The following is a 59,504-nucleotide window of genomic DNA, read 5'->3' on the forward strand; positions in this document are numbered from 1 at the left end:
CTTAATCAAGAAGCTCAATTTCCAACCAATTTAATATTGATTAGTCAATGTAAATCTAACAAAGAACAACAAATAAAAAAAAATGAGAAAGCCCAAGTTATTTTTAAAATTAGTGAAAAATCTCAAAAAAAAATTAAAAAATTTATCTTAAATAAAATAAATAGCATATTAAAGAACAAAATTTTACGAACTAAATTTGAAAGATAAAAAAATCATTAGGAAAGGAGAGTATCTTTCCTTTATAACGAAATAGAAATTTTTTTTTTAGATGGTACAAAAAGTTAAACTCCAAACTAAACCAACCTGGGCTGGATTTAAGCCCAACCCGACCCCAGCACATGCAAAATGCTAGGAACAGTAGTAAGAAATTTGCACTTACTAATGGCCCAGCTGCTAACAAGGATCCAACGATGCACGTAAAACACTAGAACAGAGGAATTTGTTAAAACAATAGCTAATCTCTTGGTGCAAAGGACAACATTATAGTTCAAACCTCAGATCTCTAAGCAAACCCATTTTCCCTTACCTTTTCCTATGCTGTTTATATTTATATTTTAAAAATATTTTTTTTACTTTAAATTAATATTTTTTAATTTTTTTAAATTATTTTAATATTCTGATATAAAAAATAATTTTTAAATAATAAAAAATATATATTATTTTGATATATTTTTGAATGAAAAATATTTTAAAAAAATAAAAAAAATCACAATTTTAAATAGAATTCAAAAAAAAAAAAAAAAAAAAGCTTAATAATAATGTTTTTTTTTTTTTAAAACATTGTTCTTCCGGATTGGAACATTGTTTTTGTACGGTAAAATAATTTAATTATTCTTAAAAATAAAATATGTAAGGCAGTGCAGTGTAGAGGGATATTTTTATATTTAGACAAAGATATAATTATCTTAGAAATAAAATATTCTTTAACTAGCATATAAGAGTTTTTTTTTTTTTTTAAAAGCGCAGTAAAAAGATCTAATCATTCTTGGAAGAAAAATATTTTTGCATTTATTGAGCATTTTGTTTTACGTTAAAAAATGTTAGAAAGGATGGCAAGTAAATCAAAGAACTAAAGCGATTAGTGAAATACCTCATTCGAATACTATAAAAGGGTTACAATTTCAAGCTCTACAAGCTCTATTCCTAACAGAAGGGACCTCATTTACCTTCCAATGGTAGCCCTAATGTTTAACACAGTACTAGTAGCCTTCCTCTCTTGAACATCTACATATAATTTGCATATTATAGAAACAAGGAAAAACAAAACTATGAATATCATCTACATATAATTTGCATATTATAATCAAGTGATCAAAAGCAATTTCACAAGGTTCACTCCTCCCAGCAGCATTGACATTCCAGAAGGATTCTCTGAACACACTTCAAGAGGGGAAAGTGCAATGCTCCCACCTTCCTTCTGAGTCCACAAACTTAACTCGAGACTCTCCCTTTCAACTCTGTCCTCTTCTGTCCACCTTTGAATGTCTAACATTCATGCATGGCAAACTTGTCATTATCAAATTATGTCAACCTCTCCATTGCAGCTGTAACTCACTCTTCATCTCAGCAATGCCACTATCTACATGTCAACTCTGAACTGGCTGAGGTTTACCACTGAAACCTCTAGCCATTTCACCAGCCATAATAACTTTCCTGGCTGTGCTTGGTGTGCTAGTACATAACCACATATTCATCGATCTATATCCTTTTTTCCACCCTCTTTTCCTTCTCTGCCCAATACTATACAATGCTTCATTGGCTTATTATAAATTTTCTTATTTTGCAGTTGGGGAGGGTGTTGGAGAAGAGTTTTGTGGAAAAAAGGTGTAAATAATATATATATATATATATACACCACCCCTTGCTCACTTAGAAATGCTCCTTGTGGAACTCGAACTTTGTGGAGCTTTTTTGATTGAAATCATAGCAGAGCTTGCCTAGTTCTTTAGCCAAGACAGGTGCTCCGCAGTAAAACACACCTGCTCCAAAACCATAGTGATATGATTAGAACAGGAGGATAGGTTTTCTTTCTCTGTTAAAAAAGTCTGTTAGCTAGAAGGTATACTCACCTATCCTTGCATTACAGTGCTTGGAACATAATTTGGAAAGAACCTTCTTCCAATTAGGCCTTGCAAAATGCGTTCGCACCTAATGATAAAACGAGGAATTGTTAGCAGACCTGCATGGTCTAATATTTCAGTCCACTATTGTCACTTGTCAGCACAGAGTGTAATTGATGTGTAATTGAAGGTGTCAGAAAATTTGGAAAAGCCCAGCTGATATAACATGCGAGCCGCAACATGAACATGCAATGAGCTTAAACAAAATAATTAGTATTACCCTGGTGCCAGAGACAATGTCCACACCGTTTTTCGCATGGTTTAAGGCTTGGACCATGGTAATGAGGGTTGATCGAGCATCGCCTTCCTCATACACACTGGTCAAGTAATTATGCATCTCAATCACACCCTGGAAAGGTCCAACGAAAAAGTCAACAATCAAGGAAACCAAGCAAAACGGGAATTGTTTTTTGTAATTTACATAATTTCAAGCTAAGTTTACATTAATTACCCTTTGATCAAGCTCTGCAACTTCATTCATGACTCCTTTGAACCAATCAAAAGAACTTTGCTCCCTTGTTACCCAATAGAAATAAGCGTTGGTGGTCCTTACAGCCTTCTTACGCTTTGGTGAAACTTTGTTAGAGGTTGATGTATCGCTGCTTCCAATGCTCAGGTCTGATGTCCTACTGATATCCAAGACCGAATCCTGAGAATGAGAATCAGACTTGTGATTGTGCATTTAGAAGATTATCATGGGTTAAGTCTGGAAATTTGCTATAGTTCGCAATACAGAATCTATAGTATTAAAGGAACGATCATGTGTTTACATTGCAGATTGGAAAAGTGAGTCAGGTTTCTAGTCACTTACTGCCTGCTCCTCCATTTTGACAATGTTATTAAGCAGATCTTTGAGAATGCTGATGAAAGGTGTTGCTCCAATTCCCAGACCAACAAGTAACAACACATCATATTTACGGTAATCTTGTGCCGGTGCACCATAAGGCGCATCTATCAAGAGCTTTGGCAAGCTGTCATTAGAGAAGAATGTTAAATAAACAATATAATCACAAAATGCTATCCAAAGGAAAAAGAAAAATAGCCGGAATGGGAAAAGAAAAGGGAAACATAGACATATTCTGTACCTTTTTGTTGTTGTTTCATCAGCCCTGAGAAGTCCACTCTTACCGGCTACAGGACGTTCACAGGCTTCAGAGAACACTCTTCTTAGTTCTTGAGTCCAGTCACCTAGCTGCCGGATGTGAACACTGAGGTAGTCATCACCAGGTGCGGAGGTAATTGAAAATGGATGCCTGGGTGGAAAAATAAAAGCATGCTGATTGTAAGTTCTGGAGAAAATCAGGTATCAGAGCAAAGAAACCAACTGAAACCGTTGGTATCAATCGATCATCAATTACAAAAGAAAGAAATCAAATACTGATTCCTATCAAATTTATTTTCCACTAGCTTTCATCAGAAAATGAAAAAAAAAAAACCCATGCAAAATAATGACCATATCCCATAAAGAGAATAAGCACAAAATGAGCAAGTTTCTTGCTAGCAGTTGGCCTAGATGTATTTTACAAGCACCTTTCTCTTTTAGACTGCAGCTGAAAGTGTTTTAAACCACCAAAAAAGCCATTTTCAAGTGAGTTAAGAAATTAGTAGATATTTACCACTCAAATAGAGAAACAGCAGGGCACTGGACAAACATGTACTGTCCACTCTTGTACCGGAATTGGGGAGGCTTAGACATTTGCAATGTGAGAACATTTCCAGGATAAATTGCAACCTGGATGAAAAAAAGAATTACGAAAAAAATCTAGCACTGTAGGTTACAGAAGTACCGTGCCAGTTTATAGGGCTCTTTCAAGATGGTAGCATCTAGACATCAACCATAAGATCGAACTGAAATAACAGAGGTCTTCAGGATGTTATACCTTGAGAAGCCTGACAGTATAGAAGCCAGAACGGAAAAACCTCAGCGCCCTTTCTCCGGCATATAGTAAAACTGGAACAGAAAGATACATCCATGTCTGCAAGCAATAAATCGCCGTCAGTTTACAATCTCAAACAAGAAAACATTCACTGCCATTAAAAGATTTCAGATTCATACCGTCTTTTCGTACCATCTATGCACCAGATACAGGAATACGCCATGGACGATGAGCAGGACGTAGACGATGACGAACAAGTGGTGCGAATACCAGAATGCATTGTATCCAGTAAGCCTGTCAAAGGGTTTTGGGAACTTAATGAGGCTCCTCCTGAACCATCTTGTTGCAAGTGTAAAAGCAATGGCCATGCTGATCACCATTAAGATTCCAGTCACACCTTCAGCCCCTCTAGCCAGTTTTGCATATGAAGGTTTGTTTTCACCAAAGTCATCACTCAGGTAGGCTCTATATTGCTCATCAGATGAATTTATAAGCCTTGGAAAATCACAGACTAGATGGTTTCCAGCATGGAGAATCACACCAATTACAATTGCTGCTGCTATGGTCTGCATGTGTGTGAGAAATATTAAATCAATGCAATTTACCATAAGTAATTAAATAAGTTTATATATATATAAAAAATCATTTTGTGATTAAATGGTGTCATTTTATACATCATCAAGATTGATTTAAGCTCGACTGAAATTTTCAATATCTTTTATCAGTGGTTAAATAGCTTTGAATTAGTTATGAATTTACTCTATTATTTTATAGCGCACGGAGCATTTGGGTCTTAGCTAGCATAAGCAGAGCCTTTTAACTGATGAGAATTTAAATAAACAAAAAAGTTGTTTATGTATTTATTGGCTAATTCTTTTTATTATTATTATTAATAATGTAGATGTCCGGACTAGTTTAATTTATACTTTCGATTAATTTTACATGACCTAAAATTAATAATCATGTAAACCTTTAATAACCTTAAAATTTATAAAATTCAAATTATTAACTTTTAAAAAACAAATATAAAACAAGCAAGTTTAACTACACGCTTCCATGTTATTTATTCACTGCTTTAGTAGTAGCCCTTGGAAAAGACTAAGAGTTTACGAAGATCAAGTCCACACAGCAGGAATAATCCTTTAGATTTGACCCATCTCCCCTAAATGTAACCAAATGAAAAGAGAGAACAAATTGTAATTCATTTCGACGAAGTGTCCTCGTTACCAAACACGAATTTAAGAACATGTTTGGTTACGGGAAAGCACAAGCCATTAATTACAACACAAGTATTTTATAAAGCTCGTTGGTGCTTGCATGAAAATAAGTAATTTAATAAAACATAATTACTTTTAAAAATAAATATTTATTTATGAAAAATAAAATAAAATAAAATAATTCTTTTTTAAAGTAAAAGTAATCAATTTTTTGGAAAATAGTTTATAATAATAATAATGAAAAAATAAAAAAAATAATTTTATTTATATATGTAATTAATAAAACATAATCATATAATCATAAGAAAATAAGTAATGAAATATATTAATAAATAAAATATCTATTTAAAAATAAAGAAATTACAAATTTTAATAAACAATTTTACAAGGTGTAAAAAAATTATAATTTTATTTATAAAAAATAAGAACTAAATAAAACAATACAAAACTATCTATTTATGTGGCTCTTTTCTTTCAAGTTCCTTCGACAACAAAATTCATATGCTGTGGCTAACATTATTTAATAATAAATAAATAAAAAAAAGAGTATGAAAGCCTTTAAGCTACCAACTACTGGTGCCAGTTGAAGTATAGCAAATATCCCTCGGGATAAATATTTTAGGCACTGAAAAACTAATGTATTTTCATTGGGTAAGACCAACCAATATATTGACTTTCTTGGAAAGTCTTCTCCATATGGGACCCGAAAAGGATGTAAACGTATTAAAAAAGCAATACAGACAAGAAGAGGAGGGGGTCGGTAAGCTTGTACATACCTTGTGAAAGTTGATATTGTCGTCAAAAGGCACCAAGGGACCCAACCTCGTGGACCTCAGCCAAGTGATGGTATTTCTACAGACAGGCAAGAGAATTAGAGCCATGTTGAACTTCAATGTCTCTGCTGCTCCTTTGGCTGTTAGGAGACAATAACCCATTACATGAAAAGCATTCTTTTGCTTGTATTGAAAGAATTTCCATGTGAACAGCCCTATCATTATCACAACCCATAATGTCAAAACCCAAATTCTTCTCCAATTCTCTTGAAAAAAGTATACACATTGCTTGCTCACTCTCCTTATTGGGCTCCTCTTTCTTAGCCCTTGGAGATTTTGGCTCAAGGCTTGGCTTGTGTAGCTCAGAGCTTGGCTGTAGTTCAGATACGTGTCCTTTTGTAGAAGGAGCGTTTCTAGCTGCCAGAGCTACATATCGTTTTCAGCAACAACAAGAAAACAAGGTTGCATCAAAATCACCAGCAGTGGAGTTATACAAAAAATGGAAAAGAGAATCTTGATCATGTCAACTTATTACACTATAATTGATGCAGAGTGGAGCACGCGTAATGCTTTATGTATGAGTGAAGGCTAAGCATTATTTGAGAGGTCAGGTTCAAACAGTGCCAGGAATAATAGTTCAGATCATCAATATCAATTTTAAAATTGAAAAAAAAAAATACAGGTCATCAAGGCACTTCCGATACAGTAAATAACACTTTTTTTTTTCTCTTTTTTTGACAGTAAAATAACACTTGTTTATTTAGCTGTACGCCGACCTTCATCCTTTCTTTTCTTACTTGGATCGTGAATAAATTATTTATATTTAAAATCTCGATCCTCTACCATGAGAAATAAACTGTCCTGCCATCCGAGCCAGCCTCTAGGATCCATATAAAATATTTACGCTACCAAATTGAAGAAAAGAAAATCCTGAGTTAGTTGGTGACAATGACAGCTGTGTTAGACGATGGCCATTCACGTTCATTTTTTCGTTGAATTTATCATTACTTGGTGGACAACCTTTTTTTTTTTTTTTTTTTTTTTTAATGTTAGTACCGGTCCTAAAAACATCTGAACCAGCTTAGCCTCAGAAACTGCGTACCTCTACTTAAAAGTCTTCTATGCTAGAACAGACGTGCATATTAAAGTGGAAAAGAAAGCCAGGGAGCTGTTCAACTACCACAAATATTCTTCCATATAAATAAGCTTGCTTAACCAGATTAACTAGCTGTGCCATTTGTAAGAAACGATTGCCATTTCTCTCATTCTTTCTTCGAGTACGGTTCAACAACATCGAGACCCAATAATGGACTTTGGACTTTGCTATAAAATTGCAACTGCTGTGCCTCTTTTTTATTATTTTTCCCCCCTGTTAATTATTGTGACACCCAGAACAAGACAGGGGATCAAATTTGACTCTGATTAAACAAATTTAGTTAAATAATGCTTGGAACCCAGTATGAAAATAATGAAGATAAATATTATACTAAGCCCACCTAATTGATTCTAGAATCGCTATGGTATTTCATGGGATTTACCAAACATGCATGAAAAAAGAAGGGAAAAAAAAAACATTAGCGTATATCTGTCAGTAAAATTAAAGAGGACCCGTACCTCGATGTAGCCAAATCTTTCTGGGTCCAACTCTTCCATGATCAAAGCTGCGTATTCCTCTGCTTGTTCTTTTAATCTTGATAACTTATTTGCAGAAGCACTTAGCATGATAATCTACCAATTCATGTAAAGAAATTATAAAGTTAATGAATATATAATATTGAAAAAAACAGTATTGACGGTCACTAATTTCAGCTTTTCATGCAAATTAAGGGAGATGGTACTCCAAAAGGCTCCCAACAGCCCCACTGAGAAAATCGTACTATATCTATATAGAAGAAGGTTGCCGTCTCTCAACCTGAAACTCTTCAAAGAAAGACCCAGTTCATAAGATGCTTGAGAACGTGGGAATGGCGTCAGAGATCACGAAAAAATTGAATCATGTCTATTCTATTGGGTTGGTTAGTTTTAGAATTTTCATAAATTTAGGGTCACCGAATCCTCTCCTACTTCAGCGATTATTTTAATACAAAAAAAATGACACCCTGTTTATTGATATAGCCTGCTATCTTAATTTTTAACTAAAGAGCCTAGGCAATATTCATGATATAAAGGGTCATCTGTTTTTTTATTTAATTTAATTTTTCTACCTCATATTTGGAAGGTCGGTTCTTATTTTATTTCTACAATAATTTGACAGGCTGGTGGCTAATTCATGCACGTTACTTTAAGACTAAGCACTTAATCAATGTAACAAGCTAAGATTAAATTAATTGAATTCGAGAGAAAGACATGGTTAATTATAATGTCTTCTTAAATTCATTTGCAGTACCTCTTTGACCTCTTCTTCAGTGATTCTACCGTCTTCGTTCTTGTCCACCCTGTAAACATAACATCAGAAAAGTAGTTTGTCACCTAGTTTATCCGCTAATTCAAGATTACTTGATAGTGAGAAAAGAAAAATGGCAGAAAATATTGTGTAATCACTTTTTCAATAATTGGGGTTCGGAGGAAAATACAGTTTTACCCTCTCTCTCTGTTTTTTTTTTATCATTTCTAGTACAGAGTTCGGAAAAGAGACAAACTGGGTTTGGTTTTGGTCCATCAATGCCTTTGCTTGCATGATCTCAGATAAGAGTGAGATGTTTAACATACAATATTTGTTTTTTTTTTAAGAAAAGGAAAAAGGTGAATTAATTAATGAATAAAACAAGTCATGAATTAAGTTTAATTATATTATACACTAGTCCGTAATAAGGCGTACATATCGAAGAAGATCTGGAGTCGAGAATCAAAGCTTTGATCGGTAATTTGTGACCAAAACTCGTAAAGCTCATCTCCACAAATCTTGTCCGCTTTCAATCTTCTTCTCCTTCCCAATGCATCAAAAAGCTCCAAAGCAAACTCCTTCGAATCTTTCATTCCTTTTCAAAACAAAAATCTCAGAAATCAATTTCCAATACTTCATACGAACATGACAACTAAATCTCCAGTACTTTTGTTGCCTTTTTTATCCATAAATATTGAAATCCAAGTAGAAAAAAAAAAATCAATAATTTAGACTCGGTTCGTGCTTTGAAAGCTTGCTAGCTGCTTTCGCTAGAACCAAGAGAAAGAAAATAGAAAGTCAAGAGAGAATCGAACCTATGCATTGTGCAAAATCGGCCCGGTTAAGATAGCCATCGTCAGCAAGTTTTTCAAAATTGCTTTGAACTTCACTCCATGCATCAACGCCATTAGTTTTTTTACTGTTCTTACTTATAAATCTCAATCCACGCAAGGCTTTGTGAGCACCAGACCGAGTCCGGTCCAGCTGCGCTCGCTGCTTTCTCAAAGCACGGGCGGCTAAAGCTGACTCAAAACCACCACCGCCATTATTTCCCGAGGCTGATAAAAACCGAGCTGCCTGTCCATGACTCCAAGAAAACCTCCTTAACTCAGCTTTCAACTCATGCGAAAATTGCCTAGCTTTCGCTACAGCTTCAGCTTTTAACTCCTGAGAAAATTGCAATAACTTATTCGACGAACTCCGCCTGATCGTCGGCGATCTCGACACCGGAGTTACAGCTCCGGCAGACACAGAACCACCAGTAGTGAAAGAAACATCATCGATGTTGATAACCGTTGATGTTGCTGGCTCAACACTACGAAGCACAATCGTGTCATCACCTTGTAAATCAAGTGTCACCTCAACAAACTCCTCGTCGGACTCATTTCCCGGCGATGTTCCTGTGCTCATCGTTGCATTGCCGGGAAGCGTGTCCGAGGCCCATCTCCGCTCGTGTTTAGGCAATGAAGCTCTCATTGATTTTAGGTGAAATGGATTTTAGGTGAGTGACGAAGTAATAAAGAAGTGGAGGAGGAGAGGAAATGTTAATACTAGTAGTCGTCGTCGAAGAACGCGTTGGGAATCTAATGGAGAAGGCATAAATACGCGGAGTGTTTTGTTTCCTCCTGATCTTCTAGAGAGAGAAACTAAAAAAAATCTCTCCCTCGAGAGAGAGAATTTGAAGAACAAAAAGGCAAGAAAAAGACAAGCTTTAATAATTTTATGGGTCTGTATGTGTAAAACAATGGGCTAAAAATGCAGGGGACCAAGAGAGAGAATTTCTATACAGAAATGGGATTGTATTTTGAGTGCTCTGTGACCACTTAGCTAGGAATGGTTTTGTCTTTCTCTTTTATGCTCGAGCTAGCTAGTAAAAGTAGTCTTCTTTTCTGTTTTTGTGATCATTTATTTATTTTTTGGCAAAACGCGTGCGTTTACACTCGAGACATTGAAGAAAAAGAAAAGGAGCTGTGGAGCTCCGAGGATAAAAGAGAAGATTAGGCCTTGGAAACGTGTGTGTGTGTGTGTGTGTGAGAGAGAGAGAGAGAGAGAGAGAGGGAGACGTAGAGAGAGTAATATATATTTTTATGTTGTGGTGTTGGTGCCCGTTTTAGGTTTTTTATTTTTTGCGATTGTTTTGGAGTCAACTCCATCTAACATGACAACAGGGGGGTAGATCTAATGCTTATGAAAGTTTCCCTCTTCTTAAATCCCTTAGTTTTATTGAGAAATTAGATTTAAAACAATTTATTGTTTGGAATATATCAAATCGATATAAAAAGCACATATTAAGTATTATTTGAAAAAAATATTTCCTAACGTCAAATCCAAAATCTTTACCTCTTATGTATAAGAATCTTGTTTTTTTTTTTTTTTTAACTGCTGTTCAAACTGTTTTACAAAGAGATTGTTTTTCCAAACTTCCGAAAATGCTTTTGGTTAAAATAAAATAATCGAAGTCAAGATCTTTGGGCTTTGACAAGGCCCAAGCTGATTAATTAGATGTTGCAATGTCTTTGGTTGAGACTTTACTCTTCGAAGGTAAAAAAGATGGTTGCTTTGATGTAAATCAAGAAACAATAGAACGCCTGTGTTTTGCTGGTTTAAGAAATTGTTAAGCACGTGTTTTCTTTTGAGCTCTTGTATTATTATTTTTTAATCCATAGCATACCTCTCATATTATTGGTTATGAGAATGGCAATTCCACCATAATTTTTTAAGAAATTCTTTTATAATTAAACTCAACAAAAACTTATATGAATTGACATTAGATTCTTTTATTTAGAAAATTATTTTTTACAATAGTTTCAATAATATGAAAAATTATCTTTAGATTCCATAAATTTTACGCAAGATACATCTAATTATATTATTATAATTGTAAAAATACTTAAAAGAGGAGGTGATTTCAATGCTCATCTCTTCATAAAATATATTTACTAGAACAATGTTTTGTGTTTTTTAGTTATTTAATTTTTTTTATTTTTTTTATTTTTAAATATTATCATCCAATATTGGGTTTTTATCCTTTATTTTTTTATTAAATTTATATTTTAATTTTATCCTTTAACATTGTATTATTTTCAATTTATCCTCCAACATTGGGTTTTGAGTCTTTTAATTCTTTTTTATTGATTTTTTTTCTAATTTATCCTTTAATATTGGATTGATTGAGAAATGAGTTTTATAATATTTTTTTTTACTTGTTTTTTATAGAATTATTGTGGTCTCAAACAAACATCCCCTACATTGTCCTGACTCTTAGTTTTGCAAGCATTTTTATTATCATTGAATTTTATTTTTTTATAATTATATTCTTTAACATTGAATTGATTAAAAAATTTATCTGCTCGACTGAATCAAAAGTCAATTTTAACAAAAAAACAAGAAAATGTGAGATTCATAAAAAACTGAAAATTCCATATGCTCTTTTATCTCCTTTGCATAAAGTTCTATACCTAAGTGAAAATTGTGAAAACTAAACAGACCAAAATTGAACCCGAAGCAATTTTGAATGCAAAAAAACACGAAAAAGCAGGGGCAAACCGTGGCCTAGGAAACAAAATCTTTATTTTAGACATAATATAATATTAGGTCCATGTATGATCCTCATTTTTTTTTTTTTTTGCCATATACTTAGTTTTTTTTTTTTGTTAATCAATACGTCCTACCCTAACAAACACCTTGCTAGCTAACCAGATTCGCTGAAGGGTCTATATATGTAGGCGTTAGAATTAAGGTGATAGGTTCGTTAAGGCAACATCGATCAAACAAGGGAAAGCTAGGGGCGGTCGATGAACCCTGGCGCTCTCAAAATGTCAGCGCACACGTCCATGCTTTGGCTTTCCTCATGGACCGCTAGTGCTTGAAAACAATCGTAGCATTTGAAATTCTGTCAATCTGAGACATGCATGGGATCTTGTGTGTCAGATTGAGCTGTGTTGCTAGCTAGCTAGCTAGCTTTTACTATCAGCTTCATATGCGGCAAGCAAAATAATAATTTAAATACGTTTTAGCTGGGGACCTTGTTGATTTTCTTTTTTAACTGTGGTTATTTCTGTGTGATAAATGTCTCGTGTGAGAATGAAAAGCTAATTCAATGATATTTTTATTTATTATCGAGCGAAAGATGCACAAGCTAATCTAAAAATACCTTCATCACCAAACCAGCATAATATACAATTGACTAAGATTATAGATAATATAAACAATTACAGCGGGTTATATGATAATTAATATATAGATATTAAAGATTATCACCAAGATAGTTGAATTTAAGACTCTTAAAGCCAACTTTAGAACACGATTAATTCAAATATAACCACTCAAACTAAAGGGGTAGCTGCGCTGTTGTAGTCTATATTGGGGGAAAAAATTTAGCAACAGCAAATTAATTAATTGCTCATACCATATATTAATACTCCTGTGCTTGGATATCGATTTACAACATTAAAAGCAATTAATGTAAATAAACTACTTTCAATTACTAAAAGTAACGAATACAGAAAATAAAAAAGTAAAGCATGCATGCTTACTATTAAAGTTTAACCGGTTTTAAATTTCGAATTTTATAATTGCTAATATAATGATCATTGAAAACTTATATGATTATTAATTTTAAAATTCATAAAATTAATTGAAATTAACACAAACTGCTTGAAAATCTACATTAATAAATAAATAAAAAGTTCAACCGGCCTATATCTTATTAGGGTCAAATCAAAAACCATTCAGTTATCTTTAAATTTGAAGTCGACAAGTCACGAAAAACCTCCGGTGATTTAATTGCCCTTGTTTTCTTGACATTAGAAAAAAATAAAAAATTCCTAACATCTTTAATCACTCTTGGACAAGAAATATGCCCACTTGACAAACACATCAATCATCCACAAGGCTTGTGTATTAATATTAATTTAATATGAACCCGAAAAAAAACCCTACAATATCAAAATTAATTTAATATTTTTAGATATATAGTAATAATAAAAAAAACAAGTGAATTAATGATATTTTTCTATGTCTTGTATTTTTTCAAGAAAATCTCATTTTCTATTGTTAAAACCCAGTATTTTATACGTTAAAAAACCTGAAAAAATCTTTCCTTTTAAGATGACAAACATATTACCCTGTGATATCTCCAAGTTCTCACGACTCCTAGCTAGGAAAAAAACTTCTTGCCCAACCAGTATCTTATCATCACCAGTAGCTTTTTGCTGAGTGAATAACGCCATTGATCATAACAGCTAAATTATATTTGAAACAGAAGGTTCTTTTAGGCTGATCTTTGTTTATCCATAACTTTTTTGCTACATATGATCGGGAGATTGTCCACGACTCATAAGCTACGAGGAGTTCACCCACCAGACGAAATCTTTCCACCCAGCAATTTTATGACACGTAGCGGCTTGCAAAGGAGATGAACGCTTAGCATACAGAGGCTTTGCCGGCTGCAAATTGTACCGTCATTTGTGGTTGCTCAACCAGTTGGTAGCTAGAACATTCCTGACTCCTGCCATGATATACAGTACTAAGTACCAAATCGTTAAGTACAAGAGATTGCACTGCTCGATTGTACTTCAAATTACATCACGCATAAGCTAAGCCACCAGTAGAAAAAATAAATAAATTACTTCAGACTATTTTTACTTTGTGCCATAATGTCATAAAATTAAAAATTCAAATAAGTTATGCAAGGTCGTGGACAATGGAAAATGTGAGGCAAAGAGTGGTGAGCAACAATGTCATGGCAATACAGGCTTGTGGAAAATGACAGTTTTTGGGGCACGAGAAGAATGGGGAGCAGGATGATCTCTATAATACAAGCACTGAGTGACGCTTAATTTGAAGTCACAAAATCAACGACATGATAGAACTCGAAACTCGAAAAACCAACTTGATTTTTTTTTTTTTTTTTAAAAAAAAAAAAAGAAAACAACAGAAGTTAAGAAATCCTTGATAAATACCCTCTTCTTCTTCTTCTTTTTACTGCTAGTTTTTTTTTTTTTATTCTAGGTCCCGAGAGATCCTTGCTATACTTCCAGACTCCGGGGGGGCAAGTTTGACGTGAATAGGTGGGCTTCTAGGAGATTTTTACGTGTAAAGCCGAATGATAGTACCATGGCCATGGGTTGCCCAACAACTCCTGTACAAGGATTAGTGTAATTCGGCCTCCTCTGTTTTGATGTTCATCGGTTGCTCTCTCCCCAACCATTACTATTGCCACATAATTTACAAGGACAAAAGAGAAGGCTATTTGAACTATAATAACATTTATGCAATAAAATATTTATTTCTGATGCTTAATATAATTAGATTTGAATTCATTATCATTTTGGTTCATGTTTTTCAAGAAATTAAAAGATAAAATGTAACTAAATCATTGAAAGCACCAAAAGCAATTACTGCTATTTAAGAGTGTGGTTGTAATTACTTTTTAAAGTATTTTTCATGTTAAAATGCATTAAAATAATATTTTTTTTTATTTTTTAAAAAATTATTTTTGAGATATCAGCGTATTAAAATAATTTTAAAATACATAAAAAAAATTAATTTTATATAAAAAAATAAAGTTTTTAAAAACACGATTTGCTTCATATCCAAATTCCCAAATGATATTTTAATATATGACGAATTTTTTTTTTTTTTCTTTTGTGTTCTCTTAGTGAAGAATGGAGATATCTACATTGATATTTCGATTTGGTTTAATACAGGTGATATCTATGTTAAGATATTTTTTGGTGGTACTTGATTTCCTCATCATTATTTTGAATTCAAATTCTATATAATCGATCACGTGGTTTTTTTTTAGATATATTTTATTCTGTGAATTACTTGCCTAGAACATACATGATCAAAAGATTCAGTGTTGATACATCAAAATTGGACAAAAAGAAAAAAAAAACTTTTAACAGTTAATACCAAAAACAAGAACTCGTGACTTCCTAGTGCTCTAGTTCTGTAGATTCATTATTCATTTGGATCATTCATTCTTCTTGGATCTTGTTCCACGTATCTCTCCTGAAAGCAAAAGGATAGTTTAAAAATATAATAAAAGTTGTTATTTAAATTATTTTTTATTTAGAAATATATTAAAATAATATTTTTTTTTATTTTTTAAAAAATATTTTTGATACAAGCACATCAAAAAAATTCAAAACATATATAAAAAATAATTTTAAACAAAAAAAAATTATTCTTTTTAGAAACGCCATTTAGAATGCAATTCCAAATGGGCCCTAAAAGCTTATTTGATATCATTGTAGTGGTTGCTTTTCGAAGTGATCAACAATTTAAAAAAAAAAAATAATTTGAAGCCAAAAATAAAAAATAAAAAATTTAATTTTTTTCAAAAGCATTTTTCCACTTCAAAAATAAACAGTCATCGGTCTTAATTTCAATCAAAGCATGAATGCTTTCACATGACTATTCATATATATTATAGTCCGGAGTCAAATTAAATAAACAAATTCTTACAAAGAAACAAATGTTTCTTTTTTAAAAAAATATAGCCCAGCTCCTATCAATTTTGGTAGTGTTTGGGATCATAACCCATAAGATGTTTTCATAAAAATTTGAATTTTTTTGTTTAAAATTATTTTTTTATGTTTTTAAATTATTTTAATGTGTTGATGTCAAAAATAAATTTTAAAAAATAAAAAAATAATTATTTTCATATATATTTTTAAATAAAAAATATTTTTAAAAATAATTACTATCACATCAACAAACAAGAGTTGTAAAAGCTGTGGAGTGGTGTCCTGTATTGTGGTCGTATACATACAAAAGTAGGCAAATTCCAGTAAAGGTCCTGGACTGCCATACTAGTTTAGTACTTGTTTGATGCTTGTAAATTACGCATCTTGATCAAAATGACCTAGCCAGTCAAGTTTTTTATTAAATAAAAGATATTGCAAGAAATTGGATCTACCTGTGATTACTTAATTGTTCTTCGACTCTAAGATGGGATTGCCATCCATTATCAATTAATAGCTATATTATCTTACAGTGGTGGCAATTATAGACTTTTCTGCTCCAAAGAAAACTATACTATTTCACCCTCTCGATTATTTTAATATTGAATAAACCATACTTTAACCCTTATACGTTCAATAATGTTCTACTTCGGCTCCTGTATTTTAATTCCTACGGTTTCAATATGACCTCGAACCTTTAAGTAACTAGCTATTCTTAAAACCCCAGAAAACATTTCATTTTTAAAGTGGGATTGGCATTAGTTTGAATTAAACTCCAGAAAATATTTTTAAAATATAAAAACAATCAAAATATAAAAATTCTAGACTATATAGTAACTGGAGTCGAGCATTTTTGAATCTGTAAGGCCAAAAATATGGATTATATATATATATATATATATATATATATATATATAATTTTTTTTTAGATTAATGTGTGTCCGAAGTTTGCGCGCACATCTCAATTAATCTATAGACGGGCCCTGAAGTTAACGATCATGTAAACCTCAGTGACCATCATATGAACAATCATAGAGCTTGAATCTAAGACAAAAAAAAAAATACTTGATCTTAAAATCACTTTTTTATCATTAAGTCACTATCTAGATAAGTGGATTATCTTATTTTTGAGTGGTTGACAATTGGGGCTGGCAGAATTTAGAAAATCAGAACCCTAGTTGAATGAATAGTATGACGAGTGAAACCAGGGGCCACTCTCTGCACATCCCTCTCGATGAAGAATCAAGATTCCTGGAGTTTGTAGGTAGTGATTGGTCCATGTCATTCCCTTGTTTTTTCTCACAGGGAGTAGGTAGGATTAGCTGAGAGCCTGTAGTTGAGCCCAAAAGTGGTCTTCTTGACTACGCTTGCTCGGTCAACCATGCCAGGTGCAGAAGACCTTTCAGGCAACTAGTCGCCACTCCTAGCTGGCGAAAAGCTACTAAAATGTACATTACAGTAAAAATTAATAGCGTGTTTGACATTACAGTAAAAATAACTACTGTTAGCTTAGAAAAACATTTTTTTAAAAAAAAAAATATTTTTAAATTATTTTGATTTGTTGGTATAGAAAATAAATATTAAAAAATAAAAATATATATATTACTTTAATATATTTATATATAAAAAAAAACTTTAAAATATAATATTACCACTCTCTAACAGTTGCTAGGAGAGAGGGGGACGAAATCTGAAGTTACACTCGCGTATGGATTAACAAGTTCTTTTGTGCGGACGAAAAACAGTTAGATTGGTCTGTGCAACAAGTTACAAAGTATAATTTGTTAGCATAACAAATCAAACACTGCAGTTTTTTTATGCAATCGACCAAATTGAAAATTCTTCTCCAAACAATCCCTGCAAAATAATAATAATAATAATAATAATAATAATAATAATAATAATAATCTGTATTTACAGGTTCTCATGGATAAAGGCCAACCACAATCAAACATACTTGTGCAATAATTTATTTTTAATCCAGGATCGATTATATAAAAGTATAGTAACAATTGACTCAATCCTATTTTATGGGCAGTGTTTCCACTTGTAATGCATAAACAATCTGATCTGTCATTTCAGGTGGGCATTTTGTATTGCACGTTTGAACGTTCTTCGGCGTTGAAAACTCAAAGTGTGTTGATGAACTTCCACTTTTTTTTTTTTTTTTTTTTATTATTATTAACATTAATATCCAAGCTAACTTATGTATATCTCAATTAATCTTACGAATCCTAAAATTAATAACCATATAAATTTTCAGTGACCCTAAAATTTGTAAAATTCAAACTAATAATTTTTAAAGAATAAACCTGAAACATAACTAGTAAGCTATACCCCTCTAAATTAACTTATATTGTTTCTGAATTTACACTTGGTTTGTAATTTACACTTGGTTTGTAATTACGTGGTAGGACTTCAGTGATAATTTGGTTTCAATCATTGAAAGAGAAAAGAATTGTATAAGAGATAAAGGGTTCATTTGTCTACGTGGTTGCGGCTGCGTTTTATTTAAAACGTAGTCTGTAGCCGTTTGGTAATAAAGAAAAGTGATTTACTGTGCATGGGGCCCACATGATTTTTTCGTTTAAAACGCTGAAAAGAAAAAGCTACGAAGACATGCTTTTCATTCTCTGCAAGCTAATAAAAAATAAGGAACAGTGCAATTCACTGCACTGTTCAGGAGTGAATTGCACTGTTCACGTGAACAGTGCAATTAACTTGCACTGTCCGCATGTTTTTTTTTTTTTTAATGTGTTAATTGTATTAATTATTTAAAAAAAAAACTAGTTTAGAGAATTAAATTCATTCGCTATGTGAACAATATTTTTTTCTCAAAAAAACTAGTATAGAGTGAATTAAATTCACTTACACAGTAATATCAATTTTATAGTTTTTATCGAATGAATTTTGAACGTAATGGAGTTATAAATAGTTTAATGGAATAATAAAAAATATTTTATATAAAGTATTATTTTTTTCATGATGTAATAGGAGTAATTAATTTTACAATATTTAAATTTAAAACCATCAATATTAATATATATATTTTTTAAATTATTTTATAACCTCAATTTCAAAAGCATTCTTAACCAAACACATTAAACTACTTTTTTTTTAACCTCAATTTCAACCACAGTTTTAACCAAATACCTATTTTTTCAAATCAACCTCAACTAAAAGTATTTTTTATAAAACAACTTTTTTCAAACCACAACCACAATAGCTACCGCAGTACCAAACACATTCAAAGTAAAAAAAAATTAGCTATCAAGTTGATTATAAAAAGTGCCACAAGCTTAACCATGGAAAAATAAAATTGAAAAAATTGAGTTAGACAAATAAACTTTTAACTTATAAAAAGCATGAAAAGACTCGCTTGAATTCAAATATGTAATGTAAAGAAGCAACTCCATGTTTCCCTAGGTAAAATAATTATTAAGCTCTTGAAGTTGCATATCAATTATTGTATAGAACAATTCAACTTTGTAATGATGCAAGTTTATTAATTGTTAAGTATTATGCCTTGATCGACCACGAATAACAAACACATCTTCTATTTTTTAGAATATCAGTGTTATGTCTCTCACAAAAAGAAAAAACCTTATCAACTAAAGATTTACATCTTTCATTCCCTATCATTTGAAGTCATTTCAAAACATCAACCAAAGCCATTATGTTTATAATATCTTGATCTTTTCTTTACAATAATTGAGATAATCAATTAGTGACTCATGGTAAATTTTTCATCAAATGCAAATTGAAAACAAATTTATGGGATTAAGTGCACAAGCTTTGCCTTTTTACTTTGAATTTACACCTTCTTCAACACTAATATCAGACGCATTAACAATCCAAAGATCCATAATATAAGTCTCATGTATCACTAACTATTCAAAGCATAGTTTCTTTATGTAAACCTTGCCCATTTGAAATGACACCTTTGTTAAGTATGTCAACTATCTTGTTATGTTGCTTCTCACAAAGAAGATCTCTTATCTTCGATGAGGCTTCCAAAACATTTGCCGAACTAGAAATCATATTGATTAACAAAGTAATATGAGCATTGTTTTTTGCCACACCAACAAGTGCTAGTTGCAATTAACGGGCAAAATAATGAATATAATAGATGGATAGATTCTTCTTCATTATCAAAGCTTTCAAGCCATTAAATTTACTTTGCATGTTACTAGCTCCTCATAGCCTGTCCACGTAGATGTGATATACCAAGCCCATGTTTGGCAAATAATACCTCAATTGCCTCTTTAAGCGATAAAATGGTTGTGTTCTTAACATGTACAATACAAAGAACATGTTTAATAACACATCCCTTCACATCTACATAGCATAGAACAATATTCATTTCCTCTTTAATTGATACATAATGAGACTCATTAATTAAAATAGCAAAGAACTCACGACCAAAATAATTCAAGATGATATTGGTGGTTTCTATTGCAGCAGCAAGCATACTATCTTTTTGAATGTTATGAGCTATATTTTTTAGATTACCAAAAGATTTATCTAAAACAACATATTTGATTCCTTGATTATGATTAACAAGAAATGATTGAAGCTTAAGAAAAATATCTTAATTATTTGAATCCTTAGATTCATCATGATTATGAGAAGCTAGTCTTTAACATAAAAGAAAATGAATATAATCAATAGTTGCAGTCAACCGAGTTCAATAATCTCTTCGAACTTGATTTAAAATTCTAGCATAAGCAACTTCATTGTGTTACCTTTGATTCATCAACTCTTGGCATTTCCTCGAAGCTTGGTTATGAGCACTATTAAGATCTCCAACATGAATCCTTAATCTTTTTTTAACCTTCAAATTCTTAAGTATCATGCCGATAAAATAATCATTATTTGTTTAATTTCTCATATCTGGCATGTAGATATAACAAAATAAGCAAAATATCAATCATCATGTTTACTATACTCTAACCAATAACCATGTTTCTTGAACCAAATTAGGACAAATCATCAATATATATTCATGATATTTTTTTATGAAAAAATATAATCGTGAGGTTGACACGAACCTTTTGCAAGTAGGCTTTTCAAAATTTGTCTCTATCATTAGGATGATATTTATAAATTTTATTTCTTAACCCCAGATCCAAGAGAAGATCATCTAAATTGAGTTATGTACAACTTGTTTTTTTTTGAAGTGTCACCACTATTTATGACATCAACATAATTGACAATGGGCATATCCTCGATGTTTTGTTTTTTTTTTTAATGACAAACTTATCCATGACTAAACAAATGATCTAATTAGAAGGTAATAAAAAAATATACACATCAATACAAAAGTAATTCAAACTATTAGATAATATTCATTTCCTAAAATATTTTTGATAAATCCCTATGTTAAAAAAATAGATTCGCATAATTTTATTTTTCTTTGTTGTCCAATATCTATTCAATAAGAGAAGGGAATTAGGAGAGTAATAGAAAAATATAAAGTGTCAACTAAATTTTGAATTTTAGATAAAATAAATAAGGGATTATCAGAATAAATTGAATTAACTCTTGACATTTTTATCCAGATTAAAATTCTATATCATTATCCAACAAGTTACCAAATGAGAGGAAGAAAGGATGATCATAATGATGAATTCTACACCATTACTCAATTTTGAATTCTACATCAAATAAATTGGGGAATTAAGGAATGTAAAGAAGAGATGAATTTGACATTAATTTAAGAAATAAAATAAATAAATAAAGAATAAAAAATTATTAACTTACCCATGAAAAAACTAGAATACCAACTCCATGTCTTGGGTAATTAGGTGTTATGTATACAAAAAGATGAATCAAAACATTATGTCATAGGATGAATGGCTCTTTTTAGATTTATGAAGCATAGTGAAATAAATGACTATAAAACTCTTAGAATAAAAAAAAAAATTAAAACTAATATCTGGGGGTATATTTGTATTTTTATTTTTTTAAGCATGGTAAAATAACTTTATTGCCCTTAAAAGTAAAATTTCTTTAACTAACATCTAAGGGCATTTTTGTAATTTCATTATACTTTTTTGGTTATAATCAAGTTGATACATGAGCAATGTAATAACTTAAAAAAATATAATTATCATTAAAAAAAAGTAGTTGATGCATGCATTATAAAATTTAATGTGTAGGCTTTTTCTATTTCATTCGAGCGATGTGTGAAAGAGATTTAAACAACCAAGAGGTAGCTTCCAGGGTGACGTCTTAGGCATCTTGGTGACCCTTCCATCCTAAACAACATGTATGGCTAGATGACTTATGGTTTGGCATCAATGGATTTCTCTCTCTCTCTCTCTCTCTCTCTCTTAATTTTTACACATAATCTTGCAGAGTCTTAAAGAAACCTTTTAGTTTTTTTTCCCTTATATTCGATATTTGTTTTTTTAAGTGCTATTTATTTTATTTAAAATAATTTAGAAAATTAAATTTTTTTTGTGATTTCATCCTCCTTCAATATCTTATAAGTTAAATTTGGTTCCCATTCTTTTTATTGGTATTTGTTTTATTAGAGATAATTTTTAAAATTGATTTTTTTTTGTGATTCTATCCTCCATTTTTTTTTCAATCAAATTTTATCTTTATTATTTCTAGTTTTTTTTTATTTCATCCTTTAACATTAAATTGATTGAAAATTGATCTTATTAATGAACACTGGTCTAGGATTTCACAGTTTGTAAGTTTAAAATATTAACCTAGATTTAGAAGATTCATTCCTGTTTTAAAAAAAAAAATTCTTGTTTTTTTTAATTTTATCTTTTATTATTTATTTAATTGAAGATTGCACTCTATTAACTTATTTTATTTGTTTTTTTATATAATATTTTTCTAATTTTAAAAATAAATTTGGTTATTTTTTGATTTTTTTTATTCAAATTTTTTTTTTTATCCAATACACCAAGAAAGCTTGAATCACGTAACTCGTATTTAATATTTTAATTACATTTTTGTCGGAATGAACAGAAATGACAAGGAAATTCTTCATGAATTGGACTTACAAATGGAGTGCAGACCGAAAGAGATCGATCCCTATATACACATGGACTGGGCAAACAAAGGAGGTTGAAAATCCCTTTGGAACAAAGCCCAGAGGATGGCCCACATTTACCTGGTAGGAAGTCCGCTTTCCTTGTGCGAGTCAAAGCTTTTGTAGCCTTTGTTATGCTATGAGCTACGTAGAGAAAAGTCCATTCGGATGAAAGCTTGGTTGCTAGTCCATATTTATAGAGGGCCCAATTCTTCAGCCCAAAATATTGATCTTAAGGCAAACTTTTCAAAATGCTCTTATTTATTACATAATTTATCAATTATATCCTTCAAAAAAATAAAATCAATCACTTATAATTTTTTTAGTTTGTTCTTATTCTGTAACATACCTTCCTGCAAATTAATTTCGTTAAAGTTGAATACTGTATACATAATACTGTATTGGTGGTTGGAACTTGAACCTAAATAAGCTCAATTATATGTGAAAATCATCGTTAAAATCAATTCTTTTTTACTCAAAGGAGTATTTATTTTATCAACTTAAATGGGTATTTTTACATATTTATATCAAAATTATCATATGTTGCATGTGTGACTATTAATTTTTAAAAAATAGTTGACAAAAGGATATATCAAAGAACAAGAACGAATTAAAATTTACAATTCATTAATTTTATATATTGATGTCACAGAAATTGTTTTTTTTAAAACAAATCTCCCCAAAACTGCTAGGAATTATGAAGAAACTGAAATGCACAAATCATGCACTGTTAACAAGATTGCATAAAAAACTCTTTGGATTGTTAACAAGATTATTTATGAATATCTAATGAAGGTCAAAATGGCTAGAGAAAAACAAAATGATCTAACAGTGGAAACAAAAAATAAATAGATTGCATAAAAAACAAAATAGGAGAAAGAGCTAAAAAACAACCACAAAGACATCAAGAAAAGGTATAAAATTTCAATAATAACACTCAAAATTGCTCAAAAGATTTCAATAAGATAAATTTATAAATACTAAAAAAATGAATAAAAAAAAAAAGCTAAAGCGGGTCACACATATTGTCCAAATACAACAATAACCTATTTACCTAGTGCATGTATTGCACTTCCTAAGCAAAATTCAAGCCTGAATGACCTCTTCCTTGTCTAATCTCGATTCACCTTGATATGTCCAATCCTACCCCATCATAAACCTCTATGCATTCCCTACACATGCAAGCAAACATCACATAAGACACACATAAATTTTCCATATAGAAACAACATTTTTATGTCAATGGTTATTTTTTTGAACTAACAATCCATCAACTTTGCCATCAAGCATAACAAGCACCACAATCTCTACTAGTGGTATCACTTTATTTTCCGTGCAGGTACTTGTAATTACAACATGCTTCACGAGGTAAGTATGAGTGACTTGGGTTAATATGCATCTTTAATTACTCACACAATCTCATATGCACACAATCTCATATGTGTAAAATGAGGTAATATTCTTAATCAATACACCGAGTACGAGATTTAGTATGTGTATACACATTAAACAAAAACTATATGACATATTGAAGATATAACTTTATCAAAGCTATCGATTTTTCTAGTTTTCAAAGAAAAAAACCAACATAGACTGAACCGAATCAGTTCGATTTAAACTGGTTTTTTTGTTAGGTCTAGGTCAAATTTTTCAGAAATTATAACTCCTGGTTTGGTTGAACGTTTTAGCACAAACCAAACCGAACCAGGCTGTGAACACTCTTATTTTATGGTATATCATATTAGAATCATTTCAGGTTCGTGAATGTCTGAGGATCATCTTTTGTTTTTATTTTTCTATTTTTTTTTAATTGAAGATCATCTCTATTGCTGGAGAAATAAAAGGAATTTGTTAATTACTTCAACTTTTGATGGGTTGAATAACTTTATGTGCTAATGCATGTGTGCATCCAAGTTAATAATCAAACAGAAACTTTTTTCTATCTTAAATGATACAAGCCTTGATATGGCAACATTAATCTCATTAACGACAAGTTGATTTTAGTTTAACATGAAAAGATAGAACAAGAAGAAAAAGAAGCATGAATCTCAAAAGAACAAGTGTGGCAGCTAGTTCTATTTTCAACAATTCTTATTTAAATTTAGTTATGAAAAAAGGGATATTTGTTAACATCTATTTTTTAAATTGTACTGTTTTTTTATTTTTTTATACAAATATTTTTTAATTATTTTATGAATCAATTAAAACTATTGTGTTCTAATCGTAGAGCTAATTTATTGAAATTTCTTTATAGTTTCATAACAACATTTAAAGTCAATCAATATTATTATAATTTTTTAAAACCTTTTATTATAGATCATTACTGCAAATCAATCCTTCACAAACTAAAAAAAAAAAAACAAATCAGCAACATACTAGGTGGAATAATAATACAATAAACAATTGAGTTTTCTTATGATACTTCATTGTTCATATAAATAATGCAACACCTATTTTTTTTTCAAACTTTTTTTTTCTTTAATTGAATCATTCTATAACCTAATTAGATGAAATTAGATTTGAAACTATGATAAACATATTAAATTAAAAGACAAAGGATTGAAAAGCAAAACATGTAAAAAAAAGAAGAAGAAGCATAATCAATCTCAAATTTGCAATAATTTTATTTTTGTCCCAAAGTTCACTTTGATCATTTTTCAATATTTGAATTAGAGAAATGAGAGAAAAACTTAATGAGAAAATGACAAAGGAGTTCGATGGTGGTTATTTATGGCCTTCATATTGCCTGGAGAAAGTAGATCGGACTTAAAAGATGACTTTTTTCAATTTGCTTTTATAGAACCGATTGAAAGGTGTTTTGATTCAAGAGATTTTTTATTGAGGTTTTTAAGGTGTTTTTAGTTGTTTTAAATGAAGATGCGTTGAAAAAAGAAGATTTTTAGGCAAAATCCCCCCTCCCCCTAATTTATTGGCTATTATAATGGTGACTGGATTTTAGGCAATTGCCTATAACATGTTACCTACCACTACATGCAACCCTTTGCTTGTTTAATAAAAAAAATGGAGCACATGACAAGTTGTTTGCTCTTGAGACCGAAAATAAAAAAAAAAATAGCCTAATTTTTCAAGCCCGGTCATGGCTAGACTTTTTAATTTAGACTAATCTTATGCGTGTTGTCTAATATTTTAAATTTTATTTTATTCTTTAAAATATTATAAATATATTAATTCATTTAATTTTTAAATTAATTAATAATATACTTTACTTATTATTTAAAATTTAGTTTATAATTTAGAAATTGAATTCAAAATATCATCATTTCTAAATTCTATTAGATTCAAATGAAGTAATTTATTTTAAGAATAGCAATTGAATAATTTATTATTAATTATAATAAAATAAATATTTTAATGATTCTCATGTTATATTTTTATTTGATATGAGTTGTGATTTTAACAAAATAGTTTGAATTAATCAAATATATCATTGTCTTGATAGTTAAAAAATCTACTTTATATATATATATATATATATAATATATATATATATATATATATATATATATATATATTAAAGTTTGAATTCATTATTTGTAAATAAAAAATATATTAACAAAGCTTGTATATTGTACTTTGTGTTTAAAAAGACTTTGGACCTCCAATGAAACTAGAAATATCTTTCCGATCATGACAGGGAAAGAAAAACCCTATCGCACTTCAACCTACAGATGCGCACGTGGTTTGACAAGTAGTTCAAACTTCAATGTTTGATGCCATGTTTTTCTTAAAATATCAGGGAATAAAATCGTAATCGGACCTACCACACTTGGTTTAAGTATGGCCATGTATACATGCATGGTATATGACTACATGATATGTTCACTATTTCCATATATAAAATTCAAGAGCTAAGAACAGAAATTGTAACGGCCTGGCCCAACATGTTATATATTGTCTGCTTTGGGCCTCCTAGTCCACCCATGTCCAGGGCTTCCACCCAGGTCCTCCTTACGGTTTTGTTCCTAACAGCCACGCATGGCCTCAAAACGCGTATAACATGTTAACAACCAGCACCACTAATAAAGCCCTGGCTCTGGACGCTCACTTCTGATGTGGGATCTTACAATCCCCCCACCTTAAGACAAGCCACCCTCGGCTCTGATACCAAATGTAACGACCTGGCCCAACATGTTGTATTTTGTCTGCTTTGGGCCTCCTAGTCCACCCATGTATAGGGCTTCCACCCAGGTCCCCCTCACGGTTTTGTTCATGGCAGCCACGCATTGCCCCAAAACGCGTACAACATGTTAGCAACTAGCACCACTAATAAGTCCCTGGCTCTGGACACTCGCTTCCGATGTGAGATCTTACAGAAACCCCAACTAGATGCGTCTTCTCTGTTTGTTTGATGAAAAGTACTTGTCTGGTTTTTGTTGTCTTGACTGACAAATGTGGGAAGATTTTGAGAATTGGTATATAGAGATTTGAGACTTGGGAGGTTACCTAAAAGGCTGAAATGTAAGCTCAAAAAATTTTAAATGAGAATCGATTAATTTTGACTAAAAGAATTAATAGTTCAATTGAAATTTTAAATTTTATACCGAATTAAAATAGTTCATATTAAGAATCGATAGGTTTGATTATTTTATATTTCAAACAGAAAATAACCATGAATTATATTTTTGCTAAATCTAAATCCATGAATTTTTAGTTTAAAATGATATTATTTAGAAAGTTTATAATTCTTAATTGGTTCAATTTTTTTTTTAAAAAAGAAGTTAGATCTGAATTGAGATACACACTTAAGCACACATGTATATAACATAAGATACTTAAAAACTAAGTTAATTTGATGTTATTTTCATTCCTAAAGCATGCAAGGATTAATTCTTTTCTATTTCTGAATTTTTACTATATTCTTTTAGGATCTGAACTTAAAAACACTCAATATCAATTTTAATTGTATAACTTGAATTATGTTTAATAGCCATGTAACACTTACAATTTACAATGGATATGTACACTATTAATTCAACCAATTTTTTTTATAGTATTGGACCCAATTAGCAAGTTAAATATCAATAATGTTGATTGAAAATTAAAAGAAGAAGAAGAAGAAGAAAACATATATATATAGAAAGAAATGGAGGAAGCTATAGTGGAAAAGGTTTCCAACAATGTTATGGTCGCCTGAATCACTTTGAAGTGACTGATCTTATGATATCCAAAGGTTTTTAAACATGTGTTTAATTATAGTTAAAGACACATTAAACAGGTTTTGGAGATTGATTTGGAAAATAAATTGAGTAACTCAAGGGAGTAATGAGTCAATTTGAATTATTTATTTTTATTAAAATGATAACATTTGTTTTTTTTTTCTCTTTTTTTCTTGGTGTTGACTCCCTAATTTTTTTTTTTAAAAAAAACAATATGGTTTAATTAAATTTTGCTAAATCAATATCTCATCTAATTTAATTGAAATTTTAATTCGAGCTAGGCTTTGATCCTTAGATTTTTCGAGTAAACTTCTTATACTAGGATGAGTTTCACAACAATGACCAAGTGAGTGCATGTGTAGAATTTGATTCATGAGACAATGAAGGTGACAGGACAACAAATACACAATAATCAACGAAGGCCCTCTGGTTAATGTTGAAATGGACAAACTTGTTCTAGCTTGGTATATATTGACAATTCCACTAATCAAAAGCTAATTTATAGGGCGCATGAAAGTGTAGTAGCGGTTACTTTTTAAAGTGATTTTTAAAAAAAAACAAGTATCAAAATAATATTTTTTTTATTTTTTTAAAATTTTATTTTTGATATCAACATGTCAAAACGATCAAAAAATAATTTGAAGCATAAAAAATTTAAATTTTGATGAAAAGCAGGTTGACACTTACTCCCAAACAGGCTTTCAATTGGAAACCCTATATTGTTGATTTTGAGAGATAATAATGAAACCACTATATTGATCTAAGAAAAACATAGAAATCTATTTATTTGTGTTCTCAAATATTTAAGGTGGTATCTAGTATGTTAAACAGTATTTGATCGGACTGGACAAAATAAGACTAGACAAATAATTATCTTATCTTGTGTTTAGTGTGCTTTGGACTAGAATAGACAATTTGTCTTTATTTTGTATTTGGTAGACATTGAATAGTGCTTAACTAACCTAGAGCCTGGACCAGTCCAGGCTTAAAAAAAAATAGAGAAATGATTGATCCGACTTGACGGTCAAAAATCCAAATCGACCTATGACACTGTCAACCAAGATAAAACATATGTAAAGAATTCATTGAATTTTTTTTATTATTTTTTTTTTGTTAAAATGAGGTTGCTTTGATTTTATTTTTTTAATTTAGGTCAGTTTGGGTTAACTCTCTCAATTTATGACTCAAGCTATGCCCTGGATTAACCTTCGAGTTAAGTTTTAAAATTATAATAATTATTATTTTTATTCATATATTGACTTGGATCAAGTCAGGTTGACCCTCATAACCCGTGACCTTGACCTTGCCCAAGTTGACCTCCAAGTTTGGTTTTAAAACTATGATAATAATTATTTTTATCCTTAAATTGACCCAAATTAACTCAAGTTAACCTACCGAGTCTCATGACTCGAACCTTGTATCGGGTCGACCCTTAAGTCAAGTTATAAAACAATGATAATAATCATTTTTATTCTAACACTGTCTTGAATCAACCTGGGTTGACCATCCCAACTCGTGACTCGGCCTTTACCCCGAGTCAATCCACTAAACAAGTTTTAAAACTATTTTTAACTTTACGTTGACCCACGTTAATGGTCATCCCAATCTGTGACATGGACCTAGTCTTAGGTCGACTCTTGAGTCAAATTTTAAAACTATGATAGTAATTATTTTTATCCTTACGTTGACTCAAGTCAATGGTTAACTTGATTTGTGACTTATGCCTGGCCACTGGTCAACCCTAGTATTGGATTTAAAAAAAAATGATAATAATCATTTTATCCTTATGTTGACACAAGTAAATGGTCAAACCGACTCATGACCCAGGCTTGACTCCAGGTTGACCCTCAAGTCAGGTTTTAAAACTATAATAATTATTATTTTTATTCTTACGTTGACCCGAATCAATGATCAATTTTAAACTATGATAATAATCATTTGTATCCTTACATTAACTCAGATCAATGGTCAATTCAATCCGTGACCCGAGTTTTTCCCTAGGTCGACTCTCTAATCAAATTTTAAAATTATGATAATAACTATTTTTATTTTTATATTGACCAAAATTAACCCGAGTTAACCCAAGAAGAATGGGTTGTAAGAGCCAAATTTTAGTCGTCTTCATCATCTCTAAAGTTTGGGGTTCGTAACACGTGCCGCCTAATTGCAGTGGTCTTTCCCATACGTGTCAACCATTTATCCCTTTTTTGTTCAACCCGATCCTTAAACACATGTTTCAATTTCAAATTTGGTCTTTAAGCCTTCAATTGTTCTAAATTAATGAAATCTAATGTAATTTTGTCAAATTAAGCATCAATTGAGTTCCGTAATTTACTTGATAACACAAGTACCCTATACAAAGCCAACTAAGAAAATAAATCTTTAATTGTTCTAAATCAATAAAATCTAATATAATTTTTTCAAATCAAGTATCAATTTAGTGAATAGATTTTTTCTCAACACCATGAGTATCTCATACAAAGTTAACTAAAACAAACCATCAAATCTGATCTTAAATTCTTTGTATTTTTTATTATATCAAAATAAAATGTTTGGAAGTGTGGTCCAAATAGAGGTGTGTACATGTAGATCCTGTTTGAGAGTGTAGCCTAAACAAAGGTTTGTGAAAATTCAATTTTTTTTGTTTAAAATTATTTTTTATATTTTTATATTGTTTTAACATGTTGATATCAAAAAATTAATTTTTTTTTAAAATATATATTATTTTAATATATTTTTAAACAAAAAAAATATTTTAAAAAATAATCATTGAAATCAAAACACATGTATCATTTTTACATTAAGAGAGAGAGAGAGAGAGAGAGTTTGTTTAAAGGAAGCAAGGGACCCGGCTAAAGAAAGAGAGTGTTTTTAATAATGTGATATTGTTTTTAATTATTTAATAACATAGCATCTATTTTAATGCAATAAAGCTAGATACAAATAATTATAGATCGATTAACATAAATAATAATAATAATAATCAGAATTCAACTACCGATGTGATTCCAAAATATTCATCAATATCCCGTATCGTAATAATCAACTTCCTTGGAATTCATCCTCAACCCCCATGTGCATATGCATACAAGTCTTTCTATTTTAAAAAAAAAATACAAATACAAATGCCTAACTTTACTTCATACAGGATGAACCTTGGAATGTTGGAGACTGGCAGCACAAACGTGTCACATCTTCCTACACCAACATATACAATACAATCAAAATCTTAAAGCTGAAATCCTTAAAAATATAGCTTTATTGATGGATCTTGAGTTTTATTTTTAAAATTTATTAGTTTAAATGTTATAAATTTTAGAATTAATAAAAATTTATTTAATCATTAATTTCAAGATTTTAAAGGATTAATTTAGATACACATGAGCTATTCTGAACTTAAAAAAAAAAAAAAAAAATTAGCGCTGAAGATTAAAATGAAATTATTATTCTCGTAATCAAGACTCTAAGCTGACGAGGCATTTCTAGTCAGGTAAAGTCTTGTTGGATTGGGCTTTAGAAATCCAAGATGGAAAAACTTGCTAAACTTTCTTACAAGGAAACCCCACAAGAGCAACGCACCATACACGCACAGGTCTCCTTTCTAACAAGCAAAATCACTAGACAGACAAGACAGCCATTCAAACATTCTACAGGTGGCTTATACAAATGTCTCTTCAAGGTTCAGGAGCGAAGACTACTACCACTATATTGAAGATGATTTTTTTCCTAAAATCTTTGTCAAGATCAGTCCATGATCAAGAACATTATCACGAGCCAGTTGCTGAGACCGAGGAGGTCGAGAGCAAGATTAGTACTGCTGGCAAGTGCACTTCATTAACAGTGTGGAGAAAGTCACTCTTAATTAGTTGCAATGGGTTTACAGTTATCAATTCTTGTGGAGATTTAGTTTATCGCGTTGATAATTACATTGATCGTCCCGAGGAACTCATTCTTATGGATGGCTCAGGAAAATCAATCCTCACAATGCGTCGACGTAAGGTAATTAGCCCTTTTATTTTCGCATTTTATTCGTTTTTGAGTTCTTTAGGCTAATAAAGGGCAGAATTCGAACCTGGGACCTTATAAAGACAAATCAAATTAAGATATATCGGTCTCGTCTTAAAACTTGGTTTTTTTATATATATATATAATTGCAGAAGCTTGGAGTACGAATTGATAGCTGGCTTGTCTATGAAGGTGAAGTAGGTAACCATTGCGCAAGAACCAAATTATCAAAGAATCCAATTTGGTGTGTCAGGAAGAATACGAATCACAATGCACTTGCCTATGTTTTTCGAGGATCCTCGGATAAAAGACCTTCGTTTGTGATCGAAGGTTCTTATACGCATAGATCATGCAAAGTTTTAGATGGATCAAGAAAGGTTTTGGCAGTGATCAAGAGGAAAGAAGCTATAGTTGGAGGTGTTTCTTATGGCGTAGAGGTTTTTGTTTTGAATGTAGAGCCGGGATTTGATCCTGGATTTGCCATGGGTTTAGTTCTCATATTGGATCAAATATTTTCCTAATTTTGATTTCTTTTCTTTTCTTTTCTTGGGTTAGGAATTAGTCCTTGTAATGAGAATGCAAGATATGCATGTCCATATGTTTTGGCCACAATATTAAGGAAATAGAAGTCCCGAGGAGCACTGATCGGTTAGAAAAAGAAATATGAATGAGTGGTGATTATTATTGAGGTGACAATCAATCTTGGCTCCAAAGATTAAGAAAAGAACACAGTTAATTCCCATTTGTCTTCTGATCCGACGAAAGGAATTGCCCCCCCTCTCTCCCTCTGTTCCATTGATGAAATGTAAAGTTGAAAAAAGAAAATGAGATGGGGTTGTGGCAGTTAAAGTGTTATTCTAAATTCCCGGAGATGTTCTTTTGAAAGAATGGTTCTATCCTTCTTTTACAGTCAAAAAAGAAAAGGAAAAGGAAAAGGAAACAGTCTAGCCTTTTCAAAGCTGCAAGTAATACCAGCAATCTTACGCTTTTCCTTTTGGGATAGAAAATAACAAGTCTACAAATTACTCTCGTCAGTGTCTGAGACTCGATAAGAAGCACACAAATTAATCTCTTCAGTTTCCACCAAAGCTTCTGGGTGCGTGAAGACTGGAGAGATGAGGGTATTGATCCCCGTACATCTCGAGCGCTCTGCTATCTGAGCCACGTCCCCGTGATCTGAGAGTTACATGAATATATTGAAAGACGACATCTTGCCTGGAACCATCGTGCATCATGTCTCTACTGAATTTGAATCTAAATATTGTTCTGCATAGGACTTCAGACTAGTAACCAGATCTCACCTAGAACATCCACAGGTTTCTTTGCACTATGGGCCGCTGGCAACTCTTTTCGTTTTAAAATACAAGTGGTTCTCCAAATATTCAACTTCAACTGATCAGCTTCTCGTAAAAACTTCAACTAGTCAAACAGGGAAAAGAGCTGAAATTCCTATTGCCTCATTGAAATGCTTTACACAAGGCAAAGAATTACCTGCTGTAAAGTACAACTACTGTCCTTAATGGTACAACATTGTTGTTCATCCCTCGAGATGAACCCTAACAACAAATCCCGTCCGCCTACAGTCTAAAAACCCATACAACAATCCCACAATATGTACACATCTGTCCAGCACAGTTTGGCTGGCCCAACAGCGGTGTTGATGAAGTACAAGAACTGATTAGAATGAAGAGGCTTCTCTGAATCTTAAATATCAGTCCTGCCCAACATTCTCTGTTTCAATCCATCTGCATCTATTTACGAACCTTTTGCTGACCATTGTAAGTCCTGTGCAGAACTTTTGCAGGTGGAGGCATCATACACGCTTGCTTTAAGATGTAAGCAGCAGAATGTCTACTTTCTGCGATTGAGTCGCCAATTGATTTGTTGGGAGATGATCTACTAGATTTTGGAGTAGACCAATTTATTGTCCCTTTCCCAAGACCGTTGTTATGACCATGATCCTTTTTGTCCCCAATTGTTGAGAGTTTAGGCCTCTTTGAGGGCGTTATCTGGTCCACACCACCCATTGACGAAGTTGATGCTGCAGATACATTTTCACGTTTCTCGTTTGATTTTGTCCGGCGAGCTTTCATAGCCTTTTGTGAGAGCTTCTCAGGGCACCTTGATATTCCATTTTGGTTTTGCCTTGCCATTTGAGTGGCAATGCCATACAAGATTTGAGCAGCTTCCAACAGTGTTGGACAAAGTTCAACTGGAAGACAGAAAAGGAAAAACACGCATAAAACAAATACACATTAAAATGTGATGATTATCCAATCAAACCAAGGTCTTTAATGCCAAGAGCGCACGCATCCAGGCCATCGAACTCATAAATTAGTTACTTGACATCAAACACATAGTTGCAAAATGGCAGCTGAGTATTTCAAATCAAATGAAAACACAGTATCTTCATATTTACCTTTTCCTTTAGACTTTAGGTCACCTTCAGATTCTGCAATTGGAAGAAAAATGACCCTATTAATGGTATTTCAAAGATCTGCATGTATCTTTGTTAAATAATAGCCTGAAAAGACCATCTCAAAAAACTAGCCCTTCAAGAAACTGTACCTAACAGAACATGGGATGTTATAGAAGCCAGCGATGATGACAAGCTCCACCCACAACAAGGTTTCAATGAATCAACATTATTTCCTACAACAGCCAACTTTGGTCCTTGTGAAGGAACTAAGGTCTCATCATAAGCAAGGGACTCCAAGTTCATAAAGCAATCAGAGGCAGACCCAGGAGAATTGAAACTGTCTCTTATTCTTACCCATCTACCTTGGCATGTACTCCTACTTGGTAAACATTTAACTGAATCAGAATTTGTTCTGGAGTGCCCACTGAAAGTGTGTGACCAGGGAAAAGCTGGCAAGCTAGCTCGGCGAGATGTTGTCTTTCCTGGACGTGGATCAGGGACATGCCTCGATGATGCAGCATGCTTGGTTGCATCCAGAAGCAAAGACTCCAGATCCTTGGGTGGAGGAAGTGCCAAATGTTCCAAAGTATCTTTAGGTTGTTCAAACGAAAAATCAAGCAAATTAGCAGGAGTGTCAGGCCTGTTGCAAGAATCCTGTATCTACAAAGGGTAAGTAACACTCACATGTAAGATGACAACATACCAAAACATTTCTTTCATTTGAGCCTAAAGACTTAAAAAATCACTCAGAATTGCATGCGGGTCGTCCCAAATTTCAATCAGCTCTACAAATTGATTTCCAATGGATATTGTCGGGAGTAAAATCACACTCAAGGTGACTTGAGTTTGAAATTTGTTAATAAGATTTTACAAAGAAAATGTGAATAGTTATGTGTGTTTGTGTGTTAGGGATAGGTAGAGAGAGGAAGAGTTTACAGTGACTTATTAAGCGAGCTGTTAGATTCTCATCTAAGCCATGCTTCTCTACCTTCTCTTGCATTCAATAACTTCATTGAACTAACCTTGTTAGACGAAGAAGACATATTAGTTGCTGAAGAATCTCCATTTTCCACTATAGAAACAGAGTTAGATGGGCATGTGGGCATTTTCTCACTGGAACAGACATCCATCTCGGCAAAATTCTGGAACTGTGCAGGCCTGGGAAACTGGAGAACTGAGCAGGCTTTTCTAACTGAATGCAGAAAATTTTCAGTCATATTTGCAGCTTTCTTCTCCTTGTCTTTACCTAAGCTAGGACGGTCATAAGTGCCATCGAGAAGATCATTCAATGATATATCATCTACAGGCTTTGTGATGTCATGAACATCCGCCTTCAAACCACATAGTCCTGAGATTAATATCCAAATATAAACACATGAGCTTCATGCAACCCTACCTAACGAGAAGATACATAGCACAATAAGTTAGCAGCGCAATAGAAATAGACAAAAAAAAGTATTGCAGAAAGTGAAGAAAAGAGGCATAATCTTCAAAGCGCAAAAAAAAAAAAAGAAGCAAAATCTGTGAAATTATGAATCATGTGGTTAAATCTCATAGACTGATGGCAACCGAAAATCAAATGTCCATTCATCACCAGAACAGGACAACACACAACTTCAGTGAACCAGACTAGAAGCAGGAAATTGGGGCAGTTTCAAACTAGCAAAGAAAGAGGCGATAGACTCAATTTGTGCCTTCAACAACATCCTGATGCTCCCCGCTCCCTCACCCCAAATTGATGGGTTTCTTTCAAAAACTTGCCAAATAAGTCTCAAGCAAACCTCATTAATTTGAATTCTATATCATGCATAAAAAAAATATCAACATTGCACTAATTGCATAAATATTAGAAGGTTGATTTGGCATATATCTCTAATGTATGAAAACTAAATTTTTATGCATGGATGTAACATAGAATAAGCTGAGGCAACAATTACAAAATTTAGGCATATTGTCAATCAAACTGATCATAATACAAAAGCAAAATATTCATGTGACTGTATCATACCAAAAAAGCTGTTCCCTCCAGCAGCTGAACCAAAGCTCGACAAACCCGCCTTAACAGAGAAGGAATCATATTTAGTCTTCACGGTAACTCTAGAGTGTCTCCTTTCACCTCGCTTGCTGCCAAAGTTGTTCTTTTGTTTTGCCGATTGAGTTTTTTCTAAAATGTACATTAGATATATAAACCACACAACAGTACAAGGATTGAGCTGGCCAACAGCTTTTTTATCAATATGTACTGTTGCATATTCTTATACACACAGTACTAAATTGCACATAATAGAGGAACATATGATAGGTTATTGTTAATTGCTACAATCGAATTTCAGTGATGCCAGCAGTTGTAAGTGATATGGAAAAATTAAATCTATCCAAGATCATTTTGAGAATTCATCCTGGCACAATTCAGATTTTGACTTAAGTAACACGTGAATTATAAAAGAAAAGACAGTGAAAGAATATCGATTTAGAGAAGTGGAAGAGAAAAGGTATGCTGCAGTTCCAAAACTGCTCTCTCTGTGTGCATGTTTTGCAAGCAATACAACAAGGAAATAAATGCACACTTATAGGAATCCTGCTAGGTATTCACCATAGCTTGCAGACACAGGCAGCCGTCATATTAGGTGAAGAGCTGCCATATTACATGAATATAGAATTAAACATGTATGTACAAGGAAACATTATAATTGTTAATAAAATGACCACAACTATGAAAATCATTTTAAGCAGCTTCCAGCAGTGGCATCTTAAGTAGACAGAAATACTTTAGGTCAACTGGTTATTTTATACCAGGGAAAAGGGATTTACCATGAGAGTCACTCTTGGTTGGATTTGCACCTATCTTATCAGACGATTCCTTTGAGTTGTCAACAACAGCTGGGCTGGTGGAATCTTCTAATGGAGATAATCGTGGTCTCTTAGAGCAACCACTGCTACTTCTTGACACTTTCCCTCCTCTTCTTTGCACTTGCACTTCTTCAGTCCTAGGAATCCATGAAGGCCCATTTGAGCCAACACGATGGAGTTGTTCAGAAATGTCTCTAATAGGTAAGCTAGGCATCTGAATTACTTGCTCACAGTGTTCCAAAGGTAAAACCCTCTCCCATGAAGTTGACCCAAAAGTGGTGATTGAGCTCGTTTCATCTGCCAAACAATGGTTAATAGAACATTACACCACCGAGAAGGACACACACCCGCACACGCAAGCAGCCACGAATGATAAATACATCATGATCTTAATTAATACAAAGCTTTAAAGTCAGCAAAACGAAATATCCAAAATTGGCTTTTTCTTTAATTATCACTCCCCAGAACCACTTCTTTAACTATCCTAGTTATAGAAGCTTCTAAGGGTTATAACACATCTGCCACCGATGTTGAACTGATAGATAACAGACTATACATCCACATGATAACCTAGCTTATGTTAATTTAATTTGAAATACAAGAATTTTTACCCTAAAACACACTTAATGATGCATTTAAAAGCTAATTAACAATACAAAACTGAAAATCAAGCTCAAGCACCCAATATAGCAGCCTCTCCGACCTCACACTCGTTCACCTAACATTCATCTTCTACAATCCACGAGTCCAACACATGCTTGACTAGATCCAGACCTGTTTCCCACAATAAATCTTTAACTAGTTTCTCCCTTTCAATCCCTCACCGATCAATTCCTTAACAAGTTATCGCATCTACAGCTATAAATGATTACACAGTTAAATATAACAAGAACAAAATTTAAATTCAAAAACAAAGAATTCAAGAAAGTATAGGAAAAAAAACACAAATTCTAGTGTAAGCTCAAAAATTCACAAGAAAAAAGGCAAAAGACTAACCTTTTTGAGCAAACAAAGAGCTGCACTGCTGAATCGAAGCAGCATCAGCTACTCTAGGGCTAACTAAAATCGACTCCTCAACCTCAACTTCTTTAACAGCAACCGTTGAAACCCTAATATTATTATTATTATTATTATTACTATTACTATTATCTCTACCAAACACCTCATCAGATCCCATAACAAAATTCTTCTTTTTCTTCTTCGCCGCCGCAACAACAACATCCACCGGATAATTCACCTCCACCGACGCATCCATCACCGCCGTATAATTAACAATAAATTAGCGAAAGCGGTGTCGTGTTGACGAGTTGATGACGAGAATTGAGGAATTGAAGGGAAGATGAAAGGAAAGGAGGTGTTTGGATAGGGAAGGCATGGTTGCGGCTGAGGGAAAGAGGGGTTTGTTTGGGTACGGGGGCTATTATTAGGGCAAGAAATTTGGATGAGAATGAGAAGTATTTATAGTTTTCGGGATTTGGTGAGGTGAGTTATTTTGAAAAAATCCCCGTCGATTTGGGTAGATTCCGGTATGGTAATAATAACGTTGGCCAGCTTAATCCACAACGCCTGAGTTTGTTGTTTGAGGGTAGTTTAGTCTCTGTGGTTTTTTCACGTGGATTCGATAAGTGAAAACGGTGGAACTTTTTTGAAGTTTGTGACCAATGGAAAGTTGTTTAATCTGGTAGATTTACCGTATTATCCTCTAACGTTCATTTATGGAAACGTGAAATGACTTCATTATATTTTGTTTGTTTTGGGTTTTAAGTGTATTTTTAATAAAATTTAATTTTTTATATATATATTTTTTAAAAAATTAATATTTTTTTATATTTTTAAATTATTTTAATGTATTTCTCATACTCGGGACATCGCAATAATCAATTAAGATTTCTTGATTGGAAAATAAACAGATATCTAGTCTTTTATTTTTTAAGAAAAAAATATATAATTTAAGAAGTTGCCACCTATTATTATAGTCACTATAAATTATAGTTAATCAACATAAATGTTATGGTATGAGACTAATTACGTGAAAGAAAGATGATATAATCCTTAAGCGTCCTATCTGAGGTATATTGCATTGCTGGTTTTGCCTAAAATTATTAAAAATTTCCGTTCACCTCTTTTTTTTTTTATTCTTCCTATCATGTTTCAAACTCTAACGTCAGTGAACAATTCTTATGCATATTTTTAACTTTGATATTGGTAAATATTACACAAGCTCAAAAAATATGTAATATTTCTGACTCTGACACTAATGAATAAATTTGCAAAATTTTGATTTTTTAATGAAAAAAATTATGCAATTTTTTTGTTTACTCTTTTTTATTATTTACTCTAGATGAAAATAAATTAAAAAAGCATTGCACAATGGATTTACATTTAACAATAATGGTCCATAAGTTGAGCACATAGAAAAAAAATACAAAATGCAAAGAAAAAAATAAAACAAAGTGCGAGGGGCCCGCAAATAAACAAACGAAGATCCCAAGTATTTTTAGATATAAAAAAGAGGTTTGTTTGGTTAAATATCAAAATAGAAGGGGGAATACGTTGAAAAAACAATTTAGGTTTGTTGGGCCTAAGGCCCATACCTGACCCACACTTTTTTTACTGGGCTCGATTTAGCCCAGTCGTACGAGCTGGGCCAGATCCAGCCCAGCCCGATTATGGATTATGTCTCAGCAAGCGTGCGTGAGCTGTTCACGCAAGCTTGCTACACCAAAGAGTGAATTAAATTTGCCAGGAGGGAAAGAGTGCTTACCTGGGTTTTTTTTGCTGACGTCTTGGACGAAGAATCGACAGGCGCTTGTTGCAGGTGAAGCCTCTGTCTTTGGCTTCCTTTTGTTCTCTCCGTTCCTGCTCCTCTAGTCACTTCTCTCTCAGTCTCTTTTTTATTTCGCTTTCTTCTTCCTCTGTTTTTTTTTTTTGTTCACCCTTCCCCCTGGATTCGTTGCGTCCTCTGCCTTTTATAGGCTTTTCTTGCGCAAAATTGATCTTCATCTTCCCCGGACACTGATCTTCATGTGTACATAGAACTTGAGACTCTGTGTTTTGGTTGGATTGGAACACCAAAAGTCCTGTCATTGCTGGACAGTTGGTAGTGGTTTCCTTCACGCCTCAATAGCTTGTTATGACGGCTAAGGAAACGGCAACGAAATGAGAAACTGGTAATGGAGGTTCTGGGAATTGCAATGTGTCTATGAGTTGCCTGTCCGGGTGGCAATCGGTATTTCCTTTGCAAGGGTCCTCCTCTGTTTCCAGAAGAAGAAGATGTAGAAAGGAAATGAAAACGACGCCGTTTCTGTGTGGAGTGGCCGTTTTTCACTTTGGTCCTCGCCTTTTTAATATTGTAACTAGACACCAGTATTCCAGTGCCTTTTACAAAACAGTCTTTGGCTTCCAATTTAATCAATTTAGTCCTTAATTGACTCTTCAACTTTTAATTATTTCAAAATTAACCATGAAAAAATCAATTAAACTCTCTATAGTACTCCCTCATTTTCATTTTGATCATTGAACTTTAATTTCTTGCAATTTGAACCTAAATCAACCCTAAACTTTGATATCTTTTCAATTAAGCCCTTGATTTCATTAATTAAACTAATTGTAAACTCAATTAAGTCCCCAAACTTATCAATTATTCAATTAAGCTCCTAATATCATTAATTAAACATATTCAAAGTTTTAATCAAGTACCGAAACTTGTCAGTTCTTTTAATTCCTACCAAAATTAACTTTTGAAGTTATAATTCAATTAACCTTCAAAACTTTCAATTTGTGTTGTCTTAATTCAAATTTTAATTTTTCTTCATTCATTTCATTCCTCATTTCATTTTCTTTTTATTTTTTCAAAAATAAAATAAAATAAAAAATTGGGTTGTGATAATATTGATGTTAAAAATAATTTTTTTAAAATAAAAAATATTATTTTAATATATATAACAAAAAACACTTTATAAAATACTGTTATCACAATAATAATCGAGCTGTTGATTGAGGTGGTGCATTCATGATATTCCTTCTTGTTTATGTTTATTTGTTTATTTATTTTGGATAGGATTCATTCTAGTGAGTAAAAGTCTTTAAATTTTCTTGAGAAATTGAAATATTTGTTTTTAGAACGGGGAAAAAAACCCAAATTGAATTTCTTGACATGGGGCAAAAGTTTTAGTGGGACATGTTATTAAAATAAATAACATTCAATAAAGTGGGTTGATAATTTATTTATTTGACAAATTATAATACCATATGTTAAGATCATTTTTATAAGAATATTATACATGGTGTATGTTATGTATAGGTTAATATGATTGTTAGTGAAAATGTATTTTTAGCATGTTTATTAGCAGGACAATAATTGTTTTTTAAATTATTTTTTATTTGTAATATATTAAAATAATATTTTTTTATTTTAAAAAATTTATTTTTAATATTAACACGTAAAAATTATATAAAAATATTTAAAAATTAATTTAAAATAAATAAAAATATTAAAATATAAATTTAAAATAAACAATAATAATAATTAAAAAAACACTTTTAAAAGATAGAAACAAATACACTCTTAACCAACGGCAATAACATCAGCCTTATCCATGACGTCCGGGTTTGTTGAGCGGGCATAATTGAGTCTCGTGCTTTATGACGTGGATTTATCCTATCGGATTTGGAAATGGAAGGAAACCAGGTGGCTCAAATTGTGGAAGATCATGAAGAATGGAATCTTCTGTCCTTTTTATTCTTTCTTTTCTGTTTTTTTCTTTTTACAAATAATAGATGTGAAGAGAATCCCAAAAGAAGATGTTTATATATATATATATAAGGTGATTTTGAATTTATTTTTCAAAGCAGGACATTTTGTGCGCTTGATTTGCAGTTACATGTCATCTTTATAGTTCACATAACATCACAATAATGAGCATTTATTTTTATTACAGAATTATATATATAAAAAATGGTTACGGGGAGTTTATTTTGCATGAAATATTGTTGGACATAATGTATCTGTAACTCTGTATAAAAACACTAATTCTATAGAAATATTTGATCGACAAAAATACTTTTATAATTTAGTATATTTATTGACTAATTCCATTGCTATATAAATATAAAAAGAAACGATTACTAGAGTCAAATTAGATGCGTGTTAGGGGCACACATCGCCTCATTACATTAGAAAAGCAAGACCTTCTAAAAACTACCTTGAAATGCGGCAGTAAATAGTCATACGACCCTTCTTAAAGACATCAAAATAATTATATTATTCTTAAAAATTAAAAATACAAAAAAATTTCTTAGTATTGGGCATTGTGTTATTTTATTATAAAGTTAAATTAGTAATTTTACTGTGCAATAAAAAATAAAATGACCAATCTAACCCTATTTATTTTGTAAATACATTCATATATAGTAAAAAAACCACCTTAACCCAGATATCTAGTTCAAAAGTTTAATTGTCATGCAAGAATTGTCTTTACACTATTCAAAATAATAGTAGGTTGAGTCTTGGGCTATAATAATTTCTCCTTAACATTTAGTTTTTTTTTTTAAAAAAAAAATGTGTGTAAATAGACATGCATAAATGAAAAGTATCCAAATTATCAAAACTTGAAATGGAGGGGTTCATTGTTCAAAATACATTGCGAATTCCCTCATAAGACACCATGAATTCACTATTCAAAATATTTTTTTCCAGTCATTTTTTTTCTTCAAATTCACCCTTCCAAGATCAAATCTAAGGCCAATTTAAGTTAAACTATTAAGGAATGTCAAAATTAAATATAGAGGATTGGGGTGAAAAAGACAAGTAAAATGAGTAACCGTTTTAAAGTTTGCATAAAATAGTTTACTTTTGTCCTTATACTTTTTCAATGATATATTTTCAGTCCTTCAAGTTTTCTAAATTTAATTGTAGTACAAAACTTCATTTTCCTTGTTTTTCATTTCATGGTTAGAGAGATGAGAGAGAAATGTTGTCGAATTATAACAACAAAAAGAAAAAGTTACCGTTAACACCGATTATGGCCACAAAAAAGTTCGGTCTTGGTGTCCACAGATTCCATTCGACAAGGAGAGTTTAGCTTAAGCGTTATTTTGCCTTGAAATGACCTAAAAAGATAGATCTAACCTTAGTAAATTTTTGGACTTTAGGTTAATTTCTCATTTTTGGACCAATTTTTTTGTTTTTTAAAGGAATTAAAGGGTTTATATTGGTTTTTAGGTTATGTTTATTGGTGTTTTTGGGTAAAAAAAATAGGAGAGAAACAAACTTTTGGGGTTGAAAAACCCTAACCTCGATTTTTCAATGATATGAGAGTCATCGAGAACTGAAGAGATAGATGACATGTTGTTTGTGTCACTTGTAAAAAAAATTAGTTAGACAAACAACATATCGTCTGCATAGCTAAACAAAAAAATAAATTTAAATGGGGCAGGCGCACAGGCTTGCGCTTGCTTTGAACCCATAAACTGATCCATTAGGACCAAACTCTTAGACTCATTTTTAAAGGGTTTTCCTTAAGAAAATTTTTTTTAGCTTCATTTAAATAAAATCAAAATCAAAGAGCTTATTTTTAAAAAAAATCATACACCAATAGTTCTTTTTTTGGATAATGGCGGGATAAATTTTTTTTTTTTGCTTTCCTTGTTTTTTTAGAAAAGCATAGGTTTTTTTAATGAAATTATCATTGTTTTACAGCTCGAGTGGTGGATTCAACAGTTTAACTTGAGTGGACTCAAGTTTTTTTTTTTGTTGCTTTTTAATTTTTTTTTTTCCAATTTCATACTTCGATACTAGGTTTGTTAGGAACTAGCCTTTGTTTTTTTTTTTTCTAAGAGGAGTCTTGTTTTCATGATGGAGTCGCTAGTTTGGCCTTTTTTCTCAGGTTTACTTGAGCTGTTTTTTTAGGGTTTTTTTTTTTCAAATTTATTATTTTTATATTATTTACTTGATTGATTGAAATCAAGTTTTCTTAATTATTTTGATTTGTATTCTATAGGGTTTTATTTATCTCATAGCTCGAGTGATGAGCTGGTTTAAATCAATTCAATACATCGCCATCTCAATTTCTTTTCAAATATGTTTGCTTATTTGTTAAAATCTCAATATCTTTAAAGTATATCATCCAATAAACATAAGATTTTAAACTTTTTAACATTTTTATATTTTTTATAGTTAGAAAATAATAATTTGTTTAATGTTTTTATACTTGATTTTGAAATCAAGTTTTCTCATTAGTTTTGATTTGTATTCTATAGGATTTTTATTATCTCATAATTCGAGTCATGAGTTGGTTCAAATCAATTCAACATATCACCATCTCAATTTTCTTTTCAAATATATCTGCTGATTTGTTAAAATCTCAATATCTTAAAAGTATATCATCCAATCAACATAAGATTTTAGACTTTTAACATTTTTATATTTTTTATAGTTAGAAAATAGTAATTTGTTATAGGTATAACGCGGGTTAAAAAACTAGTAAACAATGCACATGTAAAGCCAATGAATAGTTTGCAAGTGTAAAATGATTATTAGGATGTTAAAGAAACATCGCAAAAAAAAAAAAAAAACAATTCAACATAAATGACTACAAACCCATTTGGCTTAGTGTATGCGAAATCGTTTTTGTTGGACTGTGATTTCATTTCGTTTGGTTACAAAATAGAAAGCAATTTTCATGCATGGGCCACACCATTAAATGCGTTCCGAATGTAGTTTTGTTGAAGTAGAAACTGCATGCTTTTCATAATACAGCGTTTCCTATTTACTGCAACTGTGTTTATAAACACAATAAATAGAGAAGAAGAAGAAGAATAGAAGGTGGTGACTGGAACAGAAATAGAGCACAACAAAACTTTTCCTCTCCCTCAGCTTACCTCTAGCCATTGCTTTCTTCCCCTTCCCCTTTGTCTTCTGCATTCTTCATTGTTCACGTTGCGGGTGAACAGTGGAGAGTAGCTCACTATCGGCCTCCGTCGTTTCCACCGCCAGCCACTGCTCTTCCTCTTCCCCTTCTTCTTCTCCTTCTCCTTCGTCTTTTGCATTCTCTACTGTCTGAAGAAGAAGAACAGAAACAGAGCATAGTGGAGAGCAGCTCCCTCAGCTCACCACCGCCCTTTGTCGTTTCCACCGCCAGCCACTACTCTTCCCCTTCCCCTTTGTCTTTTGTATTCTCCACTATCCGAAAAAGAACAAAAATAGAGCAAAATGAAGAACAACTCCCCTCAGTTCACCACTGCCCTCCGCTATTTCCACCACCAGCCGTTGCTCTTCCTCTTCTCCTTCTCCTCCCCCTTCATTTTATGTATGCTCTATTGTTCACATTGCATGTGAATAGTGGAGGCGTCTCCATTGTTCAAGGCCGGACCGGGACTAGCCCAAATCTAAATGCCTAGCGTCTGAGTCTGACCCCATAAAATAAAATATATCCGAAAAAATTTCTCAAATATTATGTTTTACTTGAAAAACTAGTGTTTAACATTATTCAATGAGACTACATAATTATATTAGCAATGATTGTATGATGATGTAGCATTTGCAGAATTTGATCGCAATCCACTCTTGTTTTTGAGGATATTTTACCTGATGTTGTTGCACACTCAAGAAGCCATGAAAACTGTAATTATTGTTGGATGAATTTTGTACATGATGGAATTGCAAATAGTTTAATGAAACAATAAAAAATACTTTATAGAAAATATTGTTTATTTCATGATGTAATAGCAATAGTTAAATGTACAATATTTCAATTAAAAATCATTATTATTAATATATGTTATTTTTAGTTATTTATTTTACAACATCAATTTGAAAATCATTATTAACCAAATACAGTAAATTATTTTTTATTTAATTTTAATTTCAACCACAGTTTTCACCAAACATATATTTTTTCAAACTAACCTTAACTAAAAATATTTTTTATAAAATAATTTTTTTCAAATCATAACCACAACAACTACCAAAATATTAAATACACTCATGTCAAAAAGGATAAAAAACACAACCGTATTTTTTAAATTGAAATCACGCTATATTGATTTCTACGGGTCTTGCTAGCTGTAAAAGACTTCCCTCCAACTTTAATCAGAGCCATAAATAAAAAATAATTAAAGATATACCGGGGAAGAAAAAATGATTTTACCTTGAATTATTTCAAATAACACAGGAGGTAGTGGAGGAAATAAATTATTTTCCAACCCCAAACATTGCATCGATGGAGAATTAACTTGTTAAGAATGTAACCCTTGTAAAGTAGCACACTTCCAGTTTATTACAATTTGAATAATTCTTTATTGATTCGAACTCATTTTATATTACACTTGTTTAACTGAAATATAAGCATCCAGTCTAATTAAACGTGAAGCATTCCATCTATTTTATTTAATGAATCATATATATATATATAATTTATATATATAAAAGAGAGCAGAAGTAAAACAAAAATATGAAAAAGTTAGCTTTGTGTTAGTTATTTGGTGGCAAATAGGAGAAAATGAAAATCTTTATAAACTCTATGGAGGAGATGGAACATTGTTAAATTTACAAGGAAAAATATAGTTTTTTTCCTTGATAAATATATGTTAAATCTTTACTTGTCAAGGAAAAAAACTATATTTTGCCTTGTAAATTTAACAATGTTCCATCTCCTCCCTAGAGTTTATAAAGATTTTCATTTTCTCCTATTTGCCACCAAAAGACTAACACAAAGCTAACTTTTTCATATTTGTGTTTTACTTCTGCTCTCTTTTCTCATTTTGGCTTCTCAAGTTCACGTATACGATACATGTCATGACATCTCACAACAAATAACTAAAAACCCGGAAAAACTCATAAATAAAAATTTTAAAATAGACTATTCAACAACAAGGGATAGCATCAAAATGATAACATTAAAAAAATTTAAATTAAAAATGAATATTTTTTATTTAGTTTGGTTTTTAGAAAAAAAAATAACCAAATTGTTTTTTTTTTAAAAAAAAACCAAAACCCAACTGAAATCAGTTCAAACTGACTTGTTTCAATTTGATTTTTTTAACAAAAATCGGTTCAAATCGATTTGATTAGGTTTTGGCTCGGTTTTTTATGGTTTGATTTTTTTTTTCAGTTTTTTCAGCTTGGGTTTAGTTCGATTCGGTTTTTTTTGGTTTTAGGCTTATAAAACCGAAACCAAACTGGTTGATTTTTTTTAAAATTTTAATAAGTTTTTTTTACTGTTTGATTTTTTCGATTTTTTTTCTTGATTTTCTCAATTTAATCTTTTTACTCACCTTTAATTTAAACCATAAGATTAAAAGCAGAATATTGATAAATTTACAAGGAAAAAAAATCGAGGTTTACCCATGTATCAAGTAAAATTGTAATGATACTTGAAAATAAAATAAAAAAACTACCACTTAAATATATAATAACATAGAAAAGAAAAAGGCAAAAATATTCTAAATTAGTTATGTTTGTTATATTTAAATCGAATAAGTATGATTCAATGCATAATAAAATGAAATACCTAACTCAACTGAATTCAAAATTAGTAATGAGAGTGACAACATAATTACTTGTATTTTTTTTTTTTGAAAACATGAGAGAATTCAATTATCTAATTAATAAAAAACACAGACAACAAAAAAGAAAAACAGCTGGATTTCTAATAATTAGGGTATAGCTAGTTCCTTCAAGTGTAATCCAATTTTCCAATTTCTGTCGAGATCAAATTTGGCCAGTTGTCAAACTTTGATTGAGATTTCAGCTAATCAACGTCTGCCACGCGTCTTTCTTTGGTTAATAATTTTGACTTCAATGGAATTGAAAGGATGGGCTAATCTCATCACAAATTCAAAATCTTTTTGAATTATTAAACAATAAAACCGGGCTAGTTTTTAACTTTTCTAGGGCTCCTCATCTACTACTGTTTGTAATTTTTTGGTTATTTTTTTGAATATTTTTATTTAAAAATAATATATATTTTTTTTATTTTTTAAGATTTAATTTTGGTATTAGTATATTAAAATTATATATATAAAAAAACTTAATTTAAAATAAAAAAATTATTTTTTTTCAAAAAACACGAATCATCAATAAATATCATTTTTGTTCTAACTCCGTCTGTCAACGCCAAGCGGGAAAATAGCCGCCACTAACCTTACCCATTGATACTGTCCACTACCAGAATCTCACATAACCCGCCGTTAGTTTTAACGCCGCAATCTCTTTTATCACTTTAAGGAAAGTAAACAAATCTTTATAGCGAGGGAGAGTTGTTTTCGTTTGCTGCTTTTGTTAGGGTTTGTTTTTTGCTAGGGTTTGTTATAATGGACGAGAGTTTACTTGACGACATAATACGGCGGTTAGTGGAAGCGAAGAATGGGAGGACGACGAAACAAGTTCATTTGACTGAGGCGGAAATCAAGCAGCTTTGTTTGGCTTCTAAGGGGGTTTTTCTTAGTCAGCCAAATCTTCTCGAGCTTGAAGCACCTATTAAGATCTGTGGTAAAGAAATGGAAAAGTCTGCTCTTTTTTCTTTCTCTTTTCAGTTTTTCATTGTTTTTTTTTCGTTTAATATATTGTGAATTTGAACTTATTTATGTGAAATTTGAGAAGTAGTTTTAGAGCTCATTTGTGGACAAATAGAGTGAAATATTCACGCCGGTAAGAAAATAGCTGCGAAAGCGAGGAGGTGAATAATTGTTTGTTTTCTTCCTTTTTTTTTCCTGATAGATGATAAAAGGAGGAGCAGGGATGTGAACTTCGATTTTTTTTTTTCTGTAATATTTTGTGGAGACATAAGTTAAGAATGTAAGACAGGAGCATTCAATAGGCAATGTTTTAAACATCATTGAATATTTGTAGTTCTGAGATGACTACTGGCTTTGTGTTTGTTTGTAAGCTGGCTACATGGATGACTAATGGCAAGTGAGTTTGCTTGATTGGTGGAAGAGGTAGTATGTATTAATTGAATGGACTACTGGCTTTGTGTTGTTTATAAGCTGGCTACTTGGATGGCGAATGGCAAGTGAGTTGCTTGATTGGTGGAAGAGGTAGTATGTATTAATTGAATGGAAGTTGCGTCATGGAATCATTAGAGAGTATGGTAGTTAGGATAGTAACCGTGTGAATGATTTTTTTTTGTAGAACTCTTAAGGTGATTGGTATCCATGTAATCAGTGCGAGTAGAGGGTGATTTTTATTTTATAATGATGCTAAAACTACTGGAATTGAATGAATGACTTAGGCAGTGGCTGTCCCTGTAATTGTGTTTGTGACGTGAGATATATCTTATCTAATTTTTTTAGCTGTCATGTTCCTCTCTTCTGTTATGGTTGGCAAGAAGGGAAACAAATGTAAAGAAATAATTAGACAATTGCTGGAGCCTTAGGCAGGGCGTGTTCCATGTAGAGATTCCATGGCTGTTTTGTGATGGTTTGTTTGGGTTATGTTATGGACAGTCATTGAGGAATTTTGGTAGCTTAGCCTTTGTGAGTTTCCCTACTCTTTGCTCTCTCTGCCTAGGATTTTATTGGGATACTGTGACACATAGCAGAGTATGTAGGCTTCAAGTAAGTGCTTGGGATCGGAATTGAGTTAATAACACTTCTTTTAGGAAGGGGTAGTGTTGGTCTTATGTTCAGTTGATGGTAACTGCAAGGAGTTGCATACTTGTTAGCATGACTGGTATCATATAAAACACACAGCTTTGCCTTTTTCTAGGTCTATGGGGACTGTATAGCCATGACAATGCATGCATGCTTTGCGCAGGAGCCTTTCTAAAACTTTTATGGTCTGTTTTGGGGAGGTGGTGATAGCCTTGTGCTCGGAAAGGAACACATTTTTTATTTTATCTAATGTAATTTATTGCATCAAATTGTCTGAGTAAAGGTCAAGAAAATCAGCATTTATCAGTTCTTACCATCACCGTTGTTACATTAAAATCTTGCTGCTATAGCTTTTGAGTTGCCCATTCTGCAGGCTGTTAGTCTTCTAAGAAACCTGGAATATGCTCATGATTCTCTTTTTGTTATTGTGGTGCAAGCTCTTAGCTTTACTGGAAACCTTAAATGAGAGGTGTAATACAACTTGACTTTACAGATTTTTGTGGTTCAAAAATCTCCATATATATGATTTCTAATTACAAGATATTTACAAATCTTCTAAGAAACCTGAAATACTCACGATCCCCTTTTGCTACCGCCATACAAGCTCTTAGCCTTACAGGAAGATGTAGATGAGAGTTGTAATTCGAGTTGATTTGTCGGATTTATGTGGTTCAAAAACCTCCATATAGATGATTTCTAATTACAAGAGATTTACAAATCTTTTATTGAAACAACAAAAGTAGCCTACTGCTTTCTTGTTTTGAATGTATCAATCAATCTCCTCGTTTCTTGTATGATTTGGTTCCAACCTTTAAGTAAACACATTTGTAAAACTCTTAAAGTTTTCTTTAGAGGAATAAAATGGAGAATAATTTGATTTCAGTGATACTTGTCAAGCAAGATAATTTTTTCCTTTCTCAGCTTGAATTTTGCTTAAAGTTAGGTGATCAACCATGTTCATCTTGAAAGGATAATTTCATTGATGATGTGGCGAATCGATACTAGTTGGTTGGTTATTATATTTTGGCTACAGGGTTCTAGTGCCTGTAGGTCTTGATGGTCATTCAACATTGAATCTTGTCTCCTATAATGACAACTGATATAGTTCGTCATATAAGAAGCTATGGTGTGGTAGGGAGGTAGAGCTCATGGTTTCATCACTCTGTCTCCAATGCCTAATGGTATAAATGAACTTTGGAGGGAACTCTTTTTGCTGTGCCTTATTTGTCAGTATTTTTATTATTGGTTTTGTTTTCTATTGTTACTGTATTGGTGATGGCTTAATAGACTAGAGAGATTTAGAAAGTTATGTTTCATACCTAACTTGGCAATAGAATATCATCTATATTGACTTGTTTCATTTCTTGATCTGTCACATATAAGGAATCTAATACTGCAGATAATTTCTATAGGCTTTCTATACATTAACAACCGGTATGGCAGGTGATGTTCACGGTCAGTTCTCGGATCTTCTACGATTGTTTGAGTATGGTGGTTACCCACCTGAGGCAAATTATTTATTCCTGGGGGACTATGTTGATCGTGGCAAACAGAGCATAGAGACAATATGCCTCCTCCTTGCATACAAGATCAAGTATAAGGAGAACTTCTTCCTTCTTAGGGGCAACCATGAATGTGCTTCCATCAACCGTATATATGGGTTTTATGATGAGTGCAAGAGGAGGTTTAACGTTCGTGTCTGGAAGACATTCACTGACTGCTTTAATTGTCTGCCTGTGGCTGCTCTTATAGATGAAAAGATCCTTTGCATGCATGGTGGATTGTCTCCTGAGTTGAAGAACTTGGATCAGATCAGGAATCTTGCTCGTCCTATTGATGTGCCGGACCATGGTCTTTTATGTGATCTATTGTGGGCTGACCCGGATAAAGATATGGAAGGCTGGGGAGAGAATGACAGGGGTGTGTCATACACATTTGGGGCAGACAAGGTTGTTGAATTTCTTCGGAAACAGGACCTTGATCTTGTTTGCCGAGCTCATCAGGTAATTTTACTTAAATTAACCCTCATACTTTAGCATTGGTGCATTTGTGCTGAAAGCCTGAAACTTTCTTGATCTAACTTCGGTTCCTGTCATTTTTGGGCGGACTATCTCCAAGAATCACATTTATCGTTCACTGTTTAAGTGAAAGCTGCAGGCATGTGAATGGCTTTCTAAATTTCAATCAGCAGAATTTTGCATGTCAAACCTCCTGGCAAACTTGTGAAGTAGAATAGATGGGATTGATCACATCATTATCAATCATGTGTGTTTATGCCAGTGCACACATTTATGCATACTCAGGGTATGCCCTATCGGTTCACTTAGTAATATTTGTGTTTCATTCGTGTTTCTCGTCATGCCTTTAATTCTAGCTGTATGAAAAGGGCCTTGGCGATGCAGGGCATGCATTTTACTGTTCATGTGCAAAAAGATTTTATACTTGTAGAGTTTGCTAACTTAATGGTTTCCTTTTTTGTTCTTGCTTGTTTCATGTATTTAGGCTTGATAAAAAAATTGGGTCTTCATCGTTATTTGGTCTGCTAGTTTACTCCCTGAGTGTGTCTTTATGTGCTTATTTGTTATGAGCCATGCATGGAAATCCTTGTGTTAGCATCATGAAGTGCTTAATTAATGTCTATCCGGTTTGTGGGAATGAGTGGGATCAATAGGTTGTTGAAGATGGTTATGAGTTTTTTGCAAAGCGACAGCTGGTCACAATATTCTCTGCACCAAATTACTGTGGTGAGTTCGATAATGCTGGTGCCATGATGAGTGTTGATGATACTTTGACATGTTCCTTTCAAATCCTTAGAGCCTCTGAGAAGAAAGGCAAAGCCGGATTTGGCAACAACATTTTGAGACCAGGAACTCCACCTCACAAGGTATGTGAATTTAGTCACACCCCATAGATTGGCATTGTGTTACTGTTCTAGCTTTTTTTTTTCCCTTTAAACAAGCACTGTTCTGACTAATGACCAAGACTTGATAAGGTTGAATCCTGGTCAGTTTATTAAGACTAAATTCCTGAAAATCGTTTTCAAGCCTCCCCTCGACTCGCCCAACAAAAATTGGAAAAAATAAAGAAAGGCTGCATCATTATCAAAATATCTAAAATGCAAAATAGAATATCTTATTGGGAATTCATCATTACAGATTTCAACATGAGAATTCACCTAGAATGACAATATATATCTCAAGGGGTGGTTTGACTCTGGAATTTTATTCCTTTGAGAATTGATGTAAATCATTCTTCTTCTGCAACAATTAAGGTGGACACAATTGCCATGGTTCTATACCAACCAATTCTCTTACTATTCTTGTTAATCCAAAATTGTAACCATCTTTTGGCATCATATTTCTATCTTTGTGCCATGTGCTGACTTGTCCACAGTTTTGTTTGCACTGCTTCTTTTGAGCAATGCAAGACATTGTGAAATTATTAGCCTGAAGCCTTACTGCAAACTTTGTGTACTTTAGATTTTCATGAAAGCTTATTGAGTTTTAACACCCCTCATTTCTCTCAAGGGGAAGAGCTGATTGATTTGCACAGCATTAAAAATCTGAAGTGGAATATAGCAAATGGAGTTGGTTTGCTCTGTCTTGTGCAAGTCATTCTGGCCAGAGTCACCTTCTTTATGGTTAGGCATAATCACAGTTACTTTTGAGTCCACCTTTGGCACAAAAGATAAAATGTGAAGGCATAAGTTCCTGCACCTTCTGAAAGAAACCCTAGGCGCCTGTGCAAGATGAACGTGGAGACATTATGCTATTGAACCTTGTTAAAGGAGTTGATGCACCTGTTCTCCTTTGAAATAAAGTTATGTTTTAATTGATGTAAAATGGAACTTCCGACTCGTGACAATACTTCCTTTTCAGTTGCTTTCAATTAAGGCAAAACACTTTAATTTGAAAGGAAGTGTGATTTATGCTATTTACCATTTTATGATGGATTGCATCCCCTATTCAGTGTTTGAGATATGGAACCGAGTCACGAACCTCACATAGCATGTTTGTGATTTGCTTGTTGCTCAATAATTTGATCTCAATTTATGATTTTGGACTAGAGAACAAAACAAAAAAAAGAGGCACTGGGGACTTATCCATTGATTTTGGCACTGGATGTCCACGCTTCTTTCTCCTCTAGAGAAACATTATTTTGGGATAGAATTATTGGGTTTCTAAAAGTTGGAATTTGTGTTTGAATTGCATCTACACATCTTACGCAGTGACGGCAGCGAATTGCTTTTAGATAATTTTTTATTCTACAGTTCCCTTGGTAATTCATTTTTTCTGAGCAAATTCATGAAATCTTCGGTTCCTGCTTTTCACGTTAAACGAGTTTTGTTAGCTGTACAAGGGAACTATTTCTTGGCAAATTTAAGTGGCAGTTTTGAATTCCGTTCAAAAAGTATTTCTAAAAAAAAATTGATTTTTTTTTAAAAACATGTTTTTTAAGATTATTTTAACATGTTAATATAAAAAATAATTCTAAAAATAAAATAAAAATATTATTTTAATTTATTTCTAAACAAATAATATTTTAAAAAACAATTGTTATTATACTTCTAAATTTATTCATATGATTTAATGTAACTTTTGATTTATATATTTTTTTTAAAGTAAACCATTTTGACTTGAATAAAAAAAAAATTTCAATTTTAATCCAAATTTTACTTTTACCCAAAAATTGATTTTCTACTGATTCTTTTATTCAACTATAGTGATTATTTTCATATTAGTTTATGCAGTTTTTTTAGATGATTTTAAAAAACACATCTTCTATAATATTGTCATATATTTAAAGAATTTAATAAATTATTGGAATATTAGCAAAGAAAATTGAACATATTGATATTATCTTGTGTTACATTCCTTTTTTTAAGAAGATTACTTTGGGTTAATTTTTGTTAAATATATATTTAAATCTGAATTATGCTCAACACAAGTTAATTATGAGAAATGATTTCTGAACTGTAACTGCACAATTCTGGAGAATATTGTTTTTCATGAATCACATCATGCAGACCTGTTCTGAGTGTCGTCAGCTGCAAAATTCTTGAATGTTACTGTAGATGAGGTTATATATATATATATATAAAAATTGTATTTTAACTATTGCATAGTATTTCTTATATAACTTTTGCATACGCAATCCAATTTCAAGTGACTTTCAATAATGAAACACATTACTTGCAAGAAATTTAATTATTTTTCAATGATCATGATGATTTTTTGTAAACTAGTTCTTACAAATTAAAACCGGAACCCTTCATGATTTTGATTTTGGGAGTGTGGTAGCGGTTTTTTCAAATAGCTTTTCATGCCGAAAAGCATGCCAATAATGTTTTTTTATTTTTTAAAAATCATTTTTAATATCAGCACATCAAAACGATCCAGAAAGTACAAACCGAACTTAATTTTAGCAAAAAAAAAAAAAAAATTGAATTTTGCAAAAAGCTGTTTTGAGTATTGAATACTAACCGAAATATTTAATTTCATAATCTTAAAAGTTAAAACAAAGGAAAGTAAAATACATAAAAAAATTATTTATTTACCTTTTCATACATAATAAAAAACCCGAAGAGATTAATGAATAATCTGCCACGTAATAATTTTGCATTTGGCGACAAAAAAACATTATCTAAAAATTAAAGTGTCAAACACTCGACGACTCAAGAAAACCATCCCATTATAATAATATTGGCCACCTATTCAAGAAGGCACTTCATTATTAATCTCAAAACCAAATCCATTATCCTAATTAAAATTGTTAGCGTTATGTTGAGCTAAGTCAATTTTTTCAATTATAATATTTTAAAAAATTGATAAAATTTTTTAAAAAAAAATTCTCAGACTTGAATCTGATTTAAATGAATTTAATAATATAATTTAAAAAAAGCCAATGAAAAAAAAAAAAATGACAATAACTAATTGAACGTCTTTATAAAATAATACCTGCTTAATATTGTTAAAAGATCTCAATAATAATAATAAATAAAAATTAAATATAACTTTAAAGAGAAAAAAAAATAAAACAAAGCTCATTTACTAATAAATCAATCGTTTGAAGAATGAACTCAAAATAAAATTAAATTAAAAATGACTAAAAACTTGACTCAAGTTAGGCATGGTACATCCGCAACCCGATCATTATAAAATAAATTGAAAAAAAAACAATAATGAAGGTCAACTTCTCAAACAAACTAAATGATGAAATGTGAAAATTAAAAATATATGAAAAAAACCTGAGTTAACCCAAGTTAACTAAATCAGCGATCTTAAAAACAAAAATAAGATTCAAGACAACCCCATATAAATTAAAACGAAAGAAGTCATGAAGATCAAATTTTTAACAACTTAATATCGAAGAATAAAATTAAAAAAAAAAATTTAAAAAAAGGATCTAGAAAAGGGATCAAAATCAAATCGGTCTAATCTTCGAAGCTTATGGCCGAGTTTATAAGATTGAGATTACACGAAAGAATTACAAATAAAAATTCTCAATTATCCAAATATTGATGGATGAAATTAAAAAAAAATCAATCAAGAAAAGTTTAACAAATAAAATAAATAGCAATAAATAAAATAAGGACCATATATGGTATAAAAAAAAACGAAATAAAACAATGAGGGACAAAAATAAAAAATAAAAAAATGATAAAAACAAAAAAAATAACTATAAAAAATTTTAGACTAAATTTGATAAAAAAAATAAATGAAATCAAATGATGATAGACGAGATTGAAAAACAAAATCAACTTCAAAAAGTATTAAAAACAAAACAAATAGCAATTGAATGAGTGAAGACAAAAATTAATATAAATACAAATTTACACGACATATTTAATTTTTGGAAGGGGCACACACAAAACTTAAGACTAAGAAAGAGAAAAGAGGGAATACAAGAGAAAAAGTTCATCGAATCTTAATCATTACTTCGCCGTATACATGCGTATGACCACCATGAAAATGGTGTCAGGGAGCTTCTAACCCCGTAATGAAAAGTGATATTTGGTCATTAAGAGAAACTTCACGTGTCACCTAAAAAGCATGGACATCTCCCGCTAACGCACGCGCTAATCACTTTTATTTTAAATAATATTTATATTTTTTAAAAATACTAAATTTCTCCTTAGTCAACTTAATTATAACAAAAAATAGGATGAAAAATGCAAAAAAAAAACCATGAATATCAATTAGAAATATTTTGTTTTTAAGGATAATATAGTCATTTTACCATGCTTTAAAAGTAGTGAAAATCCAAAAAGTTTTAAGCTGCTAGCTAAATAAAATTTGTTTTTAAAAATAATTTTATTATGATTTAAAAATATAAAAAAATTAAATTGTCCTTAATCAATTTTAGTAAATAACCAATAAACTTCACGATCATATTACTCTTATGACATGGCATTAGATTTTATTGAGAATAACAAAATGTTATTACGTCTACTCACTCTAATGCATGATTTTGTTTTCCTAATATCAAGGCTTGTTTGGAAGCGTAATAGAGGTTAAGTTTTAAAGTATTTTTTACTAAAAAATATATTAAAATAATATTTATATTTTAATTTTTAAAAATAATTCTTAACATTAACATATTAAACAATTTAAAAATACAACAGAAAATAATTTTTAACAAAAAAAATTCAAATTATGGAAAAACAAAGTTTTGACTACACTGCTTTACAATCCCTAAAAAACTTAAATAGACCGCACCTCTACCCTGTAAACACTTTGCACATAAAACATGCTTTTGCATAAAGACCATTCTCAACAATATAATCGTACTCTGTCCCATGGAGAAGAGTTATGCAAATGCACGTGCCTAAGATAAAATTGTTGGAACGATGTTGTCACTAAACAACAAGGCAACAAGTATCAACATCATTAATGAACTTGTTTAGAGTCCATGTTGTAGCGTCCATTTTGGACAAAAATGAGAAACATGAGAATTTATTCAATGCTTGTGTAATTATGTGTAATTAATATGTGTTGATGTATTTATGGTGAACCATAATGGATTTAATAAATTTATTTAGTTGTGATTAAATATTTAATAAACTTCTAATTATAAAGGAGAAGAGTTGGTGAGGGACATGACTAAGATTTTGAGTTGAAATATAGAAATTGTATGCAACATGTTGACTTGAATGATTAGTGCATGTGTGAGATGCAAGCTTTGTTAAAAAGAAAAGATTGAGAAAAGTATAAATTTTGAAATTTTATAATGAACATGTTTTTCTTGTATGTGTGTTGGTGAACATTAATTTGAAAGAAAAATTAAGCTATGTTATCAAGCTTTTTTAAGGAAAAAAGGTTTATGAGTTTATTTAAAGGCATCTATGTATGGAAATAATTTGGATTTTTTAATGCAATTGATTTGAGAATTTGAAATCTATATGGAAAATGAAATTGACTTTTATAGTGAATGAATGACAAATGATATATTATTCATGCTAGTATAAAAAATAACACAGGACCTACTCAACATCAAGAGATCATTTCATGTGCTTAGACATTATTTAGATGCTCGCCACTTTAAAACTAAAATATTATTTAAATTGTAAGCAAAATTTTCTTTAAAAGTATTTTGATTTTATTTGAAAAATGTTAAACAATCAAAGAAACTAGTTACCCTAATAGGACCAGCGCCTTGATTAATGGACAATTGAAAAAACTAGTTACCTTGGTTAATAAAACTACTTCCATAATTAATGAGAAATTAAAGAAACTAGTTTCTTGGTTAATCATTAATTGAAGAAATCAATTAATAGGGTAAAGGAACAAATGCTCTGTTTAGGCTAGAGAGGACACTAACATGTCCTTAAATTGTGCTAATTGTATTGATTTGTAAGGTTAAGGGTAAAATAAGAAATTTAACTATTCAGTAATTGATGTGGTAAATATATAAAAGAGATAATAATAAACTAATCATTGTGTATAAAATTAATTGTATTTGGTATTAACTAAATTTTCAGGTATCTCATAGCATCGTGTCGGGTTGTAGATCATGTATTTATATTTTTTTTTTGGTGTTTGTTTAATCAAATGATGTAATTTTGTACCAAATATATATATATATATATATATATATATATATAAATATAAAATGTGAATGATGTACCTAATGTAGTTTTGTTTTAAAATCATTTCTATAATTATATTGCACTCATTTTTATATTTACTTTAAAATAAATGTGTGTCTTTATTTATGTTGTAACTAATTTAATTATCTCATTATTTGTAATATTTCTTGAATAACAGAATGCTTGATTTATTTGAGTGGATATTGAAGAAAAAGGAGAAGTTGTTCTTATGGTTGAGTTTAATATAAATAAGGAAGTTTTGGATGGTAAGACAATGTTGATTTTTTTTTTTTGTAGGTTATGAAAATTATTGAGTTGATATATATAATCTTGTTAAAATATATATAAATGGAATGTTGTGTAAATAATTGGGGTTGTTACATTAACCCATACCCTTTACATAATTACACATTTTTCATTCAAAAATCCAACTCAATTGTTTTTTTTTTTTGCATCAATAACAACCTCTATTCAA

General features: G+C 31.4%; 4 protein-coding genes across 5 annotated transcripts; 2 read left to right on the top strand and 2 right to left on the bottom strand.

The window, feature by feature from the left end:
* Positions 1-1,057: 1,057 nt before the first annotated feature.
* On the bottom strand, positions 1,058-10,358 carry LOC118033757 (respiratory burst oxidase homolog protein A). Its single transcript, XM_035038853.2, has 14 exons — positions 9,186-10,358; positions 8,806-8,965; positions 8,374-8,422; positions 7,602-7,715; positions 5,991-6,413; positions 4,177-4,563; positions 4,001-4,096; positions 3,737-3,852; positions 3,206-3,373; positions 2,932-3,091; positions 2,572-2,769; positions 2,341-2,469; positions 2,070-2,148; positions 1,058-1,979 (listed from the first exon to the last, which is right to left on the bottom strand). Exons 1-14 carry the CDS (start codon positions 9,844-9,846, stop codon positions 1,870-1,872), a joined length of 2,850 nt encoding a protein of 949 aa, XP_034894744.1. The 5' UTR covers positions 9,847-10,358; the 3' UTR covers positions 1,058-1,869.
* Positions 10,359-31,646: 21,288 nt separating this feature from the next.
* On the top strand, positions 31,647-32,768 carry LOC118033756 (protein LURP-one-related 17). The gene is made up of 2 exons (XM_035038852.2): positions 31,647-32,072; positions 32,231-32,768. The coding sequence occupies exons 1-2, from the start codon at positions 31,740-31,742 to the stop codon at positions 32,597-32,599; spliced, it is 702 nt and encodes a 233-aa protein (XP_034894743.1). The 5' UTR covers positions 31,647-31,739; the 3' UTR covers positions 32,600-32,768.
* Positions 32,769-33,448: 680 nt separating this feature from the next.
* LOC118033755 (uncharacterized) lies at positions 33,449-38,875 on the bottom strand. 2 transcript variants are annotated; one of them, XM_035038851.2, is made up of 7 exons: positions 38,344-38,875; positions 37,309-37,644; positions 36,506-36,661; positions 35,520-35,845; positions 34,647-35,151; positions 34,498-34,530; positions 33,449-34,290 (listed from the first exon to the last, which is right to left on the bottom strand). In XM_035038851.2, exons 1-7 carry the CDS (start codon positions 38,600-38,602, stop codon positions 33,830-33,832), a joined length of 2,076 nt encoding a protein of 691 aa, XP_034894742.1. In that variant the 5' UTR covers positions 38,603-38,875; the 3' UTR covers positions 33,449-33,829. The 2 variants fall into 2 exon arrangements, with proteins under 2 accessions (XP_034894742.1, XP_034894741.1); XM_035038850.2 differs by having other exon boundaries at positions 34,647-35,157; positions 38,344-38,874.
* Positions 38,876-48,496: 9,621 nt separating this feature from the next.
* Positions 48,497-53,889, top strand: LOC118033754 (serine/threonine-protein phosphatase PP1). Its single transcript, XM_035038849.2, has 4 exons — positions 48,497-48,838; positions 51,385-51,944; positions 52,613-52,825; positions 53,469-53,889. Exons 1-4 carry the CDS (start codon positions 48,661-48,663, stop codon positions 53,478-53,480), a joined length of 963 nt encoding a protein of 320 aa, XP_034894740.1. The 5' UTR covers positions 48,497-48,660; the 3' UTR covers positions 53,481-53,889.
* Positions 53,890-59,504: the final 5,615 nt, after the last annotated feature.

Source organism: Populus alba, chromosome 1 (genome assembly GCF_005239225.2).
Source record: "Populus alba chromosome 1, ASM523922v2, whole genome shotgun sequence".
NCBI classification, from domain to species: domain Eukaryota; kingdom Viridiplantae; phylum Streptophyta; class Magnoliopsida; order Malpighiales; family Salicaceae; genus Populus; species Populus alba.

What these genes read in the sequence shown, in the direction of transcription:
- LOC118033757 (XM_035038853.2), bottom strand. Translation starts at nt 9,846, where the DNA reads ATGAGAGCTTCATTGCCTAAACACGAGCGGAGATGGGCCTCGGACACG. An exon ending in CTCCAGATCTTCTTCGATAT is followed by an intron (nt 8,423 to 8,805) that starts GTACGCCTTATT and finishes TTATGTTTACAG; the next exon opens with GGTGGACAAGAACGAAGACG. An exon ending in ACAATATCAACTTTCACAAG is followed by an intron (nt 4,564 to 5,990) that starts GTATGTACAAGC and finishes ACACACATGCAG; the next exon opens with ACCATAGCAGCAGCAATTGT.
- LOC118033756 (XM_035038852.2), top strand. Translation starts at nt 31,740, where the DNA reads ATGTCTCTTCAAGGTTCAGGAGCGAAGACTACTACCACTATATTGAAG. An exon ending in TCACAATGCGTCGACGTAAG is followed by an intron (nt 32,073 to 32,230) that starts GTAATTAGCCCT and finishes ATATAATTGCAG; the next exon opens with AAGCTTGGAGTACGAATTGA.
- LOC118033755 (XM_035038850.2), bottom strand. Translation starts at nt 38,602, where the DNA reads ATGGATGCGTCGGTGGAGGTGAATTATCCGGTGGATGTTGTTGTTGCG. An exon ending in TGTCTTCTTCGTCTAACAAG is followed by an intron (nt 35,158 to 35,519) that starts GTTAGTTCAATG and finishes TACCCTTTGTAG; the next exon opens with ATACAGGATTCTTGCAACAG. An exon ending in CCTAAAGTCTAAAGGAAAAG is followed by an intron (nt 34,291 to 34,497) that starts GTAAATATGAAG and finishes TCTGTCTTCCAG; the next exon opens with TTGAACTTTGTCCAACACTG.
- LOC118033754 (XM_035038849.2), top strand. Translation starts at nt 48,661, where the DNA reads ATGGACGAGAGTTTACTTGACGACATAATACGGCGGTTAGTGGAAGCG. An exon ending in AGCACCTATTAAGATCTGTG is followed by an intron (nt 48,839 to 51,384) that starts GTAAAGAAATGG and finishes CCGGTATGGCAG; the next exon opens with GTGATGTTCACGGTCAGTTC. An exon ending in TTGTTTGCCGAGCTCATCAG is followed by an intron (nt 51,945 to 52,612) that starts GTAATTTTACTT and finishes TGGGATCAATAG; the next exon opens with GTTGTTGAAGATGGTTATGA.